At 43.0% G+C, this 71,856-nt stretch overlaps 3 protein-coding genes across 4 annotated transcripts in view; all 3 read left to right on the forward strand.

The window, feature by feature from the left end:
- The first annotated feature begins 8,319 nt into the window (after positions 1–8,319).
- On the forward strand, positions 8,320–41,474 carry kat6a (K(lysine) acetyltransferase 6A). 2 transcript variants are annotated; one of them, XM_008297694.1, is made up of 17 exons: positions 8,320–8,438; positions 9,862–11,335; positions 23,659–23,767; positions 25,148–25,263; positions 25,840–25,921; positions 26,234–26,348; positions 27,587–27,903; positions 28,875–28,987; positions 30,277–30,392; positions 30,968–31,109; positions 31,999–32,160; positions 32,645–32,738; positions 32,879–33,110; positions 34,173–34,371; positions 34,488–35,189; positions 35,349–35,610; positions 35,727–41,474. In XM_008297694.1, the coding sequence occupies exons 2-17, from the start codon at positions 10,646–10,648 to the stop codon at positions 39,107–39,109; spliced, it is 6,834 nt and encodes a 2,277-aa protein (XP_008295916.1). In that variant the 5' UTR covers positions 8,320–8,438; positions 9,862–10,645; the 3' UTR covers positions 39,110–41,474. The 2 variants fall into 2 exon arrangements, with proteins under 2 accessions (XP_008295916.1, XP_008295925.1); XM_008297703.1 differs by having other exon boundaries at positions 35,352–35,610.
- A 4,604-nt stretch (positions 41,475–46,078) lies between these two features.
- On the forward strand, positions 46,079–55,199 carry ap3m2 (adaptor related protein complex 3 subunit mu 2). Its single transcript, XM_008297714.1, has 9 exons — positions 46,079–46,176; positions 48,080–48,364; positions 48,462–48,633; positions 49,113–49,250; positions 49,491–49,576; positions 49,903–50,036; positions 50,899–51,106; positions 51,307–51,451; positions 53,474–55,199. The coding sequence occupies exons 2-9, from the start codon at positions 48,092–48,094 to the stop codon at positions 53,572–53,574; spliced, it is 1,257 nt and encodes a 418-aa protein (XP_008295936.1). The 5' UTR covers positions 46,079–46,176; positions 48,080–48,091; the 3' UTR covers positions 53,575–55,199.
- A 14,027-nt stretch (positions 55,200–69,226) lies between these two features.
- tet3 (tet methylcytosine dioxygenase 3) overlaps positions 69,227–71,856 on the forward strand; it is a 36,753-nt gene continuing 34,123 nt past the window's right edge. Inside the window, 3 exon segments of the mRNA XM_008297725.1 lie at positions 69,227–69,287; positions 69,290–69,454; positions 70,227–70,286. Coding sequence (XP_008295947.1) covers positions 69,267–69,287; positions 69,290–69,454; positions 70,227–70,286 — 246 coding nt within the window. The 5' untranslated portion in view covers positions 69,227–69,266.

Genomic DNA, 71,856 nt, shown 5'->3' on the forward strand with positions numbered 1-71,856 from the left:
TGCTGTTTGTTGTGTGAAAGTGAAGAAAGCCTCTGTGGTGCTGTTGTTTAGTCACAGATGAACTTCTTCTCTCCTGAGAAAAAAAGGGCTCTGATGTTATTTGACAAAGGCTGAACATAGCAAATTCAGAACAAATAGAAACTAAAAGGCCATGGCCATCATTGTCTTTTAATTATCCTCTTTCTTATCCTCTCTGTTTCCACTGTCACAGTGGTTTGATTGTGTGTACACTCCCTGCTTTTTGCTTCACTGTTGAGACTTGTCTGCTTTGTTGGAGTTCTTATTTTTTTCTGCCAAAGTCTGGTAGTGCCTTGGAGTAACTCGGAGCTTTACTATTCACCAGGCTGCCATACAGGGCACTGGTGAATAGTAAAGCAAAGCAATGGGTCATGTTACCCCAGACATGATCAGGATGGTTTAAAATAAAAAAAATAAAAAATGGGATGCATTGGAGACAGGAAGAGAAGAAACAGACAAAACCTGAAACCCTACAATTCAAAATGGAAAAAGAGCTCACATTCAGCTAGTGAAAGGAAAAGTTTGACATGTGGGGGAATACGTTTTCCATGCTGGGAGTTAGATGAAAAGATTGCTCTCATGTATTAAATATTAGGCTAGAGCAAAGATGCAGCTAACGCAGCTAAGGTGTTACAGGAGGTTGTATGCTTGACAGTTTTCAGGACTCTTTACAAGGTTTTTTTTGTTTGTTTTAAAAAAACCCCAACAAAAATCAAGATAAGTTAATATAAGATAAACTTTATTGATTTCTCACCTGGGAATGTATATGTTACAGCAGCTAGATACAGATGAAGCAAGGAAGAAGCAGGAAAAAAAAGAAAACATAAAATGAGGCTAAAACTAAAGCTATGATAAAGACAATATACACTGTTTAACTTTGACCCTAATGAAGATTGCAGACTGTAGATCAACAAAGCATTACTTTTTAATTAGTGACCTGTGGAGGTGGTGGAAGGCAGATTTGATTTCCTTTGGACTCAAATCCTTTTAGGACATGGGATACGTAACTTTGCTGGCTTTATCAACATGTTAAAATGACATCATTCACTGTTATGTTATTGTTCTTCCATTCTCAGTAAATAAAAGTTTTATAAGTGAACTCCATGCATTCTTTGTAACGGCCAGCAGGGGGCGACTCCTCTGCTTGCAAAAATAGGTCAGATTGTAAAGAAAGCTATGAGGAAATGACCTTACTTCTCACTTGATTTATTACTTTGGGAAACATTTTCCTCATGAGTTTATGTTTTTTAATTGCTAGTGTTAGGCCTTTTTGAAAACAGCGGAAGGGAATACATTTCCTCATGTGATTCCTGGAAAATGAGTGAGCAAGTGTGTTTCCCAAAATGCAGAAGAATTCTTTTAACACACCACAGTGTTTAGGCCTCAGTGATGCCTCACTTTGATGGCTTGAAGGCTGTTACTTGTTTCTGTACATTCATTATTAACAACTATTTTGATGTCAGTGTTTATGAAAGTTCTACAATTCTATGTTCCTTCTAGCTCGGCTTCAACCCAGAGTAATTTGTTTAACCTCCGTTTCATGTTTTTCCGTTTTTTCCCTTTTTTTCAGTTTCACCAAAAACTGAAGTCCCACAAATAGCCGCTTAGGGCAAGCTCCAAAGGAGAGTCAGTTCCCACAGACGTCCATGTTAAAATGCTCAACTTAAACATAAACATAACATGTTTACTGCCTGGTGAGAAAATGGTTGCGGTCTCTACAGCTAATTTCTCCATTCCTGACAGCTGTACTGCAGGGGAATTTTTATGGGACTCACTCATTTTTTAGCTGGAAGTAGCAGATGATCAAAACCACCACACTGAGGTGATGATACAGAGGGTTCATCTATCTTTACATACAGTCTGTGGGCAGAAAACACCACATTAGACAGCAACACTGCTGTGTTATATGTCATGGGTGTGATTCAAGAATGCTGGCATTCTATATGAAAGTAGTGTCATTACACCGGCTTGTTTGTCTCACTCTGAGTGAGTAAAAGTAAGCAACAGGATGGCTGTAGGTGGAAGAGCAGTTCACCACTAATCAGAAGGATGTTGGTTTGACCCCTGACCTCTCCATGTGATGAAGTGTCCTTGGGCAAGTTCCTGAACACTGCTGATGTGTGAGTGTGACTGTGATTCAGTGGGTGAGAACCTAGTTGAGGTTAAAAGATGTTACCGTCTGACAGCGCCACAATGAGGATGTCCTCATAGCAGCATTACAGTGCAATCTTTGTGAAAGGGGCTTGTGTCGCTTGATGTTACAGATACTAAGGAATTAAGTTTGACAGCAGATTGTCGTTGATAATTTATATTCAACATTTGATGCAAATAATTACACGTAAACTTGCCTCACAGTGTCGAATTAAAGGAGTAACTTTTTATACTTTGTATTCATCACTGCTCTCAGTGTAACTAAGTTGTGTATTTTTTCCATTTTGACACGAAGGAATATTCTAAAAAGCGCGACTGTATCTTGTAAATATAATATCTCCTCACTCATTTTAATCGTGTAGAGACGGTACACTGTTAAATAACTACTTATTCTTAGATATTCTCTCAGTGCATAGACAAATTTAGGAACTGCTGCTTTCAGGTGTTATCTAACATTGAAATAGAACGGATTGCAAACTGCCCTCAAGCTTGTTTTTTTTCTTTGTTTGTTTTTTCATTTAAGTTGGGAATATGAAAACTTTACTATTTCATATTTTTTCAAGACAGCAATGTTTCTGTTAATGCTGTTTTACCACTGGTTGTCTGGCTTAGAGGCATTGTTGTTGCATGTCTTGATGAGAGAAAAAAAAAAGCATTTATTTGATGTAACCACCACTGTTGCATATTCCTCATTTGAAAAGGACCCAAATAAAGTTGTGCCACACATCAAGCTTCGAAAAGTAAGTAACAGATGTGTCGGGGGTATTGCTGTTTCAGCTCTATCTATTACCAGGACCGCTTCCTCCTCCGCGGTACTTAATAGTGTTAAAGTCAAAGCTATTTGTGCATGTTAATGGCCTTGTCAGAGGCCCCTGTTTCAAATCTACGAACACTTAAAACGACTGTTAACAACAGTGGGACAATTGATTTGTCAAACAGAGTAGTCCTCTACATTTCCCTCCCCATCTCTCCGCTGCTTATGTCTGGTAATACAAGTGTACTCTGTGGCACTCTTACGCACTTGTGGGTTCAAGTGAAGGAGTTGGTGTTTTGAGGGAGATTTCAGACAGGAGGAGTTGGAGGGAGCACAAGAGGTGTCTGGCTTGACTTTCAGCTCGGCGCTCACAAGCTGCACTTCACCTTCCAGCTGCTCTCTGTCCCTTTGAATTCAAGGCAAGGGAGAGAGCAGGGGCCACGGGAGGGAGGAAGGGAGGAAGGAGGAGGGGTTTGGGTGGTGGTGCTGGTGCTGGTGGTGGTGGTGGGGGTCACTGGATGGGTGGGGGCACGCTCTTGGGCGTATAGGCCCTGGAAATTTCCGTTGTACGTTTGAGTTCTCTTCAGGATGGGAGGGGTTTGGAGTTGGAGTTTGGGTTTGAAGGGGTGGGGGGGGTGGGATGGTTGGATTGGGGTCTGGGGACTTGGCAACCAGCCAGCCACAGCAGGAAGCTTTTGCTAGTTTCCAACTTACAAAAAAAAAAAAAAAAAAAGTAGTCGTGGACACTGGTTGACTATCTGAGCGCAGCACTCCAATCATCACCCCAAAAAAAAACAGGAGCACATTTGAATGTGGTCTGCACGGGTGGTGGCTCAGGCTGCATATACTTACAGCTGCACGCCACATTGATTTTTTCTCTTATTTTCTGTTGATAAAGTAAAATCAGGAGCACAGAGAGGACAGTGTGGATGCATTTCCCCTTTTAAGCTGAGTCACTTCCAGACTTCCATTTGATAATGTCGGATCCATCAGGTCTCATTAATTCACTTTATACACACCTGACTTTTCCACTTTACAGCAAGTCCCCAAAGCTGCCAGGGATCCACTGTGAGTTAATATTAAATTAGTCGCGTGTCAAGTGGCTCTTGTTTACTTGGAAAGCGTCACCTCAGCTGGGCTCGATACGTAAACATCCTCATTTACTGAACCTAAACAGGCAATCAATCAGACCCTATTTTAAGTGCATTTGACAATAGGGGTTCTGACACGTAGCCGCAGAAGGACTTAGAAAAAAAAATCTATGAAAAGACGTGGCCAACTTACAATTAAAAAAAGTCTGGTAACGAAACAACAGCAATAAACAACAATAAAACAAGCACGGTAATTGTAGCATGATTTTTTTTTTTAAAACCAAAGGGATGTCGTAAGTTTATTTGGCTTGGCAAAGGCCCAGCTTTTAAACCAGAGGCAGGAAGAAATGGAGCAGAGCAAGAGCCAGCAGGCCCAACAGCAGGCCTGGAGAGCAGGAGGTGCTGCTGTGCATCAGGTGGACGGGATGTGTGTGTGTGTGTGTGTGTGTGTGTGTGTGTGTGTGTGTTTGTGTTGCTGAGGAGAGGGGAGGGCTGCAGGGGGCAGGTGGACATTGGTGCGACTTGCTGGGGGCTCAGGGCCCCTAGCAGGTGGATGCTCAGAGAATAGAAATTAAAAAAAGGAGGGATTATGGGGATGAAAGGAAGCTCAGGATTACTTGCCTCCTTTTCTGCACCGCAGATAGAAACCAAGCCAAGGGTGTCATAGTACAACACGCATTTGCTGGTAAAAGAAAAGTTTGTTATCTGGTGCCAGTTGTTCACTTTTTAAACCAGAGACATGATCAGAAACTGTGGAAAGCAATGTTATAAAAAAAGATTTTTCTGTATGCAATGTGGCAGTGGTTCAAAAAAAAGATGCGCCCGACATTAATGCAAATGTTAGGGTTGCAAATAACTAATAACCTACATTTTTATAGAATCGATCTGTATATACATTTTTAGACTTAGGTCCCTCTCCAGTCATTGATTTAAACCCCTAAAAACTCCCCCGTTTTTTTTTTCTCCTTCATATAAATAGTTCTCTTGTGCCTGAAAATGGCTTAGATACAACCATATGTAATTGCATCCTCTCGAGTGTGCAGATTTACATTGTCTCTGCCTCTTTCGTCATCCACTCCCACAAGGTAGAACACAGAAAATGCCTCCCTGCAGGATGGGTGACTTAAATATGTTATGTATGCTAATGACTTCTCTTCCAGCACACAAAAAATAATATGTAGATATGTTAACAAGGTAAAGAGAAGAAAAAAGGATTTCTACTTGGGCCGGTCTTGAAATTATCCATAAAATATTTTTTTAGAAGTGAATAATATCCATCCATCCATTATCTATACACCGCTTAATCCTCATTAGGGTCGCGGGGGGCTGGAGTCTATCCCAGCTGACTCAGGGTGAAGGCAGGGGACACTCTGGACAGGTCACCAGTCTATCACAGGGCTACACTTAGAGACAGACAACCAAGCACACTCACATTCACACCTACGGACAATTTAGAATCACCAATTAACATCAACATGTTTTTGGACCTTGTGGGAGGAAGCCAGAGAACACGGAGAGAACCCACGCGGCACGGGGAGAACATGCAAACTCCACGCAGAAAGATCCTGGGTGTTCTCACCGAGACAAGAACCAGCAACCTTCTAGCTGCGAGGCAACAGTGCTAACCACTGATCCACCTTGCAGCCTGTGAATAACATCAGTATACCAAATATTTCCATTTAAGAGAACAGCCGAAAATTCTCAAATTTGAGAAACTGGACTGACAGTATGACATATTTTTTTTTAAGTCTTTTTTTTATAAATGGACTCAGCTGTAGTTCCACATTTTGGGAAATACACTCACTGGCTGTCAATAGTTAGATTTAAAATAAATAAATAAAGACTACTTCAATATGCTCCCCAGGCCTTCCTTTGTAAGACTGGAAATAAAGGGAAACTGCTTGCATGGCTCAGTTTAAAGTTAATAAAATCTACCTACTGACGCTTTTAAAGCTCACTAAATTTGTGGCAACATACAAAATTAAAGGGGGTTATGTAGCAGACAATTTCTTGGCGAGCAGAAGTGGCTTTGTCAAGTCTCTGCTTGTGGCCTGGCAACTCTACAGAAATAAAAACCACTTTAGGAAGTTGCTGATCCTGACAGATTAAAAAAACAAGATGTAACATGTAAAGTTTATTGCTGCTATCTAGTTGTTTCACCCCCCACTTCCAGTCGAGCAACACTAATCAGCTTCACTTTTAACGGGCAGATATGAGAGAGGAATCAATATTCTCACTTATTCAGTCTCAGCAAGAGAGTGAACAGCTATTTCCCAAAAATCTCAAACTATTCTTTTTAACGATTGATCCACTTGATGAGTTCATCAATCATCATTACAGCTCCAGTGAGTTCTCCTTATTTGAACATGCCGTGTATGCAACCTTTATATTGTGCATAAGTTGTAGTAGTTAACCCACAAGTGTCTGTCACATCATATAAAGGTGTGTAAATTCAAATAAATATGCATGTAAATTAGGATAAAGCTCCTCTACATCCCAGCCATTGTTCCTCCAGGTGCTGTAGAGGATGATAACACTCATTCAGAAGAAGTAAAACTCATCCCGCCTCTGCCTCCATTCATCTGACTGAAAATCAATATGATCTTATCAAACTTATAGTGAAAGGACTCCTTACTCTTCCACGCTCGCACCCCACCTGGTTAGTTTGTTTCTCTTGTTGTATGTTGGTGAACACGGCCTCTGGCGCGTATCACGGTACACAACATTATTTATTCATGGCTGGGAATGAAGCTTCTCCTGAGTATTGTCCATCTGTTAGCTGGCCTACTGTACACACTAATGTAATATGAGTCCTCAGGAGGCGTACTAATAGCCGTTCATGTGTTAACGCTTCACACTATTTATCTGTGTAATAACACTACTGTTAATTATAATTAGTGCCCCCGTCGTTGGAATGTGATTTATCCATCCCTGAAGAAGTGCAAGATAAACAGCGAGTAAAGTGTGACCTTACCGGTTTTATTTGATCACCACTGCGCTGACAGCAGTTCACCCTCTCACAAGACACCTCTAACATGGGAAAACATCAGGTCTAATTGCTCCCTATAAGACACTCTATAATCCGTCTCTGAGGACTGCTGTACACATCATTTTACACAAAGCTCCAGATAATTTAATTTCCACCCAGGGAGCTTTTGGAATTAGTCTGTAATAGAAAAGGAAGATTGCTGCCAGATTTCCAACACAAGTGCCCCTGTATCATGATGATCATGAAATTGAAGCAGAATAAATCGGTTTTCCTCTATTGATTGTGTTTCTTATGAATGAGGAGAAGGCTGTACTTAAATTGCTCAGACTTCCCCATGGCCAATTCATAAATTACATGACAATATGTGCGACTTCTTCCATGATTAATAGTCTCTTACTTTGTAGGTTTTAATTTTGTGAAACATATTAGGGCTCAAAGTATCCATAACTTGCACACATTCATTGTAAGTGACATTTAAATCAAGCATGGTGCATATTCTAACGCACAGAGAGTGATACCTTTACATTATGTCGCTTCCATCTGTCACCAGATGCTGTAATTGATGTTCCACTGAGAGCTGTGAACCCCCTCCTTTCTCTCCACACATAAATTATATGAGAAAGGTGTTAAAATCAGATGTCATTTAATAAAAATGTAACAAAGTGGATCGGCTGCAGAGAGTTTACATAATCATTTCCTTCGGTGGAGAGATAATTCTCTGTTTCACAGTGTGACGAGCGATGCATCAGTGGACTTCTCTGCATAGGCAGATAATAACATGCTTTATCATGTACTGTAATACTCCAGATAGCTGCAACATCTGATCATCTCTGGGGACTGGATCTGTGTGGCTCTCTTTGCATCTACAGTTTGAAAAACACACAGCTTCTACAATAGACTGCAGTGTGGAGGGGTGTCTCACTTTGATCTTTAAATACCCTCTAACGTTAAGGCACGCTCATTGGCTTTGATTTTTCTTTTTTTTTTTTTTTACAACTAATGGGCAAAATGCAGACGCTCCCTTGAATCTCCTCCGATATACTCTGTAGTACAGCAGAGAATGCGTGAACACCTAGCCTCTCTTTTTATTTTTTTTTCCCTCCTCCAACACCACCACCATCTGTCCCTTTCTTCCATTTCATGTGCTCCAGCAATATCCACACCCCTCTCATAGCAACAGCACGCCGCCGCCGCCCCCGCGCCTTGCAGTGAATTTTTCTTCCCCTGGATCTTCGCCTCGCACTATGCAGACGGTCCCTTGGCCCTGCCTGACGGTTCAGTGTTCCCCCCTCCCCCACCAGCCGTGCTCCTGTTTTACTCAAAGATGGCGTCGGCTCTAGAGCCCCTGGTCTCTGGCTGCATTTTTAGGCTTGTTGTTGTCTTCGTTTCGCACGATTTTGGCACCTTCTCCTCGGCGGCTCGACACGAAATTCCGGTAAGTAGCAGCGGAAGCCGGACGGGGGGAGATTTTTTTCCACGGTCCGCTTTACCCGAGCTTCCCTCGGAAACCAGAACCGGACCAGCTCAGGCTTTCTGGGGAACCGCGAGAGGTAGAAGGAGAGAGGGGTACGGAGGGATGGTGATCGCGGAGGTGGGTGGGGGGTATGGAGGGGGGAGCCGAGGCCTAGCTACTCCGCTCTAGCGGCCTTGTCTTCACCGCACCGCAGGCTGTAGCGTTACGTGGGAGGGCGGTTGGTGGAGGGAGGAAGTCAGCGAGGTGGGGACCGCTCGTATGGATGCGTCTGAGCGGGCAGAGGCTCCTCGCCCATGCCGAAGGCTGAGAACTAGGCCGCAGAACATGTAATGCTGCAGAATCCGCCGCTAAGATATCTTGAATTTTGCACTTGCCCGCTAGCCGAGATGGCCGTCTGCAAGTTGCATTGTGCCTTTTACAAGGCCGCAATCTCACGTTAATATCTGAATGACATTCAGAATGAGATTATTCGTTTTGTTTGCTGCGGTGTGTTGGTTTGTATTCTCGGAAATATCGGCCGAACGGGAAATGCTGTATTTTAGTGCCGGAGCGCAGGCTAACCTCTCGTTTCATGCTGTTTACGTTTCGGGTTAGCGAGTAACGTTAGTAACATAATCGTAACGTTAGCTCGTTGGTTAGCTCCTCACGTTAGCTGGCTAAACAACAGCAGTAAGCGGGAAGGCTTGTTGTCAGACACTGAGCTGCCTGACATAATATCAGTGAGAGTAAACAGCACGGCAGGAGACGTTTTGCCAGTGCGACAGTTAACCTGGCTTTGATTTTTAGCTAGCCTCACAGCTAATGTTTGCTAACAGTCTGTGCTTTGACTGCATCATGTTTACGTTAGCAACCCAACTAGCCAAGTTGTCAACTTGCTGGTGCAGTTTTTAGGATGATAGTGTTTACAGTTTGTGTACCTCATCATATACATCACTGTGTGAGATATCTGTTCCATTTTGGATGTTTATGGTCATATTTATTCGTCAACAATGCTTATATTGACTGTGGTTGTCTCAGTGATATGCAATAAGAGAACTGCATGGCTCGTAATTAAAAGGTTAGCAAGCTGATTTGATGTAATCTCTATCTGAAGACTGCTTGCGCCTCTTCCAGTTTTGACAATAGAGAATAGCTGAACATCATGGTGGTGTTTCTAGAGGAAAGCGTGGCTCTTGTTTATACACCTGTGTGAAGGCATTGCTTGATGTGCCAGTGTTTGGAAAGTTATATCATCTCTAAGCTCGTGTGTGTCACTCAAAATAATCATCCTTTAAAGACTTAACTTTGTTGCCGTGATATTATCTATTCAGCATAAGTTGTTTAACTTTTATTCTGTGAGGTTTCGCTAACCTTTTTGTCTGTGTTATTTTCATTTTTTCTACAGTTTTTGTCAGCTATCGAGGTGCAATAGGCATGAAGGTGATCAGTCCTGGCTGCTCCCTGGGGTGAGATATCTGTTCCGTCCCAGAGCTGAGAAGCCCAGACTGCTGGAAGAGTTAAAGATAACAAAGGAGAGCAAGTGAAGACAAGGAAACGTGGATGAAGACAAAACTCATCATATTGTGGAATGTTGTAATCCACTGAAACGCATTTGCTGTATTGCCCTCTCCTTCATCACTGAAACACTAATTGTATGTCCTGGAGACCATGATCATCTTCCACAACTCACACTGAGAATCAGCTGGTGTGTCAGTGGCAGGAAACTGCCTGAAAAGGTTTTATTGTCTTTGTATAGGTTTTTGTAGGAAATACCTAATTTCTGTGAAAAACCCACCTATCATCAAGATCTGCTCTACTCTGTATTGTATCTTGTGGGAGTTTAAGTCGCCAGTAGACCTGATACTTCCTCACCTCCCCCTGCTTCTTGCCAGGGACCTTCACCTGGCTGGGAGTGGGTGGTGGGTGGACCAGATTACACCGGTTGGAGGGTTGGCTCAGGGCGGTTGTGCTATGATCAGCTGCTCCTTTCCGTGCTGCTCATACTCAGCTTCTGAGGGACTCTCTGTGCGACCCCAGGACAAGGGATAGTAAGCAGGTAGAGGGCAAAGAGGAAGAGGAGGCGGCGCTACGGCGCAGGCCAGGTGTTTCCTTGGCTTACAGTCCCTATTTTTTGTGTGCGGTCCTTGCAGAAAGGCCTCAAGGGCCCTGCACCCACCCAGACTGCAGCCATGGTGAAACTGGCAAACCCAATGTACACCCAGTGGATCCTAGAGGCTATCAAGAAGGTAAAGAAGCAGAAGCAGCGACCATCAGAGGAGCGCATTTGTAATGCAGTCTCCATGTCCCATGGTCTGGACCGCAAAACTGTTCTGGAGCAGTTAGAGCTTAGCGTCAAGGATGGTACCATACTTAAGGTTACCAATAAAGGTCTCAACTCCTACAAGGACCCAGACAACCCTGGACGACTGGCTTTGCCAAAGCCCAAATGTGGTGGCAGCTCAGGAGGAGGAGGAGGTGGAGGAGGAGGAAGTGGCGGCAGCGGCGGCGGCAGCAGTGGCGGAGGTAGCTCTCACTCACATTCGGGGAAGAAACCAGGACTCGATTGGAACAAGCTGATCAAGCGGGCCCTGGAGGGGCTACATGAGCCTGGTGGCTCCAGCTTAAAGAACATTGAGCGCTTTCTCAAGTGCCAGGCTGATGTGGCGGCCTACTTGTCAGGCAGCGGTTCCATGGGGCCTGGCCTCTTCCACCAGCAGCTGAGGGTAGCCCTGAAGAGGGCCGTGGCACATGGACGCGTGGCCAAGCAGGGTCCAATGTTCCAGCTCATTAGCCGTAGCAGCTCCCAGGATGACGGGACCGGGACGGTGTCTCTGGAATCACTCCCACCTGTCCGGTTGCTGCCACATGAGAAAGACAAGGTAATGTCTCTGCACAAGTGTACCACAAAAAACATTGAAGACTGTGCATACACCTCGAACTTGGTCACAATGACAAAATATGTTTACAACAGTAAACATCTGGTTATGTTTTTGATTAGCTTTATAAATGGTGACATGTCACATGGCTGTGATATTTACGATTTGGATGTGTCATGTTTTTTAAAAAAATTTTATATAGTGTTCATAACGAAACAGGGTGTTGCTGATCACTTAGCTGTTTCTGAGATAAAAGATTGAGCTGATAAAAAGATAAATGAGTTTGAACCACTGTTCTTTGCTGGAGTCGGATGTTTCTGATATATTTACGGATATCCTGTTGCAACGACAATTTTAGATTGTTGTGACAAATTAAGAAGTGTGGTGTGCTCCACAGTTAACTTTTTGGAGCAACAGAATGTGAGAATGATCCTTGAAAGTGAAAGCAAACACCCTTTCTGTTGTCTTACTTTACTACTTAATAGTAGCTGCTGCACTCACAGAATGGTGAGGATCCCTCAGTGGACATCACCTGAAACATTGGTACGGAATTTTCTCTGCTTGCTGAACTGGTCTTGACCTACTGGGCTATAAGGTTTAATTATGTGACTGAGTTTTTATCCAGCATGTGGTGTGGCAGCTTTCACTTGGTAAGGCATTATCAGTGTGTGTTGTGGAGGGCAGGGATATTAGCTCAGATACATGTCTGACAGACATAACTGTAATCAGTTGACCAGTGCTCTGATGGGAGTGACAGAATCTTAGATGTGTGTGTTGTGGTCCAGGTGGGCATCGTTGCAGGGATGCTGGGTGGGCGGTTGGTGGGCCAGTCTTCATCAGCAGAGGAGGAGTAGGTCAGAGGAGAGCGTCACATGACTCCCAGCCTCCTGCAGAGAGTGTGGACCAGCTGCAGGGCTGCTCCCTGTCAGGAGCTGTCAGGAGATGGGAGGAAGAAAGAAAGGAAACGAGGGAAGGGGAGGAACGTAGACAAGCTACAGAGAGGTGGTCTGTAGTGGTGCCAGAGGGAGAGGGCTGGATGACGCAAGCTTCAGGCCTCTGTAACCAGAAAGAGGGAGAGAGGCAGAGACATAGCAGAAGAAGAAAGTGAGGGAGACAGAATGAGTTGGAGAGAGGGAGAGGCAGACATGTAGGCGACAGAGGAGAGAAGGAACACACCCACTTTTGTAACCTGATCAGAGAGAGCAGCCGGCAGCTAACCTCTAGTTCTAAGGGCCAGCGACATGTACACACACACTTGAACCCATACTACTACATGCAACGAAAGAAACAGAGGCATAAACACAAACAGAGTGCGTTCTGACATGATGCCACACAAATATTAGTTTGCACGTCATAAATCCTCTTTAGATACATGCAGCCATTCAAGATGTACATTTTTACAACCAGCATGTACCTAAAGCTCCACACTGGTAACTGCTATCAGCCCTTCATTCAATCACGTATATCAGAAAGCCATTCAATTTGGAGGATACTAGACTGATTCTTACCACTGTTTTGACTTGCTTCTGGCTTTGTGTTGCCCCTGTGTGGGCGTGTGTACGTGTCTGTGCAGCCACAGGGGCTCTTGGTAAGGACGCCCATACACGTACATGCACACACAGAGTAGGATTAGCCTAGAGAGCAGGCGGCAGTCACATGGGGTCTGCCTAACACAGTGACCTGCTTGGCTGCAGATGGTCCACCTCTTAAGATGAGCACAGTTCAACCTCCTACTCTTCTCTGACTCAGCCAGTCATCGGCCTGCTACGCTGTCTCAAAGTTAAATGAAAACCCAACCTGAGTAATGCATACCTCAGTACGAATGCATTGTTTCTACATGGGCAGATTCATGTGTTATTCTAATTTCTAATACGTCAGAACTTCTATCCTGTAAATTCAAAGTAAATATTGTGAGGATAGTGCATTTTAGCACTGACTGAGCTGAAAGTTCCACCCTGTTGCATCAGTGAAATTGCTAATCAGACTGAGATTATAAATTAAATGTGTGGGCATGGATGGCAAGGTTTTGGTGTTTCTTTGTGATGCTTCAGGCTAGATAAAGCATGGAGAAGCTGCTGCAGCAGTGAGGAAGTTGACATTTGTGTCTGGCATTCAGACAGTCCTGTTTACTGTTCTTCGCTGCTTTTTTTTGTGATGGTGCCTTGATGTATCTCTCCGGGAGAAGCAACCTTATTGCTGCTCAATCATGTGTGTTTTGTGGGTGGCTGCTGGTGTGTTCTTGATGTATAAGTTAGTCTCTGCCTAGGCGAGTGGCATATGCGTCAACAAGATAAAACTGTATGCACAAAAGACGGAGACTGGTGTTGTATGATCACTCTCCTCTGCTCACCACTTCTCTACTGGTGCATCATTGCGATTTTGCCCTGAATGATTGCTAACAGTTATGATTTCCCAAGAAAAGGGGGAGAGAGTGAGTGAGGGCAGGGGGGGGGAAATCAAAACAAATGGCTAAGCTCAAGCTTTGACCCCATTTGCGGGGAGATTTGTGTACTCAACATGCTGATGTTTGCGTCAGGGCGCTCCATTCAAACGGGAACCCAGACCCTATTTCTGTCTCTCTGTCTCCCCTCTCTCACCCTAATAGGGTGCCATTGCCAGGTCATGAAGGGGGAGGTGAATGGGGGAGTGAAGTCAACCAGGGGTCATGGATATATAGATGGCAAACCTCATTGCCTCCCTGAGCGCCCGTTAGCAGTATGAGGCTACGGCCATTAGGTGGGATGGGCTGGATGCTGAGCCTTTGTGTGTGTATCTGTGTGGGAATATCGTTGTGTGTGTGTGTATGTGTAATGTTCGTCCCGTCATAATAGGCAAGAGCAATCTTTCTGCCCTGCAGTTGCCCTCTTCTCAACAGCTGGAGTGGGGTGAACCAGAGTTCTCGATGTCGACGTGCAGTGTCAAGGCGAGGACGTGTGAAAAAGTGTGAATAACATACCCACACAGCCACATTTTCTGCTCGTACACTGGTGTTGTGGTGATTTCCCTCCAAAACATCCCTCTGAGTCCTTAACAGGTTTGGCTAATCTTGGCATCCTGTAGCTAATGGTTCCTTTGCTGGTAGTAGTTGTAGAGATGCTACTGTAGACACTGCAAATCATGAACCATAATGGATAGATTTATCCAGTGTAATTGTTCCCCTTTCCTCAAATTGAATCAACTCCAAACCTGATTCTCAAACGTCACACACATTACCCCTGCTTGTGTTTGCTCAAGGTGAAGACATCACATATTGTCACTCAGAGGATGGCGAATACAAAATGCCCACACACATCGATTAAATGCCTTGGCTGCAACGTGCCTCTTCGTCTTTTTCATTCTCTTCCCCTTTCCCATCCCGCTTCGCTGCTACATCATGTTATGTAGTCACAGGAGAGGATTTTGTCTGTTTGCTGGATAGATGGAACCATTCCCAGGGTTAGCACCACACCACAGGAATGCTGGGAAAATGACTAAGTTTGGTGCCATGAACTGGCCTCTCTGTTGTCAGCTTTTCTTGAATTTCAGAGTTTGGACTGATCATTTTTTCATCGAGGGGAACTTGTATAAATTCTTTTCTGTTTTCATTTTGCCAGAGCTCTGGCCTCAGTTGACCCATCATTGCTATCCGAAGTCATAAAAGGCCTGTTTCACTCTTTGATGGCACCAGCTGTACGTTCATGCTTCATGGCTAAGTTCTTGTTTGACACTTAGTGGTACACACTAGGGTTATCACGATACTACAATTTTAAACTCTATTTCGATACTGGGGGAAAAAAACTCAATACTCGATACCGATTTCGATACCACAGAGAGAAAGAAAATCACCTTTTTATTGAACATTTTTGAGGTAGAATATAACAAATAACATTCCTTTGGTCAAAAAGCTTCTGTAACAGTGCAAACAAAGAATAGTAAACAGTCTTACAGTGTGCACTAAATACTGTAAACAGTTGTTCTGAACACAATTTCACACAAACTTTTAAAATATAAAAATATCAGTAGAAGATAACTTTTTTTTTTTTTTTTTAAAGTGCACACCAGACGTGGTCATTGTTGCTGATGTAATAAAGCAGGTCATGCAGGCTGGAGTGATTCTGCTTGTGGATGGTTGGTCTGCTTCAGCCTCAGTTTGGTACTAGAAGAAAAATAAACAATGTGTAAAAAAAAAAATTACAAATCATGATGTCACATTAAACTAAAACCCCTGATTGCACCAACAACTTCAGCTTATTCACCTTTTATCCGGGGGTTAACATGAAATCGCGTAGAAAATGTTCAGTGCGTTTGTGGTGGAAGTCAACTTTTACATTTAATGTGGGATTAAATAATTTGTCAGTCCATGTAATGCAATTTTACATTTCTCCGTGTACTTGCTATAAGCCTCATAGTGGTAATAACACGTTTTACGTGTACGATGGAGGAAAATACGCGAAAAGAACCGCTATGGACGTCAGTATATTTGCACGACTACAGCAGCAAGCCGTTAGCTCTACCTTAATGCTAGTGGAATTTTTTTTTAACTAAATAAGCACTAATTTGTTGGTGCAACCGGACGTATGTTTAGTAGTACATTATTTATATTATTTGCAAACCTGTTTCATGTCGTCATCTGCAGACACATACTATTGGGGTCCAGATGTCATGTTGCTTGACTTGGTGGCTTTGCCTTAAAGCTCTGCTGGATACGGGCCGGTCACAGTGTGTCTCCTCTCTGACTCGTTGGTCGTGGTATCCAGATAGCAATTCTGATATCAGAATATTCGCTGCCGCAGATGGTAGAAACAAAACCGTGACCGCTATCCTAAACTGGCATTAGCAGCCAGGTACCGCCTATGCGTCCCGCCCACTTCCACTCCCGTCGGAGCGCTATGGACCAGCCCCACTGGTCAGACTATTTCCTTCCAAGCTGCAGCTTCTTCTTCTACTGATTCCCGTCAGGCTGCTGTACACAGCGCCACTCTGGGCTCTGGAGGGAACACGCATGTCGGTTTTGACTGAAGGAGGCCATGAGAGACGGAAAAGTATCGATACCATGGGAACTGAATATCGCTGCTTGATACCAGCTTGAGTATCGATTTAGTATCGAGGTGTCGACATTTTTGACAACCCTAGTACACACCAGCAGAGATATGGAAAAAGTGTGCAGCTTCTGCTTATTTAAAGACTCGGTTCACACTAAAATGTGAGTTGAATAATCAGTGATTTGATAGTCAAAAAATATTTAACAGACTATATTTGCAATGGGTTTAGCATTATTTTAGGCTGAACTTTATCAGATACCGTGGTTGTAGCTTCTCAAATGTGAGGATTTGCTGCTTTTCTTTTTTAGTTCTTTGTATTCTGGACCTTTGACTTCACCATAGGCCAACTGAGATGGATATTTTGTATGATTTTTTGACTTTCTATGCATCAAGTAATTAGTTAATTGCAGGAATAATCTGCAATATGATTGATAGTGAAAATTATTAGCTGCTACTAGGGCTGAACCATGAATTAACTCAACTGTTGTCAAAAATACTGTATGTCCAATTGCAACATCCAGATAGTGGGGGGTTCCAATTATATTAAAAAGGCTAAATGTGTCCCAACATACTGTTGTACATAAAGTTTTGTGGTGATACAGACATCACCTGGCCTACAAATCAAATTCTCCAGACATAAAGGAACATGCTTCTTTGGTACAGACTAAAGCAAAAATTACATTAATTTTACTTTGTCCTCCAGTTGAAAAGAAATGCAAACAATAAGATTTCCACTAAAATCATGACACATATCACAATAGTTAAAATAGTCACCTTTTTTCACATCGTTTAACCCTAGTTGCAGTTCTCAATCATATTAAAACACTATTTCTCAAGTGAAGTTTCTGCAGTGGTCTCCAGCTGTGTTGGTTTTTGTTTTATATAGCAAAATTTTATGCTTTATCGTAAGTGTTTTTTTTGCAACTCATAATTCTGTTGCGGGCTGCAAGGTGGCTCGGTGGTTAGCATCGTTGCCTTGCCGCTTTGTGTCCCGGTGACGACACCTGGGATCTTTCTGCGTGGAGTTTGCATGTTCTCCCCGTGCAGTGTGGGTTCTCTCCGGGTTCTCCGGCTTCCCCCCACAAGGTCCAAAAAAACATGTTGAGGTTAATTGGTGATTCTAAATTGTCCGTAAGTGTGAATGTGAGTGTACTTGGTTGTCTGTCTCTAAGTGTGGCCCTGTGATAGACTGATGACCTGTCCAGGGTGTCCCCTGTCTTCACTTAAATTCAGCTGGGATAGACTCCAGCCCCCCCGCGACCCTAGGGAGGATTAACCAGTGTATAGATGATGGATGGATGGATAATTCTGTTGCCACTCTGCTAGAGTGGATCAAAATGAAATTTTAGTGTTTTTACGACAAGATAAGCCACAGAACTCACTGTCAGCAGTTTTTATTTGGACTGTCTCAGTTGAAGAAATGGCAATTAGTTCCTGTCATGCTTGTGACATGCAAGTACATGCTAGACCATCCTTATGGAGTTCCAGTGTTTTGTCAGTGTATAGCCTTAGGTGTGATCTGTCTTTTTAGTGAAGGTCTTCCAGTATGACCCTAGGAGCAGAAAAGGAACCTTCAGGAACAGATGCAGCTGGCCACGAGTCTATAGAAGCAGCATTAGCAGAGGTGTCAGGGCAGAGTGCCCAGGGGGAACAGTTACCTCGAGCTTACCAGTGACTGTGATGTGAATGGCATTTGGCACGGGAAGTGTAGCTGTGTGAGGCCTTGCGTATGGCTAACCTCACCGCCCCACAAATAGAGCCAATGTGTTGAGCAGCTGTGGAAGTGACGGCTGGAGCCTGGCCAGCCCTGCTCCGTTTGATGCTGTGATTTAGCTTTGTGCTCCCTGGCTAACCTCGACTTTAATGGAGGGTGATGCTTGAATGAGGGGAGGGCACGTTGGCACAATACAGGGTCTTCCGCAGGCTGTTGTGGATGTCACACCAAAATGAAGATTTCAGAGTCTTTACCTGGCTAGTAGGGCTGCAAGGATTTTGATTTGAGATGCTGTGTTTACTCTTTTACCTGTCAGCTGACATCACAATAAACATCCATGCATGGAAATGGAACATTAGTGTGTCGAGGTGTGTCTTGTGACGACTAGTGCCTAGATCATCATGATGATTTCTGGAACAAGTGCATATGTGCTTGTGTGTTGTCTCTGCTTGCACGGCATGCCCTGTAACAGTGATCAATGTGTTTGTGTTCGAGGTGGGGGCGGCCATAAGGGAAGTGTGGTGGGGGGGCAGCTGAGATTGGGCTCCCATGTTAATGAGATCCTTGACTTGAGACGAGACAAGGACAACAGCAACGCTTTTCTCTCTTTCTCTTTTCTCCTATTGCCTTTTATTCTTTCTCCCGTCCCTCCTCCTACATTTCTCCTTTCTCCTTTCGTCCTTCCTCCATTGTTCTCTTCTTCCTGTCTCACTCTCATGTCCTCTGTCTTTGGATACGAAAAGCCAGCAAATAAAGGGTAAACTGGGCCACCACTACTTGTTTTCTATAACCTATTATCTCTCCATACAAGGTCTCAGATAATGCAACGTGTTGCCTCTAGTATTCATTTCAACCGTTTGAAAGCAAAAACAAAGAGCTAGCTAGCACTGGAGCACAGTGCTCCTGAAATTTGGAGTATGTTTGACAATACTGTTGTTAAGTGATCCATAAAACATGGGTGGGTGTGTCAGCTGGGCCAGACGAGGTTGTCTTCACCTGTCCGTTTGTGTTTAGGTGTGTATTTAAAGAGCAACCTGTTACTTGACAGACAGGTTTGTAAGGTGTAAAGAACTCTCTCAATGCAGTTAGTTGCTAACAGTTACCACGAGGTGTGTCTTTTTGGCTCTGAACAGCATTTTGTTCCTGAAAATCCTTTGTACATTTGGGAAAAGATAAGAACATGCCAAAACGTGAACACATGGGCTTAAAATAGTTCTACACACACATCCACACCCACAAACGCCTCAAGTTAAATGTCGGCCATGACACTTAAGTCAAACAGTCCATCGATGTGAGAAATTTCTAGAGTGCCGCTGTGGTGTAAGAGTGGTCCTGGCAACCAGCACTGGCTGCTGTAGAAAAGGTAGAAACAGGGAGGAAAAATGTCTCTCAGGAGGAATTTGAGGTTGTGTTTCGCAGTTCCAATATCCCTGTCATGGAAGGAGGATTAGCTTTTCATTTTTTAGTATCTGTTGGGGATTAATTTACAGTGGCAGCTAGTAACTGAAGCCTCACTGTAGCGTGGGTCTTTATACAAGGTGTCTGTGTGAAAGGCGACGCTCGCTCGCTCGCTCCCTCGCTCTCGTCTCGTGTTTACTCAAGCGCTCACAGAGCGAGCGGGAGCAGTTGACCTCCTCCAGCGGGGAAAGGGTTAACCGTCAGGAATGATTGAGGTGTTGGTCGCACGCAGGCTGCTCAGAAGACTGCTGCTGCAGATTTTCTCTCTTTCTTTACGCTTTCCATTTCCTTCCCTCTCTTGCCTTCTGGATTGTTATTTTTGTCCTCGCTCTGTCTTTTTTTCACTCTCCTCTCCTCCTCCTCTTTTCTTTCTTCTTGTTGCTGACTTCCATTTCTCTTCAGTGACTTTGCTGGCTTGTTTTGTAGACCATAGCTATTTTTTGTTTTGCTTCTTATTTGTTGTTTTCTTCATGCGCACAGATCATATAGCTATTAACAATGATTTGTTTTTAAATCAAACCAGTACATTACCATCACATTATTTTCACCTGTGAGAATGTAAACTGTTTTCGGTACTAGAAAGCCAGTACTTATACATTCATCCACTGGTACACCTCTGTCTTACTGTCTGCCCCCTGCATGTCTCTGCTTATCGGCCTCTCTCTTCACCACTATAACCCTCCTCTTTCTGTTTACCTCTTACTTCCCTTAACTATCTCACTCTATCCCTTTTGTTTCTCTGTTTCTCTCTCAGTCCCTGTGCTGTGTTCGGTGGGTAAGGAGTAGTGGGGTGGGGGGTGTTGGAAGCAGCCAGAGTCAGAAGGAAATGAACCCAATAAATCAAGCTCTTGTCCCTGTCTCCTCCCTGCCAGGACATGCTGCCTACCTAGCTCTCTGCAAGCTACATGCATTTATACAGTTGTGCTGTAGGAAACCGCAAAAATAACACCAACGTCATTGAATGTCATGTTGTTGTGTTTTTTTTAACATTTGGAATAAAGGATTTGCATCACAGACAGCATATTATGACCTTGGTTGTATGATAGCCTCCTATGAAGTTGTTCATATTTACAAATTATACAATGGTGTAAAATGTACAGATTGGTATATTTACATAAAGTATTCATCCTTTTCACCAGGGATGTGCTTGAGAATAGACTCGTAAATTGTTTGGCTGTTAGCCCGTGGATTCTATTGGATAGTAAGTGGCAAAACCCATGTAACTCTCAGAGTATGTTGAAGTGGGAAACTGTGCCATTTGCAGCTCTCGCTCAAAATAAATCAGGACGGAGACTAACTTCATGCTACGATCATATGTGCTGGTGGCTGAATTTTGCAGGAGAATAGCATACTGGTGCTGCCAGGGTTTCTTCTACCTCAGAATTGGCCTTTTGGGGACGTGACTACACATGGAAGTAAGCATGATTGGTCCAAGTACAGTAAATGCCAAGAGTCTGTTACCTTACTTGACAGAATTTCTTTTGTTATTTCTGTCCATGTGATGAACAAAACAAAAATCTGCTTGAATAAATGAAGTGCTAATTTGTAAAGCTAGTTTATTTTCAGTTGCCATTTTGGTGATTTTCTTTTACCAGTGACTGAAACAAACCACTCTGTGGGGTGCTAAAAATTCTTCTGTGCAGGAAAAAGCCTGGTTACTAAGCAGTGATTAGGTACCACAAACTACAGGCTCATGAGTTGGAAGAACTGAACAGCTGGCAGACAGTCCTAACAAAAAATAAGTATCGCCTTCATTAACATAGTCTGTGTGTCTGTTGCATTGCTTTATGATATTATAAGCACATCTTATTAAGTGTGAACAATTAAAAACAGTCTTTGACTCAGATACTTGAACCTCATGATGTAAGGCACTTTGATTTTATACCGAAGCTGCTTCATTGTAACGTGTCTTAAGTATGTGTCATTCCACATTATTGAAAGATTTTGATTTATCGTCTCCATAAAAGCATTTATCTGCCCCATGCCTTCTTTTATGTTACATTGTGTTACCACTTGGAATAATTAGTGAGGTAGTTAGGCTTGACTCTGAGCACAAATGAAGATGTCGACGTGAAAACAGATCTCTACAAATTTATCTAAATTAAGCAAAAGTATAAAAAACAGAGTGCTTAGTGTTCAGTAAGTCTTTAGTTGAGTTGCAGATGGGATAATACTGCTCAGGCTTAGGGCTTAAGAGCAACTTTCAGGTTTTGAATTTGACTGAGACCTGGATTATGACTTGTCAACTCCAGGATTTTATTGTTTTAATGCTTTGGGCATGTGTCTTATCCCATGTGTAGACCATCCTGCATCCGTGTTGGTCCCTACTCTGACTGGCAAAGATGCATCCCTGCAGCATTTGATGTTTCCACTGATATGCAGTGTGTAAATTAGACCAAATATAAGAGTTTAGAATGTGAAATAGTCATGTAATCAGATCATAGGGGAATCTTGTTCCACTTTAAAATTTACTTTCTAAAATAGTATAGCTGATGGCAAGCACCAGTCCAGATGTCATGTAAGTAGTTTTCACCAGTGGCTTCTCCGTTTCTTGTTGCTCTGCCATAAAGCCGAAAATATGGAAGCAGTCAGGTAACAGATGTCGTAAGCACAGTGTTTCCCGTCTTAGCCATGAAGCCCTGTAGCTGCTCCAGAGTGTCCATCACCAGCACTTTTCTCTCACAGAGGAGTGTGAGAAAAAAAAAGCTGTTTTTGAGGACAGCTTGCCGTAGGCAGGCTGTGCCACAGCTACATGTTTTTTGATGAACATACTGTACTTGGGCTCATATTCAGTGCCTTGGAAAATGTTCTGGTGCTCTTATCTTGATTGGTACTTTTCAGTTCACTTTCTTTCCGACTGTTTGAAATTTTGCTTGTCCTCCTGCCATCTTTTGCTGCTAAACGGACTATTTCTGACATTGGTTTTACATGTTGAACGTATGTTTAAGCAGAAAACTACCTGAATATCTTGATTACATTTAGGTGATCTTCATTTAACAGTGTGCAACTTCGAACAGCGTGCACTTTATATGTCTTAGCTGACTTTTATCGTGTGCTTTATGTTTGTGCTTGCATCCGTTTGTAGAGATTTTTTTTTATAGGCACCTCACAACATTATAACAGACATTTTAAATATAATACAACTTCTCCTGGCATTTATTGCTACCAGAATCCATTTGTATACAAGACATTTATGTGAACGGAAAGTAACAAAAGCAAACTATGAGGACTGTTATGGCTCAAGTGGGGCATTAATTCAGAATTGACTCAGTTTTTCTGTTGGCTACTACATAGTTGAAAACAGCGTGTTGCTGAAAATGACTTGTGGTGTACTCTGAGGTAGAAGTAAGCCACCACTTCCCCTCAGGGCTTCCAGGCTCCAGAAACTTTGAAGGAGAGTCACCCCATGTTCCCTCCTCTCTTTTTTTTGTTTGCCTCTGTGTGAAGTGCACCTGCAGTGCTTAAGGGATGTGATTTTTCAGCTTTATTGGACACACAGGTCCTATTTGATGTGTAACAACATGTTAAGTGTTATCCTGCCTTTTGTTTTCCTGTACAAAAACCTGGCTTAGGGTTGTGCCCATGTGGATGTGAAACACTGTTTGTTTTGTGTCACCTGCTGACATGGTTTGTGCACTCAGGGGACACACTAAAAGATTTATGCAGCCCCAGAACTGACTGTCTGATGACATGTTAAAAAAAAAAAAGAAAGTGTCAAAATAGGACACATTGCATTGGAACCTAACTCCTCAGCCAGTACAACCAAAGGAGCTGCGTTCCAGCTTTTTGATCAAACAGCACAGGAGTCATCAGAGACGTTGAAACACGATGGCAGCCTCTAACATGACATGCCACATAAATTATACAAGCTCACTCATCACAGAAATCTCTCACGCTCTTCATTATCCTAAACTCTCTGTTCACAGATGCACATGCTCTGTGGTGTCATTGTAATTTTTAGTCTGCTGTTAGCTTGTTAATACACACAGCAACAGTCATTCACTGTGGCAGGACACACAAGGCCACTTTGTTGTTTTCATTTGTACAATGAAGCTGTTAAGTTAACTGACAGTCTCAACTTTCCCTCCTCTGTCCCGTGCCCCCCTTTCCCTTCTGCTCTGTCCCTCTGCCAGCCGGTGGCAGAGCCCATCCCCATCTGCAGCTTCTGTTTGGGGACCAAGGAGCAAAATCGCGATAAGAAGCCGGAGGAGCTCATCTCCTGCGCTGACTGTGGCAACAGTGGTGAGTGCTGCTTCTTGGCCAGTAATCCCTGAACTTCATAAAAACCATCTTAGCACCGGTGCTATTAGAATTAGCTGTCGTCAAAACACAGTGATAATAGGTTTAAATGAATACAGTTATTGATTTTTATTCATTTAGAAAAAAAAGGGCAGTTGCTGTTTAAAACCAAATTAAAACGCAATACAAGCACACACTTAGGCTGACTCAGGGCGAAGGCAGGGGACACCCTGGACAGGTCACCAGTCTATCACAGGGCTACACTTAGAGACAGAGAACCAAGCACACTCACATTCAAACCTACAGACAATTTAGAATCACCAATTAACCTCAACATGTTTTTGTGGGAGGGAGCCGGAGAACCCGCTGCACGGGGAGAACATGCAAACTCCACACAGAAAGATTCCGGTGCCCCCACCGGGACGCGAACCGGCGACCTTCTTCCAGCGAGGCAACAGTGCTACCAACTGCGCCACCTCGCAGCCCTTCACTGTTTCCATTATTTGTTATTCAAGTAGTTCATGAGCTTTCAGTGATTACACGTAATACTAGCAGTTCAACCTATCACACTTATCACACTTCACATTGTGGGTTCATCACTGATTACATGTGTGAGTAGCACCAGAAGGTATATTTCAGAATTAAGTTCTTAAACTTGCAGAAAATGTCCAGCTTGTTGCAGTACTTTAACATCATCAGGACTTGAACTTACAGGCCATGTAGTGTTTGCACATAGACTAAAACTTCAACTTCTTTAACTTCACCTTTTTCATTTATCTGTCATTTCAACTTCTTTGACTACTTGTGTTGCAACAGCCACAAATTCTTAAATCAGGAAATGTTCCACTTTTTCCTTCTACAGTTATTCCTTATTGTCAGTCTGTTGTGTTATTTTTGTTATTTCTCTGCCATTTGTCCCTGTTTAAGGCCCAGGATAACATTCTTAAACTGAACCTCATAAATAATACTGGTACTGGCCTATATTTAAAAAAAAGAAATAAATGTGTGATACAATTGTTTCCTTTTAAAATCTTGTTTCATTGGAAAGCAAGTTGTTCTTGCTCAGGACTGACATTCCTTATTGAAAGCAGAAGGGAGATAGTGTTCCTCTTCTTCCCGTAGTGATTTCTGTCCTAGACAAGGCTGCCTTGTATGCTACTTTTCAAACACAGCAAAAGCACAGCTCTGACAGATTGTCATTTATGTTTGAACACTCTCTTTGCAGCCGGGTTTGATTCAGTGAGGGCTTTCAATTCCAAAAGGAGCTTCTTTTTTTTCCCTTCTACAATGATGCAAGTGGGTCACAGCTGTCAGTCAGCACAACAAAAAAAAGTGTGTGACGTTGATGCACTTGTTTGTGTATGTGTGTCTGTCTACCTGCAGGCCACCCGTCCTGTCTCAAGTTCTCCCCAGAGCTCACAGTGCGAGTCAAGGCTCTGTGGTGGCAGTGCATTGAATGCAAGACTTGCAGCAGCTGTCAGGATCAAGGAAAGAATGCGGTGAGTGGATGAACGAATATGGCGGACTGGCAGCCAGACACTATCTCTGAACGCTCTCTTCTCTGCTTAAGTGCCAGATAGAGATGCTGATAGACATGTCTGTGGTCCCGGGATTGAGCTATTTTAGTCAGCCTCAACATGATTTTCTCTTACTTGTCAAGTGAAGAGTCATTGTTATTCAAATGTTTGTTTGGAGGTTTAACAGTGAGACAAAATGCACGACATGCTGCCAAGATGCACAGTGATAAAATAGCATCTATGAGGACAGAGAGAACTGGCATAGTAAGAATGCACTTTTTTTGTAGATGTCTGTGGAAATCTCATCAAAATTTGTCATTAAATTGAACTCAGGAGCTTTGATCAGCCCTCCAAAGTAAATCTCATCCATGGTGTTGGACATGCACCACACTGACTGACCCATATTGCCTTAACAAAAATCTAAATTTTGTCCAATATGTTGTTTTACATTTCATGTATATTTGTCTGGTACTGCCCCACGATTGAGGCTCATCTTGTCCGAAACACACATAAAGCCTTTATTAATCATCTGTACCTGTGTTTGTCTGCGCTGTGTAGGACAACATGTTGTTCTGTGACTCCTGTGACCGGGGCTTCCACATGGAGTGCTGTGATCCTCCCCTCACGCGAATGCCAAAAGGTAAACAAACAGGACTAACTCATAACCTACCTATTCTTTGTGCTTTTACAGCCCCCATGTATTCAGCTTGTATCTGTTCTGCCTCAGAAAGCGCAAACACACAGTTCCTACATTACTATTTTATATGACCATTATAGCTGCAGTAAATGATTAAACCATCTCCTGAGTTGTTGCTTCCAACTCTAATGCTTCACCGTTAAGTGCTAATGTATTAGATACTTCCCAGAGCATGTTGGCAACTGCGCTGATGCCTGTCTTGTCCAATCCACCTCAGTGTATGTGTTTACATGCTTTTTCCTCTTTCTTTCCTAGGCATGTGGATTTGTCAAATCTGCCAACCCAGGAAAAAGGGAAAGAAGCTCTTACATGAAAAGGCAGCACAAATCAAACGGCGCTACAACGCACCGCTGGGACGGCCCAAGAACAGGTACTGAGCTGCCTTCAGCTAATGGGGTCTTCTGCAATTTCAGCGTGGTGGAAAGCTGCAGCAAGATGCTACGCATCTGCTTCACCACAGTAAAGACAGCTACGACGCCTACTCTCCAGAATAAGCTTACAGCTATATTTTCTTTCATTGCAATTCATTGTAGGGTTCAGATGTCATCTTGGAGGTAGATGCAGTACCGCTCTAAAGTTTTATGCACTAAAAGTAAAGTGAGCATGCTGTCAAAAGTAATGCCATGAATAGTTTTTATTGATCAGTGGAGAGAAAAAAAAAGCTAAATCTAATCAATATTTGCTATGAGAACACTTTGCCTTTTTTTAACAGGACCAATTCTCCGAGCTATACTTGTACCCGGTACTTCAAAGTAGGCAGGGACATAGTTTCAAGCATGTTAGAGAACGTGCACAGGGTGGGTGGTGGGGGACAAACGATTGCAGGATTGCTTGTTCTCCTTGTCAAGTGGAGGTAACTGTTTTACAGCTCTCAATGGGTATTTGAGTTTTTGTGTTGCTGCAGAATGAATTTGGGACCTTGTGACGAGGGATGTCTAGAGTCAATGTCAAAGATCTAAATTGAGTCAGATCAGGGCGTTTTTTATTTGACTGGTATCTGCACAAACCTGAGCCTGATTCTTTGGTTGCTGTTACACAATTGTTGTACAAGGAGAGCACTATTTATGCCAAAGTGCTAGGAATGCAATTTTGAAAATAATTTTCTTAATCTTCAGCATTGTTATTCGATTATTAGTTTATTAATGATGCAAATTTATCACAGTGGGCATTTGCCCTGTGCTGGTATTGCTGTTTTAGTTAACAGACATACAATGTGGCCATCAAAGCAGCTCTGTTGTACATGTTATTGAGTTAGTAAATCCTGCTTGTTTCAAATGTGTGTGTTCCGGCTGGAGGTCGTAGGGCGTTACAGAAGACTTTTGCATGGTGTCCTGTTAACTCCACAATGCTCTCTGCTTGCCTAAACAAAACTGCCCACAGCCCCAGTGACTGCCGCCTGGCTGTGATAGCATTGAACAAAGGGAGGCTCCTCCTGGTGGTGTAATTTGGCACTACAGTTAATCTACAGTACTTAAAGTGTGCATTATCTTGAAAAATATTATTGGCAGATGCTAAATATTAAATGACTATTTGAATCGGTGGCAAAATACTTGATTGTTCCATTATTTCCTGACACAGTCTTAACCAGACTCCTGACATTTTCTGCAGGCCGGGACGGCCCTTCAAGAAGCTGGGAGGGCGTGGTCGACGGAAGCGCTCAGCCTCAGCCAACTCATCCTCCAGCTCCTCCTGTGAGGGTTACCCCGGGGACGACCGGCTGCTTTTTTCGATGCGTGACGACGACGACCTGTCGCAGAGCAGCTTGCGCTTCAACAACAAGACCAAGGGCCTTATCGACGCCCTCACAAAGTTCTTTACACCGTCGCCAGAGGGCCGAAAGGCAAGGCAGGAAGTAGTGGACTACTCACAGCAGTGCCGCATCCGAAAGAAAGCCAATCGCAAAGGAGAAGGAGATGACAGAGGGGGTAAGGATTAGTTAGTTTTTATGCACATATCACCACAGACCAACAGAGTACAATAGGCAAGTTTATAAAGTTCATCTAGTTCACGTAAAAATCTAACATAGCTTTGCTCTTGTGAGATAAAGAGATGTACAATTGCACAATAATAGCTGTTATTGAAGAGACTGCAAAAACATGAACAAGCAGGCTATGGAGTTTAGCATCTGATTCTATTACATAAACTGGCCATGGTTGCACTTTAATGAGCCATTGTCATAACTTTAAAAAACATACTGTGTCTTCATGCATTGTTTGTCGATGCTTTGCTGACAGACTTTTCTCACACCAGCTGTTATTGTGATGCATAGACTGTTCTATGAGTTCTTTGTCCTTTTTATAAAAAATACAAAAAAAGATTCAGTCCTGATGTTACTTATTTGGAAATTGTAGGGCAGGGGTAAAAATTGCATGGAATTGATTTGTTATTTCCAGCTGGAGAAAATTATTGCTTGTGCATTAAATAAATTACTTTGTAATTTGTGTGGCCACCTGCAATTCTATTTCTATTGGATTTTTTTAGACCAAACATACACAGCCACGAGTAACGCATAGTCAAAGAGATTTGGTGTGACAAAGCAGAGGCATCAGGAGCATTTTTGAAAGTTCCAGCAGCATCTGTGTATTGTTATTTGATTCACCTGCTTCATATCCAAGAAAAGCCTCATCAACCACCTCAGCCATTTTATCACGAAACATTTCTGTGCATATTTGGTAAAATATAACTGTAATTTATTTTTACTGCTGTGGAAACCCAAATGTGGCGCAAATGCCGTTTACCCAAATGAATTGGGAAACACTCTTTGAGCACCTAATGTCTTGTGTGTTTAAAGGGTAACTAGCTCAGGTGTTCATTAAAAACAAAGCAGCCAATTTAGTAATTTAGCAGGCTTGTCACTCGATTCACGTTAATGTCGACTTTGTGTTTCAATCCTCAGACAATCAGGAAGGCAGCGACTGGCGTGACGATGATGACAAACTGCCTGGCCATGAGAACCTGACGGAAAAAGACATTGAACTGTTCAGACACATCCAGGAGCTGGCACTACAGGTACACTGGCTGAGAGATTAAATATTGAATGTCTTTAAAATTTGATGAATGAGCAGAGATGGGACAAAATTGTACAGTGAGACAGCCTCAGCACCGGAGGAGACCTGTGAGTCTAGACTGAGGCTGCCAGGCTGGAGTCATTGTACCTGGATCTCACTTTTTATGGTGATGAGAATGTGGTCAGAAAGAGCAGAGTCAACAGCTGGCAGGTTGTAAGAGATGTTGCTGGCTCAGATGAGGTCTGCAGGATGTAGGCACGTTTGTGGGTGGAAAAGTCAATGAGCTGTGAGAGACCATTGAGTTTCAGTGCTAAAAAGAAATTAATTTGGCATGGAACAGCTGCCAGATTCAGCATGGATATTAAAATCATCCATTACCATAGATGCGGCGCACATGGGCCAGAGCTGGATGATGAATGTGGGATACAGTGAGGATCAAAGGTATGGTTTTAAATGACCAGTAGATGCAAATAACTGGGGGTGATTCTAGGACAGCAGCTTTACGACAAGGTAATTATGCTTTACTGTTGTGACTGGAAATTTGCTTGAATCTGACATTCTGCTGGTGATTGATGGTAAAACCTGCTCCATGATTGGAAGGGCAGGACTGGCTAGTGTAAACATACCTAGAGCAGTGTGAGTCCTCTGTCATCTCTGGTAAGCATATAAAATTAGTGTTAGTTCGTACGTTTGATGGAGGGAACATTGTACAGGGCAGCCTTAATGACAGCGTCCTGACAGGTTAACCAGCAGTTACAGGGAGGAAACATAAATTAGCCACATTAATGCCCTGTTTCAAAGCATAAGTGCTGCACTAAACTGACCAGAGAGTGGGTGTTTGGCTACTATCGTGGGAGTCATATTAAAACACTACCCTGGATCAAGACTGGAATATCCATACTTGTGTTTAAGTGTTTTATGTCGGCAGACTGGTAAGAATTAATGAACTGTAAAAAGGGCCAGTGTGATTTTTCTAAGCTGAGTAGCCGTCGAGTACATGAGCATCATAAATGGCAGGCAGGGATCTCCAGACCAGTTGGTTAAGATTCTGAGGCAGTGCATTCTCACAAATCCATTTCAAGCTCCAGGGTAATGTTAGCAAGTTGCCTGGTCTTTCTGAGAATTAGTTGCTTTCAGTCTGTCCTACTGATGTATTTGTTTGGGTGTATGGACATCCGGTGCTCTCAGTACCTGTCACGCCGGAGTGTAAGATCCCAGGTCTTTGCTGTGCTAATGTCTCCCTCAATATCTCTCCCTTTCCTTTTCCATCTTTGTTGTTCACCCCAACAGAAAGTCGGGGTGACAGGTCCACCAGACCCTCAGATGCGCTGTCCCTCTGTCATCGAATTTGGCAAATTTGAAATCCAGACATGGTATTCATCTCCCTACCCACAGGAGTACAGCAGGTAAGCTAACAAACCATAATGAAGTAACATTGCATGGTGTACTCACAGTCCTGCTTGTAAGCATAAAAGTTACTACCAGCGTAGTGGGACTGAAACACACTATTTTTTTTATTAAATTGGCTTCCATTAGATATTTGAAAAGATTGCCTAGTTTAAAAGCTTACCAGCCTTGTCAGAGCAAAACTATCAATATTGGTCCTAAAAAATGTTCAAATCCAGTTGTTTCCACGTGTGACTCGTGGGAATTATTTGCATCATTTAAAACAAGATCTTTGACAGACAGGTAATCAGTTATTTTCCCATGCTTTCAGTTGTTTGGCCTTAAAATGGGTTTAAAAAAAAAAACAAGCCCAGGTTGACAATTGCCTTTGCTCTCATTGAAGACTTAAAAATTCCAGTCTGAAAAGCTGGTACCACAGAATGTTTGGTGTTAGGGTTTTGCATTCAAAAACACAAAAATTTGTCAGACTAATTAACAGTCAACTGCAGATATATCTTCTGCAACTCAACAGTTTGAGTTGTAGCAGACAAACCATTCCTCACTGTTCCTTCTTCCCTTCCTTTTCCCTTTCCAGACTACCCAAGCTTTATCTGTGTGAGTTCTGCCTGCGCTACATGAAGAGTCGGAGCATCCTTTACCAGCACATGAAGAAGTGCAGCTGGTTCCACCCTCCTGCCAACGAGATCTACAGAAAGGACGACGTGTCTGTGTTTGAGGTGGGTTATAGTGATAATTCAAGAACTGAAAGGCCAGAAGAGAGATGAGATGAGTGAATGGTGCTGGATGCTGCTGAGACAGAGAGACACAGGGCTCTGTAGAACCATTGAACAGCAGCGCTCTTACAGCCACAACTCTGTTCCACTGCAAACCTCCAAGCAGTTGTCCAGCATAATCAATGTACAGACCAACAAATCCTTAAATTTGTTCCATGCTTTCTATACTTTACCACAGTCTACTAATTGCTGTTGAAGACAGTATTATTATCTGCTGAATCAGTCAGAATAATCATATGCTTGGCACACTCGTACTACTTCTCCACCAACTTTGATATATAATATGTTAATCAGACAAATTCTTCACAGTGATTAACTGTCATCCCCTCCTACCATAGTGGAGCCTTCTTTTGTTTATATCATTTGGGAAAGTCACTGTTATTTTTAGAAGAATTCATAATTACCATTTTACAGTTAATCTGTTCTTCGGGGTCCCATAACGCAGTGGTCGACTAATTCGGTGGATTGTTGTCTGCAGGCCACGGCCACTGCAGCTCCTGTTTTTACCCGCTCTGCAGTCCGTCCTCGCTCGGAGGAGAGCAGGGATATCTGGCACGCTGCCAACCTGAAGCTCCCTCCTTTTCATTCTCTTTACCATTCATTGTTTCTCTCCTCGCTCTCTATCTGTCGGGGTCTCCAGAGACACAGCAGAGATCATACCCTCACACTGACTTCTACTCCTTTCACCTTCACTTTCTTCCACAGCTCTCAAACAGCAGCTTAAAGATGTAATTCTGTACACTGTAGTGTTACCGTAATTGGAAAGTAGCCATTTCAGACGCTTTCTGTCAATGTGTTGTACTGATTCTGTTTCTCACTAATCCGACAATAGGTTGATGGGAATGTGAGCACAATCTACTGTCAGAACCTGTGTCTGCTGGCTAAGCTGTTCCTGGACCACAAGACCCTCTACTATGATGTGGAGCCTTTCCTTTTCTACGTTCTCACCCAGAACGATGGCAAAGGTTGCCACCTCGTCGGCTACTTTTCCAAGGTAGTATGGGTTTCAGTCACCACAATGTCTTAGCAAAGCAGTTTCATTTTGCAGTTAGCATGTTCTGTGTTCCTATACCCTCACGTCTCCTGCCATTTTAACATAGCACAGTACTCACACTGCACCAACTTAGTAAAAAAATTTTAAAAAACACGAGTGGGGAGAAAAATCTATTCAGATTAAATGAAATTGAAATGCGTTTGTATCCCCCACAGTGCTGCACTCCTCCAAACATACAAATGCTCATGATGTGTCTCACATAAACACTGGGTGCTGTGAGCTCCGCTGTCCCTCTGTGAAGGTTGCAGTTGCAGGTGCTCCCATTAGCATGCCACCGCGCTGCCAAAACACAGCAGTTAGTGAGCGGACGCAGCACCATCAACACCCTGCTGTACACCCACACAGGCCTGCTCTATAATGTGGTTCCATGCTTTTTTTTTTTTTCTAATGGTTGAATATGTCTCTGTGTTTTTCTCTTCTGCAGGAGAAGCACTGTCAACAGAAATACAACGTATCATGCATCATGATTCTTCCACAGTACCAGCGCAAGGGCTACGGACGCTTTCTCATCGACTTCAGTAAGAATGTTAAAGAAAATGCATTGATAAGACAAATACCTAGCAAATATATCTGTTGATCATTTTCTCTTTTGATAGACTAATTGAATTAAAACATATGGCTCATGATGTCTGTGTCCTTGATCCCTCCCTCCCTGCAGGCTACTTACTTTCAAAGCGAGAGGGACAGCCAGGATCTCCAGAAAAGCCCCTGTCGGACCTAGGTCGGCTGTCGTACATGGCCTACTGGCGCAGTGTGGTACTGGAGTGTCTCCATGAGGTCCGGGACCGGCAGATCACTATACGACAACTGAGCAAACTGACAGGGATCTGCCCGCAGGACATAACCACCACCCTGCACAGCCTCAACATGCTGGAGCAGCGAGGAGACAGGTCAGAGACAGGACGTCACACACACTCAGGAAGACACAACATTATGTCATCCCACAAAATGACTCAAAGATGCACTGTAGTGGTTCATATTGTTGTTCACTGTGTTGTTAACACTTTCATCAGATTGCATAGTGTTGGGGATAAATTGTGACGTAAACACTCCGAGTGAGCTACTTGTTGTTATTTTCATATTTCCTGCATTAGCATTTGATGTAACTCACTGCAGTGCAGTAAGAGACCGGAGGAGGATCTGGTTCTCAGGCAGTACTCAGTCAAACTCTTAAAGGGTTAATTGTAACAGAATATGGCCAGTAGCCAGGTTACACCTTGCATGTAAACAAAGCCAACCTTTGAAGTATCATTGCTCACATAGTCCCAATAACATGTGAGTGCGGTGTGTAGTTAAATTCTCAGCTGACTATCAGTATTGCTTCGATATCCTTCTGCTGCCTCAATTTAATGACTCCTAATTTATTGCTTGCTATATTTTGACACAGGTGAATTATCAGTTCTGTCAAATTTGAAGCCCCTTGCTTACTAACTTTAGTAAACTTTCTTAACAATGAAATGGTTGATTTTGCTGGAGCCTACACAAAGCAGCCAAAATATTTTGCTGAGGTTGCCTAATGCCACTGTAAGAAGCAGCATGGATGGGCAGTTGTCTGTGTAGTTAGCAACGTTTGGGTTTACACCAGTGATTATTGGACTGTCACTGCCTGACAATAATGGCATGTAAAACAGGGTTTTTTTGGTCTCAATTATGTGAGCAACGAAGCAGTGGCAGCATCAGAAAAAAAAATCACAAAATGTCACCAAACGGTGACTTTATGAACACTGGGTTTTAAACATGTATACTTCAAGCCTCTTGATGTGGATACACACAGACATAGTCTTGTGAATGTGTATTTACATACTTATCTATAGGTACACAAGAATACATACACATTAACACATGGACTATCTATAGGCAGCCCTATTCATCTCATTTGTCTGCACTTGCATGTAGAAAAAATTGACGCAGAGTCATAATGCTCCTGTTTGTTCTTGCTTTGGCTTTGTCAGACTCGTCCTGGTGCGGAGGGAGAAGCTGGTGACTACCCACATGACTCGTCTCAAGGCCCGACCGCGGCAGCTGGAGGTCGACCCCGAGTGTCTCCGCTGGACTCCCGTCATTGTAACCAACACCGTGGTCTCTGATGCTGACGGAGATGACGATGACGATGATGAGGATGATGAACTAGAGGAAGACAACCGCAAGGAGGTAAATATGTTAAATTTATATTTGCTCCAAGTAGAGATTACAGATTGATTTCAAACCTGACATGCTATACATTCTTATTTATTAATGCCTACTTTCATTGTACATTATCTAAACAGATCAAACCAAGTCACAAGGTCCCACCGATGTCCTGGCACATGCGGCAAGCGAAGGCGAGGGATGAGGAGGAGGAGGATGAGGAAGAGGAAGAGGAAAGAAAGGGATTTCTGGGGTTTCCCATTAGCCAAAGCTCTCCAACTTCACCTCCTCTCCGCTGTCCACCACCTGTCCCAGAACCGGCGCGGCCCCCTCCCCCAACAAATGGAGAACGTAGGCCTCGAGGACGCCCACCCAAAAACTGGCCTTGGGGCAAGGTGAAGGACAGTGCACGGGTGGGACGGCCATCTAAAATCCGCCCAGTGGAGGATGAAGACGATGAAGATGATGAGAGAGCAGAGGGAGGAAAAACCACAGGCTCTGCCAGCAGCCCACCCTCCCTTTTCTCCCTGGACAGACAAGCAGACTCCACAGCCTTTCACTCCCTGGACATGGCCAGGCACCCCTCCATAACCCCCACACGAAGAGGGCGACCCCCGAGGAAAAAGAGAGGCCCTAAGCCCAGACTGACAGAAGGGCCCGGAGAGGGGCTGACACAGCTTCCTGTGATTTCCAGGTTGAATGAGTCTCCACCTGTCAGGAAGAGCTGCTTCAGTGAAAGCAGTGAAGAAGAGGACGACGACGATGATGATGAAGATGATGAAGAGAGGAGGGCATGCTCCCCACCCATCCTCACCAAGCCAGCTATGGGGCTCAAATGCAAGGTAACAACATAACATGTTATGGTAAAATCTCTGAATTAAGACTCGGTGTTATTGGGAAAGAACTTAGAATAATATAATCTTCTTGATCTAGGTCTGTATTTTGGCATTTTAGGCTGATTTTCAATATCACATCTAATCCCTTGTCCTGTTTTTACCTAGAAGCCCCTGAGGAAGCGTCGCTTTCGCCAGCGCAGCCACCCTCATAGCAGCGTGGTGACAGAGACAATTTCTGAGACCACAGAGGTGTTGGATGAGCCCTTTGTTGACTCCGATTCGGAGAGGCCTATGCCCAGACTTGAGGAGGAGACACCTCTGGGCCACCCACTGCGGCGCTACCCCCCAGCCCGATCTGCTCTGAGGTTGTCTGACCCAACACCCAAGAGAAGCCGGCACTCCAACCTCAGCGATTCAGAGGAAGATGGTGAATAGCCATAGTAGATGCTAAGCTTTGCAGGATTTAGTGATTATTTATTGTATTTACTCATGTAGGTATATGGCAACTTTATCTCACCTTGTCCTATCTTCTTGCCTTCTCAGACATAACACCTGTGTTGAAGCCTGTACCTGCTCTGCCAGCAACTCCATCAGACACTCTAACGGCAAACCCTGAGGTCCCAGTCAAGAAGAAGAAAGGCTGGCCCAAGGGAAAGAGCCGCAAACCACTGCACTGGAAGAAACGAGGACCTGGAAAACCACCAAGTGGTGGGCCCAGCCAGCGAACAGCTACAGACAGTCAGGTCCAGAGCGGGGACCCTCAGCCCCCCAAAATCAAGATGAAGCCTGGCCGTAAGCCCCGGAGTTGGTACCTGCAGCGAGCCCAGGAGGAGGCAGACAGGCAGGAACAGGAAAGACGAAGGCTGATGGATCAGCAGATGGACAAAGATCCTCAGCTGCTCCAGACAGATGACCGTAACAGCAAGCGAGTCGGCAGAACCAACACTGACAGAGACAACAAGCAAAAAGACTCTGATGAAGAAGACGACTATCTCCCCAAGCCTGTCGAGCAGAAAGTGCCGAAAAGACGAGGGAGACCGCCCAAGAACCGCACCCTCCACCAGCCACCACAGCCAGCCCCCAAACCACCGCCAACCTCTGAGCCAGAAGAAGAAGAGGAAGATGATGAGGAGGAGGAGAACGAAAGAACCTGGGAAGAGGACAAACCGAGCCGCCCACCATCCCGTCCCCTGCTGTCCCCTTCTTCCTCTTCTTCCACCTCAGGGCCCCGGGCCCCACAGTCCCGGCCTCAGGACACAGATATGGGTGACAGGGAAGAAGATGACGACGATGAAGAGAGGGAGGAAGAGGAATGTGGCAGCATGGGCAGTGGTGGCGGTAGTATCAACAGGCGAGCAGCAGCCACTCCAGGTTCAGGAAGCAGGCGCAGCGAAGACCATGATGCTGATGATGAAGGTGATGGACACTTGGAAGATAAGAGCAATAGCAGTAAGAAGAGAAAAAGTCAGGACTCTGAAGATGATGATGATGATGACGATGAAGAAGAGGACAATGCCTCCCGTGCAAACTCTCCTCCAGTCAAAGAAGAACCCCAAGGTGGAGAGGCTTTTTTAGACATGGAGAACAGCGTGGCCCGGGACTATGTCAGCAAGCAGGAGGAGGAAGAAGAGGAGGAGGAGGAGGCTGAGGAGGAGGTGCAGGAGGCCAAGTGTCAGCCCTCCTCAGCTGACCCTCAGCAGGAGGAGAGGCGGCGCAGAGAGCAGGAGGAGTCTGCTGCAGCCGCTGCGGCAGTGGAAACAGTGACGGCCATGTCTGTTCCTACTGAGCCCATGGAGCTCCAGCCTCTGCACCCAGATGACAAAGATGTCACGCTGTTGATGGAACCCCAACACACACATCCACACTCCCACCCTCACCAGCACCCTGACTTCAAAGAGGAGCTGGCCCACCATCACCCGCATCACCCCCATCATCACTCCAATGAGCTGGACCTGGAGACTATGCAGGCTGTTCAGTCTCTGACACAGGGGGAAGCCCAGGACGAAGAGACTGAACCCCAGCCGCATCACGGGGCTTACCAGGACTGCGAGGAGACCCTAGCTGCCTGCCGGACTCTCCAGAGTTACAGCCACACAGGGGAGGCTGAGGAAGAGGCACTGACTTTAGTGGAGGAATGTGGGGCTTCCCAACACAGCAGCCCCCTCCCTAATCCTCCAGTGCCACCCCTGCCTAGTCAATCTGTACGCTCGGTGAACAGTCCGGGGCTGCCCTCCGGCATCGTGGATACAACGCCAGCAGGACAGAGGGGTGGAACACCTGGCCCCACTGGAGCAGCAGGAAATGGTGGAGGTGCTGGAGGGGGGTACACCCAGATCACTCCAGAGCATCCCAGTTCTCTATCTGCCCCTTCCCAGCAGAACATGGAGACATCACCGATGATGGATGTGCCGTCTGTATCGGACCACTCACAGCAGGTGGTGGACAGTGGCTTCAGTGACCTAGGCAGCATAGAAAGCACTACAGAGAACTATGACAACCCCAGCAGCTATGATTCCACCATGGGTGGAGGGGGCAATGGAACAGGGAATGGGGGTAACGGAGGGGGAATATCAGCTGCCGTGGTTGCAGGAGCTTCCACAGCTTCATCATCATCAGCGTCCTCTTCTTCCAGCTCAGCCACCCCATCATCCTCCTCCCAGTCCAACAGCTGCTCCTTCGTGCCAGCCCCGAGCATCACATCTTCCACAGGAAGTGGAGGGTCCCAGCTGGCAATGGGCAGCTGTAGCCTAATTCAACAAACAGGACCAGGGCCCAACAGTGGACCAGGTGCCAGTAATGTAGGCAGTGCCGTGCCACAGCCCCCACCACCCCCACCACCGTCCAACACCCCTAGCTGTGGCATTAAGTCTCCACAGAGCTGTGGTGTAATCGAGAGGCCGCCCAGCACCAACCAGCAACAACAGCAACAGCAGCAGCAGTCCCAAAAAAAGGTGCCTCAGCAGCCTCCTCAGCAGCAACAAGCCCCCAACCCTCAACCCCCACCCTCAGCCCCACCACCACCACCACCACAGCAGGCCCTGTCCCAGTGCAGCATGGGCAATGGTTTTGCTTCCACACCCATGATCATGGAAATCCCAGAGAGCGGAAGCGGAGGAGGGGGCCGCACCCTGTATGAGCGCATGGGTCAGGACTTTGGTACAGGGGGCTACGCCCAACCCTCAGCAACGTTCAGCCTGGCCAAACTCCAGCAGCTCACCAACACCATCATGGACCCCCATGCCATGCCCTACTCTCACTCAGCCTCTGTTACCTCCTACGCCACCAGTGTTTCTCTCTCCAACCCCGGGCTAGCCCCTTCACCACACACTCCTCTTCCTCAGGGCCAGCCCACTATGACCCCACCTCCTAACCTTAGCTCTGGCTCCATGAACCTGGGCTCCCTGCAGCTACAGTGCAACATGCCCGCTACCAACATCGGCTTGGGACCCCCGCCACACACACAGCGGCTACAAGGCCAGATGGCAACAGTCAAAGGCCACATTTCCATCCGGTCCAAAGCCACTCAGCAGCTGGCCCCGGCCCCACACCAGCAGCAGCTCTATAGCCGCAGCTCGGGTGCTGTGGCCATGCAGGGCACATCGCGCACCCTGGCTGTGCAGCGCGGTATGATGCAAAACCTTATGCCCACGGCAACGTACAATTCCATGAACATGACACCTCTGAATGCCATGTCAGCCGGCTACCGAATGCCCCAACCCATGATGAACAGTGGTTACCACAGCAATCCTGCTTACATGAATCAGCCAGCTCAGTACCCCATGCAGATGCAGATGGGCATGATGGGAGGGCAGGGTTACGCACAGCAGCCTATGCAGCCCAATCACCATGGCAACATGATGTACACTGGCCCCTCCCATCACAGCTATGCTGGTGTCCCAAAACAGTCACCTTACATGAGCAGATGAGCAGCCAAGAACTAAAGAAGGAGATGTGGGGCCAGAGCTGTTTGCTCGCTGTACTCTAAATGTCCATTACTCCTGTTCACCCTCTCCGGTGCCTCGCCAGGCACCAGTGAGTTGAGGTGATTGGAGACAGAGAGGGTCTTTGGGTTTCCTGTTTTTCTATGTTGTCATTTTGTCCCTTTTTGTTTGGGCTGGTTCCCCCCTCCCCTCCCAGCTGGCTGTTTATGGGAGCAAGTGGGTAGGATTCGGGGTTGGGGTGTGTACATGGACCTCGGCCGTGCCATGCTGCCTCAGGCCAGGCCTACACAGTCCTGTAATGTGGTTTCACACAGGCCCAGGAGTCTCCTCCTGCTCGCGATGCATTGGAGGAGAGAAATGGAGGACAAGAATGACGAGGGAATACACAGAAGGACAATACAGGAGTACCTTGCTTTGTCAGACTGCGAATGAAAAAACAGTGGTTAACTGAATATATTCAACCATGCACACAATCTTTTAATTGATATAGGAAGCCTTACCTTGAAAATAGAGACAATGAAACATTGTAGGCGGACTGTTGTTTTGTTTTTGTTAAACATAATGTTGAATCTTATTTTTGTTGTTGTTGTTTTTGTTGATTGTTTTTTGAAATACTCGTGTGCAGTCCGACCTCTTATATGCTTTGGTCTTTATATGTGTGGCATTCTGAAATGGTGATACACCCTCTTGCTCTCTCAGAAATACCCAAACATCCCGTAGGCCGCTCGGTCAGACAGCTTTTCACCCAGTTCCAGAAAAGCATCAGAGTGGGGCCTCGAGTGTTTGAGGTGCTGAGCTGTTTCCAGAGTCTCTGTCTTCCCGGATGGACAGTGTTGTACCAAAAACACAGCAAAGACACAGAAGAGACTAGCGTGTTACTGTCTATTATATATCCATAAATGAAACAAGTAGCATTATTTTCCAGTTTGCCGCCACTCTGAAACATTTAGATGTAAATATTCTGGTACTTCCCAATATTCAGCACACACACAGACACACACACACACACGAACACATGAACACACACTGACTAGCTTTCGCCAATTGGTTAGCTAGCTCAGGAAAGTACAACATTCAGCTTTTTTTGTCCACACTCCACTGACAGACGGTGTACAATGTCAGCCTTTTTTAGCAGTTTAGGGAATGCAGAGCAAACAGTGGAATTTCCTTTTAACTGCTTTAAGGAAAGTCGGTTAACTATAGCTGACCTCGCCTCCTCAAGTGTTAGTGGCCAGAACAGGTCGAGGAGTCTGCTTTTGAATGGTGTATTTTATTAAAAACTGTTATTTTTTTTTCCTTCTCTGCAAAATTCTGCACTCCCATTGGCTAGAAATATGGCAGCAGACAGTTAGCCTTTGTAAAAGGTGTGTCTAAATGCCCGATCTAGTGCATGGTTTGGCCCTCGCATAGAGGCTCACTTATGAAAGCAGGGTGGGAGGCGAGTAAGTGTTCGAGGTCCTGTTGGTTATAGCTGGCAGGAGTGAAACGGTTGACCTTGTGGCTCCATGTACCAGTATTCAAAGTCAAAAGAGGAGTTTTGTTTTCCTTACAGACCTGACATGCATACTTTATTTGTGTGTATTGTTCCGTTCTGTACTTATTTTTCTTTTTTGTTTCGTTTCTTTTCTGAATTTTATCAGACTGGGCAGCTTTCTTTTATGACACAAGCTGACTCTTTTTGACTTTAGAAACCTATTGTAGAGAAAATGTTTTTTCTATAATATAAAAGGAAATTCTGACATTGATATTGGTACTGTCATTTTTTTCACTTCTGTTTCAGGAAACAAAAAAAAAAAAACAATACATATTTTTTAGCTCGCCTCTTGGGTAATAATTACTAAGAAATTCAAAATTTAAAAAAATTACCACTCACTTTTAGTGACTTTAAGATGCCTTTAACCTCTTCATTCCATCTCATCTCTAGAGTTTTTCTATCTTTGTGTAGTATATTAATGCTATTTTAAACAAAAGGACTACAAATATCTAAAGGTCACTTGGCATTCTTTTCTTTTTTTTTTACTTCTTGTGTGTGTATAGGATGACTTCCTTACATTTAAGAGGCATGTAAAAATGAGCTCAGTATATTTCTGTCTGTTTATATTGCTTCCCTTTTTGTATCCTTTGTAATTGTACATGTTGCGTTGTATGCTAAGAGAGAGCGCAAAATAAAGAGAGGGGGTGACAGCCGGGCACACAGTGAAGGTTGATTTGCGCTCAGCCGCCTCAACTCTCTACTCTGTCCCTGTATGTATTTCCATTTATTTGTTTTTTTTTTTTCTTTCTTAGCAAGTACTTTCAAAGAACTCTGTACATTTTAACATAAAATGAAAATAAATTATGTTGAGCCATTCATGTTTCCCTTGAGTTTAACCTGATTCAGTTTTAAATTGAAGAAGACATCACCTAAAGCTGCTCCTTCCAGATTTTTATACAGAATTTTATAAATATGTATATTATTAATAGTGAATTCTTATTTCAAATTTTGGATTTTTCATTCTTAAGTTCATGAATGAATTTTGCACATCATTAACGCAACACATTTTCACAACTTTACATATTTTTGCCAGTGGACTGTGGCTATGAGCCCGCCATCGGAGCCATGCAGCGTTCTCAACCCCATTGCGATGTCTGTGTTAGTGTTTTCAAAATCGCCCTTCGCTGTGGAAAACAACCTCCGAGCAGCAACCTACACGCTGAAAATGGCGAGTTTTGGATGGTGCAGTAAGACCGGCCTGCCTGGTTGTTTCTCTAAATGATTGTAATGAATCACAAAGAACATGTTTACAACATCTGATGTCTAGCAGAGATGTTCTTACATGTTTGCCCACTGTTTATGGAAAAAAGATTCCTTTTCCATGCGTGTTTCACCAAAACAAATCACAAATTTTGCAGGGGCACTGCTGCTGCATTCTGAGTCTAGTGCCGCCCAAGACAACTGTGACTGGTTTACTGAAATACAAACAAGCCTGAACTTTTTTCCCTGAAAGAAGAATGACAATGTTTGGTGTGGACCATTCCCCAGCGCTGAGATCATTCTCGCTATGTGAATGATCAAAACAACGAGAACCTTATTCCATTTATTTCCATTTGTATAAACACCACTTCAAGCTTAGTTTTCAGGTTTTCTTGGTAGCTACCCCTCGACAACCAACCGGGGATAGTCAACAGTGATTGTTTATTACACATCATCGTTCATAAAATCACAAAACTGTTCGCAAATTGTCCCTACTGAAGTTTAATATCAGCTATGACAGGTCCTCTGTCTTTTAAACGTGTTTCATCTCGGCTCCATGTGTCCTAATCCAGCTGTAAGAATCATATTAGTTATGGATAAATAGGAAACACTGATCCGTCATAATGACACTGCCATGTACAGAGGGAGTCAATAGAAGCGATGTTCATAATATTAAAACTCATGTTTAAATAAGCAACAATTAGAGTGTGCAAAATAGAATAGAACTAGAAGAATAGAAAAGAACTTTATTGACCCCTTTGGTGCAAACCTGCAAATACATCCTTATAATGAGGATAATTTTCTTTTGTCACATTTATCTGACAGTGACTGGTAACACATGCGAACAACAAGCCCCGCAATTGTTGTCACATTGTTGCTTAAATGCTGCTAAGCTCTGGCGTTATTATTTAATTGATCGTTTTCATCCCAGAGTTAGCAAGCATTGATTTAATGCATCTTGCCAAGTTCAGTACCAATCACATATAGATCCACATTAGCCACTTGTGAGCACTAGAGGTCACTGTAGAATCAGTTATCTCCTCACTCACATCTGCAACCAACTTCTAACATCAGCGTCAGATGTCTGTAAACAGATGGAGTCCCATTTGTCAGACCTGTGTGATGCTCAGTGTCTGATGGCAGACAGCAGGTAAACATCCAACACAACTCAATGTACCTGAGAATATGTATCAAGTTTTATTGATGAAGTGAACTTGAGTACTTCTGCTGTAGATTTTAGACTGAAACACTGTATTTTACTCCACGAGATTTATTTATTTATCAAAGTGATCATTTATTTAGCTACTGGCTTTTCAGATCTTTATATACAGAACCTATGGTCACTTTTTAAACATGTTACATGCAGATTAAACTATTTAACAGTTTAATAAATCAGCAAAATGTAGCTCCATCTTTAAATGTTGAATTGCTGCTTACATGTTTATACAACAGAAGTAAGAATCCAACAATATGTGTGTAACATACAACTTTCAGTGGAACCAATAATGAGTATAGGTAGCATTTTGAATACAAGACTTTACTTGTAATGAAGTAATCAAATGTCTCCATACTTCTGACAGCACTGGTCGAAACATTAAAAAGAGCCATCACTCCTGTAGGCACTGACTTACAGTAGCAGACGGTCATTTGAAATAATGACTTCTCATTTAATAACTCCTGCTGAAAAGAACAGATCCCTAAACTGTCCTCAGCAGGTGTCTGCCCTCATTTATTCAAAGATTAGATTCACTACATTACATGCATAATGTGAGCGTGAGCACGATGCCACATTTGTTCGCTTGTCCTTGCTAACAGCAGTGTCCTGCAGAACCGGATGCTGCAGAGGAGGCAGGACTTGCTTCATCAGCTTCATCACATCCCTGTGTGTCCGCATTTACCCCCGATCTTTTTCCAGCACAGAAATGATGCAGAATGGAGATTTGAAAGAGAGAAATGTTGACTGGTAGATGCATTTAAAGACATGCTGTAGTGAGAATAAACTTTTTCACCTTGCTAACATGTCCGCAAGGTGTATTTATATGATGGAAGACTCATTATTAATGAAATAACCAGTAAACATCACAGCTGAGCATTTCTACCCTATCACTGCAGTGTGCTGATCACAGTCTCAAAAACATGGATTCTGAATTCCACAGTTTTTTTTTGTGTGTGTGTGTAAGAAGCCTAAAGAATCAAACCTTATGATGTGCATGATCAGGCTTTCTGTGTCATTATTCTTCAGAATCGGATTTCACTTTGAGCCTATGTGCATGTCTTTTAACAGAAAAACCTCTAAATATTTAACTTTGATACACAGAAATGAGTGACCAGAACCTTTGTGCCACAAAAACAATGTATTTTTTAAAAATGTTGAAAAAAATCGCAATTTTTAGAACGAATATGTCATTAGATCTTATACTATTTAACTCAATTTCTCAATTTAAGACTTCATTTAACTCAAAATCTTTACTTCTATTATTCTAACCAAGTCAAAGTAGTATTTTCCCCCTTTTAATCCAATTCAGAATTCTGATAATTTACTGTAAATTAAACTCTTTCCAAACTGTGTGCTCTATCTTTTTTTGAAATTCTTGGCTTTCAAAAAATATCCCCTTTTAAAAGCTAAGGAACAGATAACATGTATATGGTGCCTCCTTAAAGAAGGATTTTGGAGGAAAGACACACATGCTTGAAAGTATATGCAAATATCTAACGAATTCATTTGATGATGTAAGTCTACAGTTTAGTTGAAGTTATCTTGTGATCTGACCTCTTAAACTGGTCAACAAATGTTTTAATAATATTTTCTGACACAAAGGTAATAAAACAGACAGGTTTATAGTTGTGTAACCGATTATGAGATTTTATTGTACAAAGAATAGTATTTTTTACACTACAGTTGACAATTGTGCATTTTGCTCAAAATAGTAAATATTAAAAGAAAACTGGACATGTTTTAGGTATTGTTTGGTAGCAATAAAAAAAACCAAACCTTTTAAAACATTTGCATACAGTTTTTTTTTTTTTTTTTTTTTTAAGTAGTTATGCATGAAAGGGTTAAAAACTGATAATATGGGCTTCTATGCTACAACCTGGAGGGAATATTGATGTCAAGAAATACAAGCTAGAGTTTTTGTAATCAACATGAGGTCGGCCTGTGCTGATGAGTGTCAGCAGATAGCACTTTCAGCATCAGAGTCAGTCACAGATACTCTGCCCTTTAAATATCAAATGGAGTTGTGTTGATATATATTTGATCTGTTGATCATCTGAACAGAGTTAAAACACATGACAGTGATAGTTTCCTAGTAGTTACATGCAAAATACAGTATATTGAGGTTATAATAAGGAGAATATGTGCTGTTAGTGTTTTTTTTATATATATGTTATTATGTCCACACAAGTGTGACTCTAATGTCCTCAGGTGTTTCTCACTTCTCCAGCAGGAGTAGCCACTTGCTGACAGCATGATGCTTTTATTTATTTATTTAACCTTTATTTTACCAGGGAAATTAATTGAGAACTGGTTCTCATTTTCAATAACGACCTGTCAAGAGGTGGCGTACAAACGAGATAGACAGCAAAAACAGATTTCATGTACAGAAACTCACACAATATTACAAAACAAATTACACAACGACTTGTAAAATAGAGAGGCTAAAAACAGGTGCAATAACCCTGAAGTGTTGCTCTAACTGATTTTTTGAACAACGGGAGTGATATGTATGAGTTGAGTTTTAGGGATTGTTGCAAAGTGCAGTTTCCATATTTACCTTTACTATTTCACCTTGTTTTGTGGTATTATATGCATATACATTTGTTTGTGTGTTTTTTGTTTAATAAATAAAAATACAATATAATATAAATATAAAATAAAGTATACTGAATTGTTTGCAGCCAAAACAGACAATAGCAGTTTAAGCCCTGAACTCTGCTGTGTTCCGCCTGCTGAACATGTCCCTCTGTTTGTTTGAACTGAGAAACACCACAAGATGAAATCTGATACTGGAAACAAAATGTCAGACCAGGTACATCCTCAGGCCAATCAGCGAACAGCTGTACTGGTGTTTACTGTGGCTCCCCCGCCATAGGCCAATCACAGCCAAGTCACGAGTCACCAACTTCCGTATTATTGACCTATGACTCTATTAGGTGGGCGGGACTTCACGGCCTCCTCGGCCTCTGATTGGCCCGTTTCTATCCTCTCTCTTGCTTCATGATCTGCAGCTCCACCTAACGGGAAGCAACGACGGCTGCTTAATCTTTCATTGAGAGAAAAGGGGAAAGGCGAGACGAAAACGACTAAAAATTGTCTTCGGTAAGTCAGGTGTAGCTTGTGAATGGTTCGAGTGGCTTGTGGTGAGTTTTCAGGCTGAGCAGCATCGTTATTTCAGCGTTTTTCCATCTGTGGTAGCGGGTGGCGGAGCTTTTCCTCTGTCATGAGACTGAGGCAGGAGGAGGGACGGATGTAGCATCTTGTGTGGAGATGGAGGCCTTCAGCTGCTCTACACACAGCTGGCTAGTTCGTCTCTGAAATGTTGTATCGTGCTAATATTTATGCGTCGCTGTAATTAGTTTAGGTTAATGTGGCTCTCGCTTAAAGCCGGTCCGAACTCGATAGCTTTGCCGCATATTTAATGAATATTCCGGTGTCATATTCCCCAGCCACCGGTGTAAGGAAGACTTAATCGTGACTTACTGCATCAAGTAACCAGGAATTCTGAGTACACCAGACTCAATTGAAAAAAAGACGAATTTAATGTCACTTTGAAGTGAAGTTCACGTGACTCATTCATGTGCTGCTGCGAATAAGTTTGTACATCTAATGAGTTTTACAAATGAATCATATAAAGTAATGAATGTTGAGTGCAGTTTTTTTTATTATTATTATTATTTTATGAAAGTGCATGTGGGAAATAGGAGCTTCACAAACTCGGCTATTCAGCACATTAAAGGCAAGTGTGTAGTTAGATTGGACACACATTGAGCACACAATCTCATTCTCTGCTGCCAAAGTAAGCACACTGTATGACCAGTGCCATCTGGAGCATAAAACATGCTTTTATCCACTGTGTGTGTGTGTCACGTGAGGAGAGGAAGGGCTGCCTTTACAATAGTGGGACTATAGAGATAAAATACAGACTGAGCTGAGTTTATCTCTCTGATAGGACTAAATAACTGGATAAGAACGGTACAGTAAATGCGGAAAAATGTAACTTTAGGAACAACTGTGTTAATAATAAAAATGAATTATTGATGAATTTTCGGCCAAAAAAAGGCATAAACAAAGATGAATGAACCCTTCGTAATGTCATCTATTAGTTTCCTGATCAGTTTCAATTGTCAGTGTAGTGGCTTTGGCTGTCACCATCTTGGCAGCTTCCTAAGGGAAGTGTTTCACTTTTCACATACACAAGAGTCCACTACAGTCTCCATCCATTCATTATCTATACACCGCTTAACCCTCACTAGGGTGGCGGGGGCTGGAGTCTATCCCAGCTGATTTAGGGCGAAGGCAGGGGACCTGGACAGGTCACCAGTCTATCACAGGGCTACACTTAGAGACAGACAACCAAGCCAGTTAACCTCAACATGTTTTTAGACTGTGTGGGAGGAAGCCGGAGAACCGAGGGTTCCACACAGAAAGATCCCGGGTGTCCTCACCGGGATGCGAACTGGCGACCTTCTTGCTGCGAGGCAACAATGTAAATCTGGGCCATGAACTGTTTCGTGACTGTGCCAACCTGTCTATCAAAGCAGCCACACCCCTTAGTTATCCATACGTTTTAACCCTTAATAGAATGTCAACAGGAGACCTACACAGAAATTCACCCTTGTACATTATTCATGAACAGGAAGTTTAGCTATTGAGAACCAAAAGGTGAATATGTCTTTCTACTATAAAGTTGAGCATTTTAACATGCAGGTCTATAGCCATTGACTTGCTTTTGGTGCCAGCCTTAAGTGGACATTGGAGGAACTGCCGGCTTTATTTTTCAGCCCCAGAGGTTGCGGCTTGGTTTCAGGGTCTTGTTATTGTACATGCTGCGTCCCTGTCACATTCATGGTTCACTGAGATGCTTCAATGGAACAGAGCCACGGCTAAAGTTATTACTAACACCTGAGCTTTAGTGATGATGTTCTTCAAATTAACAGAATGTCCAGTATGTTCTTCTCAAGCTTTTCTCATCTGGTTTTCTTTTTTATCATTTGCTCCACAGCCTCCAGCCAAAATGATCCACAGCCTGTTCCTAGTCAATGCCTCAGGGGATATTTTCCTAGAGAAGCACTGGAAAAGCGTGGTCAGCCGCTCAGTGTGCGATTACTTCTTCGAGGCTCAGGAGCGCGCCACCGAACCTGAGAACGTCCCTCCAGTGATCCCCACACCGCATCACTACCTTATCAGTGTGCTCAGGCATCGCATCTACTTCGTAGCGGTCATCCAGAGTGAGGTGCCACCGCTCTTTGTCATCGAGTTTCTGCACAGAGTCGTCGACACGTTCCAGGTTGTGCTTCAACATATTTTTCTGTTTAATTTTAGTTTAGTTCAAATGACCTATGTTTGACTTATACTCACATCCTGCCTGTGTTCTTTGTTCTCAGGATTATTTTGGAGTGTGTACAGAAGCGGCAATCAAAGACAATGTGGTAGTTGTCTACGAACTGCTGGAGGAGATGCTGGACAACGGGTTCCCCTTGGCCACAGAGTCCAACATCCTCAAAGAGCTTATTAAGCCTCCCACCATCCTCCGCACTATGGTCAACACCATCACAGGTCAGTGCTTGCCATTTTAACAACTGCACTCAGTAAAAGTGTCCAGTGTAGTCTGAATTAGACACTTACTGGTCTTATTGGTTTAGAACGTTCGGTTCCTAGAACATCATGCAAACACCAAAGCATTTCTAATAAGAAAAACTTGAGAAGAATTACGGTACATTCTGTTAGTTAACTGAACATTATCACTACAATGGACATTTGCGTTTTTAGCCATAATGGATCACCTTAACTGGATGTTAAAACATTGGTCATTCAACATAAAAACGTTTGCTGACATGTAATGTGTTCATTGAAATCCAGACAACATACTAATATGAGAGCTTTTGTCACAAATGCACCAAACAACACTGTACAGAACCAGCGTCAACCATAGGTGTGAGCTATGGCATTAAATGTTACAGCTGCTGATTTCTGTGTAAATGGGCTCTGTGTACATGTTCTTGCCATTCAACATTTGGTTACTGTCTGTATTCCAGGCAGCACCAATGTGGGTGAACAGCTTCCCACAGGCCAGCTGTCAGTGGTGCCATGGCGACGCACCGGAGTCAAATACACCAACAATGAAGCCTATTTTGACGTGGTGGAGGAGATTGATGCTATCATTGATAAATCAGGTATTGCGATGGTACATGTGGTACACACTGCTTGTGAAACATGTCGCTGTTTGGAGGAAGCAGTAAAATTTGACCACTGTTGTCAATTTTGTCAAGAAAATGGTCAATTTAAAACAGTACAAACTATCAGCCATCAGCAGCTCTATGCAACAATTATTAGCATCTGCCTTCAAAAGCAGCTTTACTGTTAGTTTGTATGTTTTTTTTTCTCTCTGTCAATTTCTTTTCCTTCCCCTTCAGGGTCCACTATTACAGCAGAAATTCAGGGAGTTATTGATGCCTGTGTGAAGCTGACAGGCATGCCTGACCTCACTCTCTCTTTTATGGTACGTTTCTTCTATTTTTTCTGCCTTTTCAGTTAATGCAGTTAAAGTGTTTGTGTATTCAGTGGAACTACACTCACACATTCACATAGAGCATTTATAAATTAGTCAATTATTACAAGTCATATTTAGAGTGTCTAATGTATTGCTGGGAGAAGTACTCTAAGTAATTATTATTATGTTAGTCAAAATGCTTTGGAAAGAGTTTGACGTAGCACAGAAGTAGAAATTATTTGAACAACTTGAAATACAGAGAAGCAGTGGAATTAACTTTTCTGTATTTTATGCACATGTTGTTTTACTCACCTCCCAATCGTCCTCACTCCCAGAATCCTCGGCTGCTGGATGACGTCAGTTTCCACCCGTGTGTTCGGTTCAAGCGCTGGGAAGCTGAGCGAATCCTCTCTTTCATCCCACCTGATGGAAACTTCCGGCTGCTCTCCTACCATGTCAGCTCTCAGAAGTTAGTGTGTTTTGATTTAGGATCTATTCCTGTCACAGTATGACAAAGACACATATGAGGTGGTCCATCAAATGGTCTGACATTGTAGATGATCTAAATTTGACATATGATGGGCTTTTTAGAGGAATCATACAGATTATGTCATCAAGGGTGTTGTATGAAAATTAAATTTTTAAGTTTAAAGGCTGTTAACCAGCTGGCACAAACCCCTCCAGTCTCATGTTTTCGTATCTGCAAACTGATCAGGCTGCATTTGTGACTGTCTTCAGTGTCGTTCAGCTGCCTATCCAATGACATCATAAAGTCTACTTGTGATGAGATATCTGACTACTGTCACCAGCTGCAGCCGAAGACGGTGGAGTTTGAGTCTGTCAGTAGAACAAGAGACTCACTGGAGTGGCAGCTGAATGACATGCGTATTGGATACATGATGCATCTTAGAGGTGCCACTTATTTTGTACTCAAAACACAGCATGGCAGATGAATAGCTGGTAGCAGAAGGTAGCAGACCAATAGCCTGAGAGAAGTGGCAAAGTGGCAGAGATACCAATCACCACTTCTGGCCAGAACGTCCAGATTAAAATCAGAGCAAAAACATGATGCAGAGATTAACCCCGAGTCTAACTGACAACCATATGCATGACTAAACATGTGATCACATGAGTTCAGTTAAATCTGTGGGGATGATCTTTTGTCCAAACACATGACCTGTCCATGTGTTTTGCCAGCTGTATGTGTTCTGTCTGAAGGACTTTCTCATGAGCAGTCTACCAGCATTAGAGTACAACAGGACCATTATCAAACATGACTCTACTGACTTGTATGACTGACTCCTGATGTGTGTTGGTTGTTTCTTCTCTAGCCTGGTTGCTATTCCGGTGTACGTCAAGCACAACATCACTTTTCGGGAGGGAAGTTCCCAGGGACGCTTTGACTTGACACTGGGCCCCAAACAGACCATGGGCAAAGCTGTGGAGTCGGTCCTGGTCAGCAGCCAGTTGCCCCGGGGCGTCCTCAATGCCAACCTCAACCCCTCCCAGGGAACATACACCTTTGACCCAGTCACAAAGGTACTTTCATGTTTTGTCTGAGTGCATTTAAGTGCCTAAAAGAAGGGAAAAGGAAGCTGTACATTAACATCAGAATGTAAAATAATTAGTTTTGTCTGAGCCTTAAATGATTTTAATTTATACCAATTATCTTGAGGACCTGGTGTGACCTTTTTTCTATGTGGTCGATAATTCATATCTTGATGTTTGTTTTTTGCAAGTTGTTGACATGGGATGTTGGCAAGATCAACCCACAGAAGCTTCCTAGTCTGAAAGGTACAATGAGCCTGCAGGCCGGAGCCTCCAAACCTGATGAGAATCCCACCATCAACATCCAGTTCAAGATCCAGCAGATGGCCATCTCAGGTACAAACGCACTCATGTGCAACCATTTTTTGAGAGTGTGGGAGGTAAAATTTCACATGGGCACATTCGTGTCTACAAGTGTACAACAGTTATTATCCTGATATGTTGCCTCTCTGGTCTGTGTGGGGAGCAGCTGTGTTAGCCACAGTAGTGGTAAGTCAAAGTTTTTCTTCCTCACTGGTATAGTGAGTCTGGAATTCCCGAACACATGAAACAATCCATTTAGTTTTTGATTACTCCAGTGATGAAGCAATCTACAGTCGATTATTTTAAAAACATAAAATGAGGAGAGAGAGGAGGAGGCTGGTGGAGAGGGAGATGTCCTGACTCAGATACACCTGATGAAGAAAAAGCCCTACATTCAACCACAGTTGCTAATGCAGCATTAGGACTGCAAAATTAAATGTATATTAATCACAGTAATGATTTTGTCCCACAATTAGATTAACAAAATTGAGCACCACGCTTAGAAACCTGCACATATAGAAAACAGCCCATGTAGACAAAATCACTCTGTTTTAGTTTGGGTAAATCTATCAGATTAGAACCCATTATTTCACTCCTTTTAAAATAATTTTTAGTCACACACCCGCCTGAGGGGGGTACAACAAAATCATGTGTTGAAACAACTGAGGAAACTGGTTTCACTCGTGCTGCTAGTGAAAAAATCAGTCTGGAACACTGACACTCCATCCAGTTCATTTCACTCATTGTTGTCACACTTATGACTAAGTCCTTCCAGGAATTCCTTAATTTCTTGTACAAATACTTTATTATAAACGTAAATTTATCGTCATATATATTATTATACTCTGTCCTGCACAACAACAAAGCTCTTAAGTTAGGTTGGATTCATCTTTATTATTTTCACTTCCACATTTGATCTCAACCCCCAGACATTCAAGCAGCTTTCATCACGTAGCCGCTCAGCTGACAACCACCTGATGTTCCCATTGTTGAAGAACAGCGACATTGTGGCCACTAGATGGTGCCAAATGCAATTCATACGCCTCCTTCACATGACATCAGGAAACACATTTTTAAAAATCAGTGTTGAATTTTGATACTTACGGCTACTTACTACTTTTGGATTGTTGACCTAAGATATTTAAAGATATTATTATATGACATGCTTTATTGACAATCTTTGTCTATAGAGTCGAGTTATTTAGGTAACATGTATTCTCAGCATGCGAATATTCTAAGAATGAAAGTAATCACACTTCATGTAGATGGTAAAATATTCCAATTAAGCTTGTAAACTTGCCAATTTCTTTTTAAATTCAGGTACTATGATATGACTTTTGTATCCTTGAATAAGTAAATTAGTTGCGGTTGCTTAACTTTTGTACAAATAAAGTACGAGCAAATGTCATTACTGGCTGCCATCTTTTATCTGGATTAGACAAAAGACGTGGAAGTAGGGAAACAGGAAATAAAAGTACAATTGTCCCAATATTTGTTCATCCAGAAGGTTAAAGTGAGTCAGCGGAAAGTCTTTAACAACAGCTGACACTGGGTAAAACCCTGAGTACATCCTGGACAGACAACTGTACACACTCACACTCATCTGCTGCCGGTTTAGAATCACCAATTATGCTACCATGCTTGTCTTTGGCCTGTGGGAAGAAGCAGGACCACCAGGAGAAAACCCACGCAAACTACACACAGAAAGACCTCAGCTGACCAGCAGATCTGAACCCAGGGCCTTCCTGCTGTGAGGCAAAAGTGCTAACCGTTGCACCACTGTGCTGCCCACCAAGAGCATCTGATGTTTTCTACAGTCACTCAGATGTAATATTAATACTTAACTCACAGTGGATTAGGCTAGGTCGTAAAGAACCTAATGTTTACATCTCTGTCTAGGTATGTATGTATCTTGAACTTTAATAAACTAATGAAAATCCTGGCTCTGAGCCACACATCATCCCCCAACGTTCACCCCAGATGATGGCGTTTGTTCTTGTCCAATAACACAAATTTAGGTATTGATGAATTACTAATATTTGTGTCCTTCAACAGGCCTGAAGGTGAATCGACTGGACATGTACGGCGAGAAGTATAAACCTTTCAAAGGAATCAAGTACATGACCAAGGCTGGCAAGTTCCAGGTCCGGACATAAAGACTACTGCTCTCTGAACGCCGGACCAAACCACCACGAGACTGAGGGGAGATGTGATGGGGGAAGGGGAGTTGGTACATTCCCTGTGTATATGCATTTACCTATGACGGTATACCTACATGAATTGGAGGCTCCTTGTAGCAGCTAAGAGTGGGCCATTGCACATAGAAATGAAACCTCTGTTGTCAACTGGTTAAAGCTCTGACTGAGTCTGAAGAGTTTGAACTAAGTGTCCTAATACATTTCCATCTCTGTCTGAGCATTTCTCCTCATTTTCACTTTTAGCAGCATTTTCATTTATAATTTTAATCAAACCAAGACCAAGCTTTTACATTAGGACTGTGTACAAGTCTGTGTCAATTCAGGCTCTATCGAGTTAAACATACATTTCAAGCAGTCTGATTCAGAGTCACCTGTCCTTCACCTTTCCACACAGTATTTGATTGTCTATGGAGAGAGTTGTGGGTTACTGGATCAGACAGTTGGACATTCCGCCAACAGAGCTTCTCTGATAATAAATAGTGATACCATGTGTGACAGAAGTTTAGTGTTCTGTCATGTTAACGGACCTCTAGAAGATAAAACAACAGCGTGGTTGCACATTAATCTTACGCTAACTAAATTTGCTCCCTAGTGATACAGAAGAAGCTCCTACAGTGATTATCTGTGCTCCAAAGGATGCACATTGTTACAGCAAGTGGAAATTTATTGCATTTTTTATCCTCCTGTCTAGTTTTTCTAATTCCTTTTCCAGCGCCCTGTTTCATCTGCTCTCTGTTTGCTCTCCTCTTTGTTCTGTTCTTGTGCTCTTCTTCTCCGCGGTGAAGTAATTTGATGATTTTGTCTGCAACACTGGAGTCAGCACGCTGACATACGAGAATGTGACACTGGACCCGTCCTCAATCACGCACTTTTACATCTGCTGGTACTAACATTTCTATTCTTGCAAGTCAGATGGATGTAGAGAGATTGAAGCTCTTTGAACAATTTGTTACCATTAAGGTAGGCTGGAAGAAATTCAGAAACATGTTTGCCTGTTTTATTCAACTTTAATTATTATTTATTAAACAAAAAGAATCATTGTGTTGATTACAAAAGCTTTAACTTTACCGTAGCTTGCTCTTTAACCATATTATGAGACTGTTGATTCTGAAACACTATGATCCAAATTATCCAGAAAGGTTTTCTCAGGGCACCACAGCCCCCACAGTGAGAGAAACTTTATAATGTGCATTTTTAGTATCGATTTGCATACATCATGTAAACGTAAGATTAAGAATGTCGTCATGGCAACTGAGCTGCTCTGGATAAACCGATGCAGGATGATGAAGTGATGCATTCATGCCTCTGGGTCTCTGCTGAAATCAGCCCACCATCAAACTCTGCTCTTTAACAGTTGGCATCGAGCTTCATGGTTGCTATAAGGATATTGAGGCGTTAACGGCTGGAAAATAAAAAAAAAAGATGATATGAAACTATGTATTAAGGTGTAACGGCAAGGTACCTCAGAGGAAATGTTGAAAGTTTGCGTTTTGTGTTTACAACATTTTGTTTGTGTTTGTTAAACGGCCTCCAATGGAGTGTACAATGGTGAAAAAAATAAAGATTCAATGTGTTATAAGTGAGTGATGACACTAGTTATTATGTGTGTATTATATTGTGTTCCAAGTCATGGGGTTCTTTGGAAATGACTACTTCTATGAGTTTCAGTTCTAAACGTTTAAATAGCAACACTCATGGTGAAATTTCATCTGATTTTATTTTGCAGTGTTTGGACCACAGACCAGTTTGTGCTTTGAGCCTGTTGTTATTTAATTGATTTGTACTTCATGTCTAATCAGATGCTTTATCATAACTGGAACAACTCTTACAGGCACAGTTAAGCCCCAGATTAACAATGCCCATGCCAAATTTTGATTTTCATGGAATTTTTATTTGACTAAGAGATTCCTCTGGCCTGAAACAACAAAACGAGTAGCAGAAGATGGTGAAACGTTGTGTTTTACATGTTAAAGGTCAGTCTGAACAAATATTGTTCATGGATATTCATATCAGTACTTAGTAGCAACGCCTTTGTTAACCACCACAGCAATCAAAAAGTTTATAGAATGACCAAAAAGCTTTTGCACTCAGAATTTTACAACACTGCTGTTTTGGAATGATCTCAGGTCTTTGTGGCTGTCCTTGCCAGCACTCCACACATTATAGATGGGACTCAGGTTTGGACTGTATGTCTGGGATCATTGTCTTGTCTTGTTGGGAGGTCCAGTGCTGCCCATGACCAAGCTTCTGTGCAGACTGCCTGATGCTTTTCCTTTTAGAATCTCAGTAAATAGTTATGAGCTTAACTGTAGAGACACAGTTCAGAACCCTCATCTGAGAAGTCACAGAATAACTTTTTACACAGCATTAGACAAGTATAAAATGATACTGTAAAGTCATACTTATAGATAGTTACAGTCCTCAAATGTATTCATACCCTCCCATTAAAGAAGGAAAAAAACAGCTGTCACTGAAATAATTATTAATTGTAATTCATTTATAATTAATAAGTTGAAATTGACAAAAGTAATAAATAAAAATGTACTGAACATCATGACATTGCTTTTGAACTGTGGTTCAACAGAAATAATAAAACAAACAAACAAAAAACAAGCAAACAAGCATGATGGGACCTGCTAACTAGTATTTTGTTGAACAACTCTTTGAGGCAGTCAAGTGTTTTCTGTAACTCTCAGTCAGACTTCTGCACCTGTTGACAGGTTTTTAGATTTTGACCCACTGCTCATCAGCAAAGTGCTCTGACTTGTCTGGGACAGTTTTTTTTGTTTTTTCTTTCTTTCGTTCGTTTCAACCACAATTTAAAAGCAATGTCTTATTTCACTAAATTATAATTTAGTAAATTTTTATTCACTATTACCTTTTTCAGTTTCTCGTTATTTGAGTGACTATTGTGATTTTTGCCTTTTCTTTAATGGAAGAGTATGAATACATTTAAGGACGACTGTATGTGCAGTTTTAAGGGATCGCTTTCTTGCCTTAGATTGGTCACAAATGTAGTTTTTTGGAGTTTTCTCTGTTTTTGTCAGGGTTGTGTTAGTTCTCCACTATGTTGTGTATGCAGGTCTAATTTTTTCAAAGTGGATTTGAACAATCTCTTTATTTAAACTGCATAACTCCTGTGCTGCAGCCAAGGCTTCTGTTGACAGTAACATAAACTCTCATTTGTGTGTAGGCTCTGCCAGCCAGGGGCCGCTGCTGCTCCTCCTCCTCCAACCAGAGGAGTCCATCGGTGAGGACTTCAAACTTTTTTTTTTTAAAGCTCCTCATCCCCGTCATGACGTCACAACATCTGGTTTAAACCCCTCTGGTTGCATCACCTGTTTGCAACCTACTTTTTCTTTTCCAGTCGGAAAAACCCCACTCAGAGGCTCACTAAGCTATCACAGGGGTCCATTTCAGATCACCTCGTGGTGCCCTCACCTCTGCCCACCCCAGGGTGCTCCTGGGAGCCACGCGGTGTGACGTCAGCCCCGTCCCGTTGCTCCAGCAGCAGGACTCCACTCCACTCCACGGTTTACTGACGGCTTTAACCCCTCCAAAACTGCGCCACCTTTTCCCCTCTGTGTCCCAGCGCCGGCCAGACAGAGCAGGGTTAAGTCAGCGTTATGTCATAAGGCTCCAACTTTATCCTCTCCTCTTGTTGCACAAGTTTTTTTTTTTTTTAAGTGGGTTGAAAAAAATAAAAATAAATTCCGGCCTTTTTTTTAAAATTTTTATTTCTTGCAACTCACAAGGAAAAACTTTTGCAAATTTGTACTTTTGCAAAATTTTATCGATATTTTGCAAACGTTTAAAAGGCTGCCGTGAGGAGGAACGTGGCTGCAGTAGTGGTAAGTTGATTTTTATTTTTTTAAACTGTTTGCATGCTGTTTATGTGCAACACTGTGAATAAGAAAAGTTTCAAAGCGACATTAGTTGCTAACAGAATTATGTACATAAATATGTGGTATTTATTGCTGACACGAAGAATGGTTTTGCTAAATTAAAGGAGGACTATTTGGGGACCATGTGACTTGTAAAACACTCGCGGACCGCAGGTTTGGACCGCCGCAACACACTGACGCGGTCACGTGGATATAAATTAAAATGTGTATTCAGGCGCGGGGAAAGTGCCGTTTTTGTCACCCACGGCAATTAGCTGCGTGTCCTCTCTCACAGCTCTGTACCTGCTGTGTTTATGCCGCCCTGATAGCAGCCTTATCCTAACGTACATCTGAGGATGGCTGTTAGTTTATCTGATGGCTTTGATCAGTGCTGCGGGCCGGGCTCCCCGCCGGGCAGCACGTGGACATACAGTACCAGAAACAACAGCAGCGGAGGGGGGCTCATTATGGACTGACAGTAAGGTGACTGAAGAGCCACAAACATGCTGAGTCAACCAGGTGTGAAACCATTATCAGGCATAAAGCTGCTGCGGCTGCACGGTGGCATTACTGTCGTTAAATATCTCACTTGTCCGCTTCGCGTTTTTCTGCGTTATTACGCAGCTAATCACACATTTAACCTTAAACTGTCTTAACTTGAACTCTGCTGCTATATTGACATTAATTAGCTGCCACTGTGTCATTAAAATGTGGCTACATTTACTTAAAGGCCGCTGTTACGCTAACTTCAGCGTTAAAATCAATTTTGCAAAAACGTCGATAGGTTTCGTAGCTTGTTTAAAAACGTTTCACCAAATAGGTTCAACTAGGAGCCACTCGGAGCCCCATTGGTTGAGTTTTGATCACAAACTAAAATGTTATTTTTTATAACTTAACTTTAAATTCCACTTAGCATTAGCTACATTATTAGCTAAAAAAAAAACTAGCAACCAGTGCCGTCTCTAGCTAAGGTGAGCATGCTAGCAAAGCTGCACACAAGATAAAAGTTTATATTTTGGCTGCTGTAAATTACTCAGTTTTGGTATACATGTTAAAATGGAGTAATTAGTTTGTAACTTTCCCATATATGGTAAATAATTTGTTTTTGAGTGCTATTGTATCTTTTTTTGGTACAGTGCAAACAGCTGGAAGGAAATCATACTTGAAATACACACTCAACCCCTCAGCTGAGCATTTCAACAAATCCATCCTGTCACCTTGTAGGATGACACTTTTTATATCATTATTCTTCTTCAGAAACAGTTGCCAGTTTAAACATGTATGACTAAACTACCACAATAGTAAAACTTGCCATTGGGTGGTGTAGAGAAGTTTTACTGAGCGTGAGCAGAATCACAGGTGAGCTGGTGTGCTCGAGGTGCAGCGAGTCAGGAGGGATAAGTGGAGGCAGAGGCAGAAACGTCATAGATCCGCACAGCAAAGGTATAGAGTTATATCTAGTAATGGTAAAGCAGGAAGTGATTATTTTCATGGAAAAATAGAGAAAACTTCTATATATGTAACTTTGATACTCAGAGACAAGTATTACGGTGATATTAATAACGCAAGAGGGACTTTAATCCATTGGATAGTTTAAATTGAAGTAGCCTAAAAGACTTTTGCTCTTCACTTATGTAAAGTCCACTTAAAACTGTGAAGAATTTTTAAAAACCATGTTCAGTGCAGGCTGTGAGACTAGGCAGTGGCAAAGAAACTCTGGCTTTTCTCGGCACAATTCACTTTACTGACGGTTGACTGGAGCGTGCGACTGCAAGACAAAGAGGACCATCCCTGGCATCTACTTATCACCCCCCTCTTCTTTCATTCAGGGAGACATAAGCCCCCCTGTCCATGTGGGGTCTGCCATTAAAACACAATATCTCCTCAAACTGCTCACATGGGCCTGTGTGGCTTCAGCCAACTCGATGCACAGCCCCGACAGCTGTTTTTAGAAACCAGACGATACCCAGACAGCAGTCAGGGATGTCAGACTGAACTGTAATGTAGGGCAACTCATCTAACATCATTTAATCACATCTAATGAACGACTTTCAGAGTTGCCACTGTAAGCCACGGAAAGAAATGGGTACAGATGCTTTTTTCATTTGAATGTAAAACTATTTTGTCCTTTCCCTCTTTTTTTCTGTGCACTTCCAGACAGTACCCAAGCTGAGTAGACAGTGCCATGAACCTCCAGGCTCCGGTTATGCTCTCCAAAAAGTGGTGGGCAGCCAACCATCCCTCAGGATAGTTGGGATAGATGGACAGACTGGAAGTTACCACCCGGATTCTCCAGTGCCACCCGGATGACAAAGAACACGATATAGTAAAGTCGCATTGTCTCTTGAGACAAGATGAACATTAAACAAACTTTTTTGGCAACACCCACAGAGTTGAGGAGATCTCCAGCTGGTTTATCCGAGATAGACAAACAACACAGCAAAGATTGATCCAAGACAAGTTATCTTTCTGCTAAACTGTCCTCAAGACTAAAGACCAGCTGATTATTCATATGACATTTTTCTATTTTAGCTGGTGTTGATTTTATACTCTACTACTTTTTGAACTTTAAACTATCCATGGTTTGCAGTCTCCCTAATTAGTGTACAGAACAGACATACGGCAGGACAGCAACCATGCCCAGACCAAGGACAGGGCCTGGCCCACCACCTGAGGACATTTATGAGTTCTCCATGGACACGGAGGAGGCACAGTCTCTTCAGTTGCATAGAAAAAGCTTAGACAAGACATCTCCTCTGAGTAAATATATAGAGGCTGAACACCAGCAAGCAGGACTGTTCTCTCTGTGTCCATACGACGCCTCCCCAGATGCAACTGTTGACCTGCAGAAGAAAAGGAGGAAGAAATGTGGGCTCTGCACTCCCTGCCTCCGCAAAGAGAACTGTGGTTCTTGCGCAAACTGTCTGAATCGCAAGACGGGCAAGCAGATATGCAAACAGCGCAAATGTGAACAACTGAAGAAGAGACGGAACGAGTGGGAGGTGAGTGAGGTATAGAAATGTTTAATATTAGTGTTATACAATATGGGGATTCTGTATTCGTGTTAGAATGACAGTAATATGAACATTTTATGTTTAAAATCCTGAATGCTTTTCTTTGAGGGTTATGAGTCTTTCAGGGTGAATACAGATGTCGATTAGTAATGAAGACGACCAACTATCAATGTTTGGAACCAAAATACTTTTGCAGTTAAAATGAAAATCTCGGTGTCAAAATATATCACAATGCAAACTCCCACAGAAAACTAAATTGGAATCCTTTTGTTAGTTATGCTCAACAGATGTTTACTTAAAAGAGAAATCTCCTTCAGTGTTGGTAGGCTATTACATGGGACATGCAACCAGTCAGATGGGCTGTTGATACAAAGAGGCGGTTGCATCAGAGTCAAAAAGCAGATTTTAAAACGAATTCATTTTTATCAGGAATCAGTTATAAAAAATAACAATTCCTCAAATGTTGAATATTGGATCTGTTTAGTGGCCGGACTGATAATCAGTCAACTTCTACTTTTCTTCAATAATGTTGAAGGGAAACAGTGAAAAAAAGCAGGTTGTGTTAAAAAAAACTATATCAATATACATATTGTTGAAGGTTGTTCACCACCACATTTGGACCATCCACCCATCCTCAGACATCTTTGTTCCCATTGTCGGTGCCTGCTCACTACTGGTTCATATTAGCATTCATAAGACCACAAGTAGGGAAACATTATTGATCACTCATCCTAGAGAATGTGTGCATGTACTTTTTGTCCACCTAAAACACACTAACTTTGTTAGATTGCACACTCATTTGGGACATTTTCACAACTGAAACATGTTTTACTTTGAGTCAGACTATGTTCTGATTGTGGCATTGTGAAGCAGTGCTCATGGTACTTGATCAGAAGACTAAAAAAGAGCAGAGTGTATCCATCTATCCATTTGCTATAGTGCAGCCATTACAGACATCACACACATCTTTTTAGGGATGTCCATTCAGACAAATAAAATTAAGCTTTGCAGCTGCCTGTGCTGCTGTTGGCAAGCCTTGCCCTGCTTCTCCTCAGGCTGGGCTTAGAGAGATAGTCAGTTGCTTATTTAAGCACTCACCCTAAAGAGCAACAGGCCACTATAATGTAAACAGATGTGGAGCATTTCATAGTAATTGAATTCCATCACTGCAATTTATAAATTAGAATTTTGAGTGTAATATTTTATTCTCCTCATGGCAACTGCACTGTCGCAGCATCTGCTTGTGAACCATTAGCTATTGTTTAGTCCAGAGATGGAAGGGATTGTCCTGCAACTCAAATATATTTATAGAGCACACGTCATACAATGGTGCAGCACTGTGTGCTTTACAAACAAGATTACACCACTACTGGTTAGACTATGACAAGCAAAACAAATAGTTTATTAAAAAATCTAATTTTAAATTAGTTGTGTGCAGTTGTTTGGATAAAATTATCCACTCTGTGGATTTAAACGTGAAAAAAAATTCATCCTTGGTAGCAAACACATAAATTAGCCTATCTTAAAATGTGAACACACTCTTATTTTTTCTAAATGATGTTAATGCTGCTTCCCACAAACTTATTTAAACCAGAGATCTGAACTTTGTCTTGTGCTGTCAGAAAACAAGAAGGGCCCATGCACTTACATCCACTATGAATGTAGTTCATAAATAGATTGTGAGTTTGCTGTTTGTGTGCTGACGATATGGGTAACCTTCTAATCGTCAGTTTTATGCATATGTTTCTCAAAAGTGTTAAAATATTCTCCTTGAAATGAAGCAATAGCAAAGTTTTAGTATGAGTGGACAGTGTTTGCACGGCTGGGAGAGCGTGAGGACTACCAAGCAGCAGCAGTGGAGAATTCCTGCAGTTGCCTGTGCTTTGTCCTTTGACCTCTGAGGCTTCGAAAGAGGGTGGGGGGTTAACCTTAGGCCATTTTGTATTTGTGTGTGTATGTGTGTGTGGGTGTGTAAAGAAAGAGAGAGAGAGTGCGGCTTCTTAAAGCGTTCACTTGTGTGTTAATGGAAGCGCGCGTGTGTGTGGCTGTGTGTGTGTTTGTACGTGCACCAGCATCTTTAACTGGGGGGAAGGGCTGTAAAGTCAAGGAGGAGGACGGGAAGATGCAGTAAATGGTCAGCAGTATTGGAGGGGGAGAAGCAGGAAAAACCAGATATGCTGCTAAAGCTTGACCAGTGAACACAAACTAAACAGACTAATAAACAGAGAAACGAGCACATCGCCTCTCTTTTCTGGTAGTAACATTCCCACAGTACCTGAACAGACGCAGACAGACTCGCAAAATCGCTAGACGGTGTTTAATGTTTTGTGAAGTAATGTGAAGAACTTAAAAGGAAAGAGGGAGTCTTTAAGCTTCTTTAGAGGCTTGTGTCAGTAGGATTTTTGAAGACCAAATCGGAAGATAAGGATGAAGTGTTAGATAATTTATAACCCCTTCCAATTCCTTAAAAATGTCAGAAGAAAAACAAAATATGCTAGTGCAAAATAATCAAAAATGACAATAAAACATCCATTATACTGTATTTTTGTGGGATCCATTCCATAAAAAATCAGTTTGATTACCATGTAGGGCCTGATGGATGCATTTTTTCTCCAAATTTGTATCACCTCTTCTCGATTTAAAGCGTTAATTTCAAGGGTGTATAGCATATAGTAAATGAAACCAGATGACGTGACATTTCCAGATTAACTCATATTTAGTCACAGTTACAATCTGCACACAGCTCTGAATCCATCTCCACACCCAGTGTTTTTCTTTGAATTACTCATAAAGTACGTCATTGTACAGGTTTGTTAATATCTAGATATGCAATTATGCTTGTTTTGTATTTCTACATCTTGAAGCATTGACGTTACAAAGACAGATCACCCCCCTGCAGAGTAAAATCTGTACTGATTTATGCTCTCTTTTTCCACATCTCTGCTTCTCATTTGAATAATTCACAGTCCCTATAGTTGCATATCATAGGCGCACCACACATCAAAATCAGTATCAGAACTTGCCCTTTCTAATGATAGAGTTGTTTTCTGCGCATGAAGGCGTTGTCAAGTTTTGAAATTACAGCAAATTTTTTGCAATGACCCCAACATAGGACTAACATTACATCAAACTTTGTATGACAAATAAACAAAACAGTGTATTTGCTTTTCAGTGCCCCTTCTTTGATCATGAGGCTATGGCGCTGAGCAAACATTTGCCTGGCTTGCCACGTCTGCAAGGAAACTACTGTATATGAACACTCGAGTGAATAAAATAATTACAGTTATTTCTATTAGGCACTGAGGATGTATTTTCCCCTCATTTTAAGTCATACAGTATCCCATCACCATGGTTGTGCAATTGCCTTATTCTAGACAGTCTGTACAAAACAATTCTGAAAAGATATCTGTACTGCCATCCTTTTAAGGTGAGATACTTATAAAAATGTCAGAATTTCATAATACATAACCCATTTTAGTGATATAAAGGGTGATATAAAAAATCTGCACATATTATCATATCAAATGCTGAAGGGCTTTATAGCTCAGATCTCCACCCTGTATGTCTGAAGGTTTAGATACCTTTGCAGACTTCAAAGCAGAAGTGTAGAGGAAAAGGTATGGTGTTTGTTCAGCCACAAACAGGGCTTCTATCAGCGCTGTGCAGGCCTGTCCTGTCTTGTCTGTTAAGAGGCTTCTAAAGTGGCAGCAACAACACATGAACAACGCCTCTGCAAAATGAGTATAGTTTACTGTCTCGATTCAGCAGTAAAGTATCAAAAATAGTCGCCTTTTTGTTTACGGGACAAACAAATGGGCTCATGTCTCTGTTTGGTGTAAAAAGCAAATATCGACTAGTACGAATCATTAGGCATATTCATATGTAATATGTCTAACAATAACATCACATTCCCTGCCATGTGAGTTCAGCAGCTGATACTGACACAGTCTTTGTTAAAGAGGTTCTCTGTTTGTGTCGTTGTTGTTGTCCAAAGCTAATAGCAATACTAATAGAAGTATACAGCCTCTATATTTTAAAACCCCTGATATCTGCCTGAACTCCTCCTCTTTTTCCAACAAACCTTTTTCACCCATTTCATTCACCATCCAGCACCAATACTACCTATTTTGAACGTTGTGGGGGCACAAGAACATTTAATTGGTGATGTTACATTTCTGTAGGAATGGCGGTGTCCAGATACCTTTCAGATGGATTGTCTCGACATTTTGAGCAATCTATCAAAATGACTGGAGAATATAATCTGCTGACTTTCATGATCCCCTGACCCCCGCCTCGCACAAGTTACAGTTTACATCCATGTCTATCCAGACTCATGAAATAAGTGAAGACCTTGAAGGACTTTAATTGGTGGACACCCAAGATTGGTGTCACCAATTCAGTATCGAGTCAAATGCGAAATATGGTCACAATCCTCCTTCTGTTCCTGGCTTATAGTGTGAAATAATGGCCGTCAATGTTTTTAAAGATTGTTATTCAATGTCGACATCATAAGATACAGTGAAGTTTACCTTTGACCTTTTGAATATGAAATGTCATCCATTCTTCATTTATTTTGATAGAGATTTGTGTAAACTTTTGCCATGATTAGTGTATGGATTTGTGAGTTCTGGCCAAAAAGTGTTCTGTGAAGTTACAGTAAAATCGATCTTTGTAAAGCAACATCTAATAAGCTTGTTGTTAAATCTAGGTGACTGTTTGTGTCAGATTTGAAGAAATTCAGACACTTCTTAAATATTGCATTCATAAGAATGGAACAGACAGATTGATGACCTAAAAAAAGTATGCCTCCAGCCACAGCTGTCTCCAGCGCAATGGCGTAATTACAAATTTTATTATAACACCTCTGGTTTTATGGGATGTGTCCAGGGTGCACCTGCCTCTAGCTCAGTGTCGGCTGGGATGGGCTCCAGGCTCCCATGTCCCTCTGCAGGATGAAGCAGGTATAGCAAATCACTGGGTAGTTTATGACCAAATCCCTGCAAAAGCACGAACATTTTCAGCTGTGTTTTGTGCTTAGAGCAAATTCTAGCACCCTAAACTAACACGGTGAGTAACCTTCTAAAGACCAGCTAGTCAGCATTGCCATTTTAAGCATGTTGGCATGCTGACTGAAGAATTTAGCTTGAAGCTCAGCCTCACTAAGCTGCCACCGTGGCTAGACTCTTAGTATTGCATAAATGCACAGTTGCAATGCACTAATGCCATATTGATCAGCAGTCATGTCAAGTTGCGTGTGTCAGATAAGTAATCAAAATGTAAATGTAACATGAATTAAAATTTTCAGTCAGCATGTTTCACTAGATCTGTTCAGTTATGCATTTCATATTGATCACAGAACAGCAAGTCAGAAAGCAAGTATTTGTATGGCTAGGCCAAGACAGCCACACAGCAAGGCCAAGATTCCTTATAGCCGGACCCTGCCTGTGACACTGCCTATCATGATGTTTAATATACACGTGTGCTGTATTGTTACAGAATGAGAACAATTTCATCACATTTCATCAATACTAGTATGGCCCTCAGTGATTTTTATTTGTCCACTATTTCTCCTGACAGTGGTGAACGTAGCTGGAGAATCAGAAGATGTGCATGATGTGCCGCTTCTCTCCATAAACAGTTCTTAACCAAGTATCCATCCATTCATCAATATCCCTTCCCCACAGTCCCTCCATCTCTGCCATTTAACCTCTGTATAGATCTGCCACATCCTCCATCTTCTCCTGTGACAACTGCTCTGCAGATCACTGTAGTACCACAGCAATCTGCCTCAGTATGTGTCTGGATACAACATCTCATACTACCCATGAGCCTTTACGTTCATGTAACATCATACTTAACAGCCTGGTTGAGTTTCCTGATAGTCAGTAATGTGCTCAGGATGCCTTAGAGGTTTCTTTGCAGTTAAACCACTTGAGACAGGTGACTGTAATTGCTCATGTGCATGAAATAGAGGATTAGGGTTAACAGAAGGATGTGCACTGCTTTTGTCTCTATAAGGAGTAGGGTATCCTAGCTTAATTAATACCACTAATTAGACTTTGTCTAATTGCAGGCAAACTACTCCAGCACCCTTGTGCACTGTCCATCCTCCTGTAGCCAAATGCAGATTTTTACAACACACTATCAGCACAGCTTTAATAATAAGCCTCACTCTGCTGTGTCTGGGTGTGGTGACTGTGTTTGTATGAGAGTTTTTTGCGGGTCAGGGGAGGCTCTAATCTGTTGTTAGATTAGGTGAGTAGGCAGTGTGTGAATGAAGTGAAGCTGAATGAAGGCACGGGCATGTCAGGATTATGACGCTGTCTCGGAGTAGATAGGATTTGTGTCTGTGCGTGATTACGCTCAGTCAGTGATTGCCAGGTGTCTGTCGGAGGCTGGGACAGTCTCAACGAGTAACGTATACTCTTGGCTGGCGTGTGTTTTGCATTACTTTTTCCTCATTGAGAAACGGTCATCCCTTCGTGGGTGTTTCCCAACATTTAAATCACAGTTCGGTGAATGCTTAATCGTGGATACGATATTTCACTTTCTTTTCCTATAACCACTACTTTGCTATTTCTGTAGGTTCTACTTGTTATATGAATACCTCTATTCAAACAAATAGTAATAAATTCATTACTTGAACAATAATTGTGAAGTCTATCTTCTCATGCGTAACATCTATCACTTGTGCGCTTGCACTGTGACTACGCTGTTAGTACCGCTACAGCTACCCCGGCCCACCTGTAACGAAGCACGCCGAAGCCAAGCAGCCGCTCTTGCTGTCCAGCTCACCACAAACACGCCTCTGCTCACACATAAACACACACACACACTCACACACATTCATACCCACACGTGGCCCTTGTGACGTCAGCAGAGGGGATTTCCCATGCCATATGAGAGCGTCAGACAGAAACTACAAACGCTGTGTCACTGTGTGGCTGCCTCGCCTCACCGCGCCACACTTCAGTTCCCTCTCTCTTTTTCGATTCTCCCCGTCTCTGTCTGCCTTTCGCTGTCTGTCCGTTTCACCTCGATCCGCCATGTCTTCGCCGGCAGTCTGAACTTTTGCTGACTTTGTTCTGTCTTTTTGCGTTTTTCTAATATAGCAGCCCCCTTTTCACTCTCGCACGCCATCGCTGTTTTTCATATCTTAACAGAAAAGCTTTGCCACACTGTTTGTTTGTTTTTTGCCAAACTTCCCGTTTCACAAAACCTGATCAGTGACAGCTTTTTGTTTTAAAGAGGGCTTCGTTAAAAAAGGAGAAATGCACCTTGCCTGCAGAACCCGATTGCTGATATGGACCAAACAATTTCCCCTTGGCTTTTGTGGTTGTGTATAGGACTTTGGCAAGAACGTGTGCTGATGTCTGCTTTTAAAGAGATGCAAGCTGGAGATGATCTTTCATGCTCAGAGTGTAAACATTCTGATCACAGGCCTCCAAAATATGCTTGGTATGCCATTCTTGCGTAGACTGTACAAAGAACATGTGAGTCCCCGGCAGTTTTTTTTCCTTTTAAGTGAAAGCTTTTGGCTGCCTTTCCTTCGCAGATCACTGATTTGCATACGTGAACACAATCCCAGCTGATGATCTGTGATGTTATGACACATAACTTTACTTTATGGAGCTTTAATGACTTGTCTTGTAACTACGCTGTACTCATTTCATGTGTCTTCACTCGTTTTGAGTCAGCACGGTGGGCTTTGCTGTGTAATTGTGCATTTTGCCTGTCAAGATTGGGGGAGTGCGTGTGTGTGCGCGCGCGTGTCTGTGTGTGTGTGTGTGTGTGTGTGTTTGTACTGTGCAGTCCAGTCCAGTTATTGCAGGCAGCCCAGACACAGATGGTGCTCAGCGATACCACATACCAGAGGCATTGTTTAGGGATGGCGAGTTCGAGGAGATAATTGACAGGCATAGAGAGGACCCATCCCCCCCAACGCACACACACACACACACACACACAAACCCACACACACACACACACACACACACAAACCCACACACACACACACACACACATACACAAACCCACACACCTCCCGCCCACCTTCACTTTGTTTCTTTATGTCAGCCTTTCTTTTATGGTGCTGCACACACACACATACAAACACATACTCACAGACCCTTGTGTTTTTTATTTTGACCTCCTCTTTTTCCTAGCTCCAGTTTCTCCCTCTCTCTCTCTCCCTCTCTCTCTCTATCTCTCTCTCTCGCCGCCCTCACTTGCTCTCCTTCAGTTTCACCCTAGCAGCAGAGCCCAGCCGGCCTCTGATTGGCGGACAGACTGCCTTTGTGTGCTATCTGTAGCGTGACGTCTCTCCGGCAAGCTCTGTGTGTGTGTGTGTGTGTGTGTGTGTGTATTTGTAAATGTGTGTGCATTTGTTCACGAGTGTATATGTTTAAAAAAGACCAGGGGAGGGAGGGAGGGAGGGGGTGGTTGAGGGGACATTCACATCATGTGTGCAGAAGGAGAAAGAAAAAAAAAAAGTGAACGAGTGGGAGGAAGCAGTGATAGCGATCAGATAGAAAAAAAATGCTTCTTGTGCGTGCGTGCGTCTGCGTGAGCGTGTGTGCGGTAGACCTATTGGCATAAGAGCAGGAGGGAGAGAGGGAGGGAGGGGGGTCGAGCGAGAGCGCAAGCGAGAGAGGGAGAGAGAGAGAAAGAGAGAGAGAGAGAGAGAGAGAGAGAGAACGTGCGTACGAGGGCTCATGTAAAACCAGATTAAAAACACAAGATGGCTTCCTGAATGGGCTGCTGGAACACAGACGAGAGAGAGAGACTGAGAAAGAAGAGTGGAGAGATAGAGAGAGAGAAAGAGAGAGAAGAAAGGGACAGAGGGAGAGGGGTGAGGACGAGAGGGAGCCGGAGTCTTCTGATGGGGATTCGGCCAGCGGACGGAGGAGTACAAACCAAGGCAGCTCAGAGGCTTGGAGGGTAAATATTCATCACTCCAGACTATTTTAGGATTGATAGGTGGGTGGGTTGGGGGGGGGGATGAGAGGGGGGCTTGGAGGTTGGCGGGACTGGGGGAACAGCTCGAGACAAAACACATCATTTAACACCGAGACAGCCAGGGCCATGTAGACAGGAGGGGTGGTGGTGGGGGGGGGTACATGCTGTGCAAAATAAGAAGATGCTATTGTTTTACAATAATCAGCTCTGCTTTCATGAACCATTTCCATCTATTCCATCTCCACTAACCTGGCCACTGACACTTTGCATGCTATATCACTTTACCCTTTAAAAAAAAAAAAAAAAAAACTGGGTTATGCAGACTTGTGAAATGTATACATCAGGCAGGCTGCACCAGGTCAGGATACAGACATTACATAATTCCATAATTGAAATTGAATCTCGTTTTTGCTGCGTCTCATTCGCCGTCCCAGCAGTAGAGGGAAGTGCCGGCTCACTGTTTGAGCACAAATTAAAGAGAAAAGAGATTTCTGTGCACGGCAGCTTTTTGATGGTTGCTGAGGATGACAGGAATGATAAGGAGATTGCGTGTGGGATGGCGTAAATGTTGTGTAGCCATTCTACACGGCTGTAAAGGTGGAATATCTTCAGTAGTTGCACTGTCCTTAATGACGAGTCTTTCTGAAAAGGCCCTTGTCGCATTATTCTATTGATTGTTATTCTCACCCCCTCCCATCTCTCTCTGTCTCCTTCTCTCTCCCCCCCTCTCTTGTTCTGTTGGATGTCTGTAAAGGTGGAATATTTTGAAGACAACAGTCAAGGCTGCTTGGGAAACCCTGAACTGGCAGCTGAGGTAAGAGAGGGCATTGGGTTTGTGTTGCTGTGGGGTTGTGTTTGTGTCTGTCATCTCTGTCACAAGTGCATAATCTCTGGCCATGTTGTTGTGATTCTCAGCTGTTGGGTCATCAGCGCAGTGAAGTGAAAATGTCGCGGTTAGTCAACACTGTGACCAGTTCCTGTTCTCTATGAGTTCGCATGCACACTCTTTCACATGTGATTACACCATGTCAGTTGTATTATGTATGTTTGTATAAATAGGTTTACCCACTGAAAACGATTACAAATTGAAAGCTGCGATCATCCCCGCTGTGTTGCAAGGATGTCATTTAACTTTTTTCTGCTCTCCGCGGCGACTACACAAGCTCATTATATTAGCGCTCATATCACTGCGAGGTGGAATACAGGTGCGTTAGATCCCTTTAGGCATCTGTCTTTCCGCCAAAGTTTCACCGCTCGGAAGCTGAGTTTCTTCGGCTTTATCTCCAATCCGTGGTGAGCTAAGCGCCTCGGTGATGAAGTGGCGGCATCCTCAGTTTAAAGCGTCCCACGCTGCCCGCTGATTGGTGCCAGAGCCAGGCATGTGTAGATACAAGAGACCAGGGAAAGGAGGAGGGAGGAGGAGGAGGAACCCTGCGCGCTGGCTCAGGAGCCAGGGGGGCCGTCCTGCTTCTCCTAGGTTCTGGAGTCAAATGAGGTAAAGGGAGTAAAAGTTAGTGGGTCACGCATGCGTACGTGTTTGATTGTCGGGCGTAGTAACCTGTGGCGTGTGGCCGCTGAGAGCTGCTGTTCTACAGCTTGCCGAGTCGAGGCACGCTTGTGTGTTTATGTGGGAAGGAGTGTGGAAAGGCGGCGAGGCTTCATAAAGAAAGGATTTATTGAGCATCAAACAAACTGTTGTCTGAGTTATAAGAATCTTGTGATGTCGTATCCCAGAAGAAAGAACGCTTTGATTCGACTTCCATCACATACATAGAGAGTCATTTCAGTGTTGCACCTAGATACTGTATGTGAAAGTGACAAGATCAGACATTCGACATTTACTTTGGGCAACACATTCATCTGCATGACTGCAGTGAAATGTAGGTTAGTCAATCAGTTTCAAATGTCATAAATGGGTTTAGCTCAGTTCAATGGCCTACTGTAGCTTACATCTAAGCCTGCTTTAATCCCTGTCCATATGCAGACAGTCTTTATCTACAAGGTATATGCGACCATCTGGTTAAAGAGAAAGATAACTGAACTGTCCTCTCCTTTGTTTAACAAGTTCTCTGCCTTTGTAGCTGTCCTGACCTCCTGTTTGTAGAGTCTTGGTTGCCGTGCACGTCCTGGGTGGAGTGTTTATCTCGGCAAGATCTCTTCCCTGGTTATACACACACAAATATGGTCTACACCCAACAAGCTCAGGGCACTATTTTCGACAATTCAAATAAGCACTTATACAGTATCATTAAGTATTTTCAGCACCCACACAACAACTCCAAGAAATTGGAATGTAAAAACATCGTGTGACAATAGACGTGGTTACTAGTGAGTCAAGCAGCACTTTGAATGATTTATTTCAGTTTTACAGCGCAGCATTTGTG

The sequence above is a fragment of the Stegastes partitus genome, unplaced genomic scaffold (genome assembly GCF_000690725.1).
Source record: "Stegastes partitus isolate 25-593 unplaced genomic scaffold, Stegastes_partitus-1.0.2 Scaffold26, whole genome shotgun sequence".
Taxonomy (NCBI): Eukaryota; Metazoa; Chordata; class Actinopteri; family Pomacentridae; genus Stegastes; species Stegastes partitus.

Excerpts from the sequence above, each read along its gene's own strand:
- kat6a (XM_008297694.1), top strand. The coding sequence starts at position 10,646 with ATGGTGAAACTGGCAAACCCAATGTACACCCAGTGGATCCTAGAGGCT. Across the intron at positions 27,904-28,874 it reads AGAAGGAGATGACAGAGGGG|ACAATCAGGAAGGCAGCGAC; the intron begins GTAAGGATTAGT and ends TTCAATCCTCAG. Across the intron at positions 35,190-35,348 it reads CTATGGGGCTCAAATGCAAG|AAGCCCCTGAGGAAGCGTCG; the intron begins GTAACAACATAA and ends GTTTTTACCTAG.
- ap3m2 (XM_008297714.1), top strand. The coding sequence starts at position 48,092 with ATGATCCACAGCCTGTTCCTAGTCAATGCCTCAGGGGATATTTTCCTA. Across the intron at positions 48,365-48,461 it reads GAGTCGTCGACACGTTCCAG|GATTATTTTGGAGTGTGTAC; the intron begins GTTGTGCTTCAA and ends CTTTGTTCTCAG. Across the intron at positions 50,037-50,898 it reads TACCATGTCAGCTCTCAGAA|CCTGGTTGCTATTCCGGTGT; the intron begins GTTAGTGTGTTT and ends TTTCTTCTCTAG.